Raw genomic sequence first — 71,281 nt, 5'->3', positions numbered from 1 at the left:
GCTATGCGGGATGCAATATGTGATGCATATGCAAGATTTGACAGGGAATGCATGAACCTGGCCTCAACTTGGGAATCCAAGTGTGCCACTGGAAAGATGAGATGAAAACGCTTGAAAACGATATAAAGAACGCCGGAATCGGAGTTACGGTTTGGAAATGGCAAGCAATTCAAATATGACCATGTTCTGCGATTAACAGCAAGTAGCCATCTAAATGCAACAAGATGGACATGCTACAGCACCCAAACATGGCATCAAAATACATGGTAGGGATCCATTCATGAAGCTTAACAAAAGACTAGCACTGAGCTACGACCAATTCATCCATTAACAGGTTCAAACAAGCATGGCAAAAATGCATTTGGTAAACAGGTTTCAGACTTAGTGAAATTAACACTTGTCTGGAATTTCAGATCAGATATCACTCTTTAAAGCATGAAAACTATATGCTACAGGACCTGAACATGGAAAATTAAAGCATGGCATGGAGCTACTCAAAGAGCTTAACAAAAGTCCCTTAGTGACCTTGAGCCAAAAGGGATCAGAAAATACATTTGCAAGCATGTGAACATGGCAAAAACATAATCAGTTCTCAGTCTTAGTGAAAACTGGAGCATGCTGAAAACAGATATCAAGTAGGCATGTTTACGAGCTCGATGCACTCACTACAGAGCAAGTCATGACAATCTAAGCATACACCCATCAAGAATACACAAAATGCAAGGTAGACATGGCAAGAACAATAGCATATCATGTACGGATCAACTACAACATCCTCGGCAAAATTGCTAACAAGTAGACAATCTGCCCAGATTCACGAAATGATAAAAGTAGAGCTCGATTCACTCAAGCTAGGTACTCCATAATTGCAAACAAAGACACGGATGAATAGAGCACTAAAATATTAACAAAACATCCTTACTGATCATCCTCAAAAGAGGCACGGATCACTAGGAAACAACATGAACATATGGCCATATGAGATAAACAAGTCAAGGACTTAGTGGAAATGCTAAGTCCCTGAAATCAGCATTAACAAATGCCTCACTTTGCAAGCTTGTGCTAGTCACCACACACATCACAAAAATACATGGGTTGCACCTCTGGATAGATGGCAAAACATATAACAAAACACATGTAGAGCTCATGGGCATATCATGCACACAATAATCATGGCAAAAATGACAAATATCTAATTGGAGCAGCAAATCTGACAATTATCTCAAATAGCACTCTTCTAACAGCATTTCGGGCACCAAGATGAAATCAAATGAAAATGATGCAATGAGATGAAATGATGTGCTCTCTGAGACGAACATTTTGATATGCTATATGCCCAAAACGGAGCTATCGGATGAGGAGATACAACATGATGAACATGAGCAAATAATTAGGGTTTCGGGCAGAAAAGTCAACCCAGACGGGATCCGGATCCAGATCTGGCCGGCGCGATCTGCGAGGTTCGCCGGAGATGGAGTCGAGGTCGCCGGAGTTGCTCGGGGAGGCGGCGTTGAGGAGGGAGGAGGAAGGCCGGGCCTCGCCAGGCGGTGGTGGCCGGAGACGGGGACGGTGGCCGGTCCGGGTGCGGCGGCGCCTGCCGCGGCGGAGCTCCCGCTGGCCGGCGTCGAGTCGGCGGCGGCGGAGAGAGGCGTCGGGCGACGGAGCCCGGAGCTGGAGAAGGCGGCGGCCGGCGATGCGCGGGGCGGCGCGGCGGATCCGGGCCGCGGGGGCCTCGCCTGGGCCTCCCGGGAGTGGCGGCTTTGCCACGTGGCGGCGGCGCGGGTCGGACAATGTCCAGCCCGGCGATTTTTTTCCGGCGGCGGCGGATGAAATGGATCTAGGGTTTCGGGAGGAAAGGGAAGGAGAAATTTCGGGGGGTCTTTATATAGGCATAGAGGGAGTTAGGAGTGTCCAAATGAGGTGCGGTTTTCGGCCACGCGATCGTGATCGAACGCTCTAGATGTTGGAGAGGGTTTTGATGGGTTTTGGGCCAACTTGGAGGGGTGTTGGGCTGCAACACACACGAGGCCTTTTTGGTCCCTCGGTTATCCGTTGGAGCATCAAACGAAGTCCAAATGGTACGAAACTTGACAGGCGGTCTACCGGTAGTAAACCAAGGCCGCTTGGCAAGTCTCGGTCCAATCCGGAAATGTTTAATTGCCACACATGAAAGAAAGGTAGAAATGACCACCGAAGGAGAACGGAGCGCCGGAATGCAAAACGGATAACGGGGAAAATGCTCGGATGCATGAGATGAACACGTATGCAAATGCAATGCACATGATGACATGATATGAGATGCATGACAACGACAACAACACACGGAGACAAAAACCCGAACCCGAGAAAATAAAATAACTTAAGGCCGGAAACGGCAAGAGTTGGATTACATATTGGGTAAATCATATCCGGGGTGTTACAACACTCCACCACTATGAAAGGATCTCGTCCCGAGATCTAGGACTGAAAGAACGCCGGGTACTCAGAACGGAGGTGATCCTCGCGTTCCCAGGTAGCTTCACGGTCGGAATGGTGTGACCACTTGACTTTGAGGAATTTGATTGACTTGTTGCGAGTCTTGCGTTCAGTCTCTTCAAGAATAGCAACGGGGTGCTCACGATAAGAGAGATCTTCTTGGAGCTCAATGTCCTCGAAGTTGACGGTGCGGTCAGGAGTCTTGAAGCACTTTCGGAGCTGAGAGACATGGAACACGTCATGAACATTTGCAAAGTTTGAAGGAAGCTCGAGTTGATAGGCGAGATCGCCTCTCTTGCTGACGATCTTGAAAGGTCCCACGTATCTAGGGGCAAGCTTCCCTTTGATACCGAAGCGACGAGTACCTTTCATAGGAGAGACGCGGAGGTAAACATGATCTCCGATCTCGAAAGCCAAATCACGGTGCTTACTATCATAGTAGCTCTTCTGGCGGGATTGGGCTGCTTTGAGGTTATCTCGAATGACTTTGCACATTTCCTCTGCCTCTGTGATTAAGTCATTACCCAAAAGCTGACGTTCACCGGTTTCAGACCAGTTGAGAGGGGTACGGCACTTCCTGCCATACAGAATTTCAAATGGGGCCTTGCCCGAACTTGCTTGAAAACTGTTGTTGTAGGAGAATTCAGCATAAGGAAGACAATCCTCCCACTTCATGCCGAAGGAGATCACACAAGCCCTGAGCATATCTTCAAGAATCTGGTTGACACGCTCGACTTGACCGCTAGTTTGAGGATGGAAAGCTGTGCTGAAGCGGATGTTGGTGCCCATGGCCTTCTGAAAAGAATCCCAAAACTTGGAGGTAAAGATGCTGCCACGGTCTGAAGAGATCACTTGAGGAATACCGTGCAGAGAGACAATTCGAGAGGTATAGAGTTCCGCCAATTGAGCTGCAGTGATTGACTCTTTGATAGGCAGAAAGTGAGCCACTTTAGTGAGTTTGTCGATGACAACGAATATAGCATCATTGCCACGCTTGGACTTTGGAAACCCAGTCACGAAGTCCATCTCAATGTGGTCAAACTTCCATTCTGGAATGGCAAGAGGTTGGAGGAGACCAGCTGGCCTTTGGTGTTCTGCCTTCACTCTTCTGCAGACATCACATTCATTCACGAATTGAGCAATCTCGCGCTTCATTCGAGTCCACCAATAAGCCTGCTTGAGGTCCTGATACATCTTCGTGCTCCCAGGGTGGATGGAGAGGAGAGAATTGTGAGCCTCGTTCATGATCACTTTACGAAGGTCACCTTTGGGCACAACAATACGATCCTCGAAGAAGAGAGTATCCTTGTCATCAAGGCGGTAGCACTTGTACTTGGGTTGACTCTTGGCAATCCCAATCTTCACCTTTTTCACCATAGCATCAAGAAGCTGAGCTTGGCGAATCTGGTCTTCCAAGGTAGGAGAGACTTGAAGGTTGGCGAGGAAACCTTGAGGAACAACTTGCAGATTAAGTTTGCGGAAAGCTTCACAAAGCTCGGGTTGATAAGGCTTGAGAATCAGACTGTTGCAATAAGCCTTCCTGCTCAATGCGTCAGCAATCACATTGGCCTTGCCTGGAGTATACTCGATACTCGGATTATACTCTTGAATCATTTCGACCCATCGAGTTTGCCTGAGGTTGAGATTAGGCTGAGTGAAGATGTACTTGAGACTCTTGTGATCAGTGAAAATGTCCACTTTTCTTCCCAATAAGAGATGTCTCCAAGTCAAAAGAGCATGCACAACTGCCGCCAACTCGAGATCATGAGTGGGGTAGTTCTTCTCATTGGGCTTCAACTGGCGAGAGGTATAAGCAACAACTTTCTTCTCTTGCATCAACACTGCGCCAAGACCTTGGAGAGAGGCATCACAAAAGACCTCGTACGGTTTGGATTCATCAGGCGGAGTCAGAACTGGAGCGGTGACCAATTTCTTTTTCAAAGTGTTGAAAGCAATGTCACATTCCGGAGACCAAACGTACTTGACGTGCTTCTGGAGAAGATTTGAGAGAGGCTTCGCGATCTTAGAAAAGTTTTCAACGAATCTTTGGCAGTAGCTTGCGAGACCGAGGAAGCTACGGAGTTGCTTCACGTTCTGAGGAGGTTCCCAATTCACAATTGCAGACACCTTCTCAGGATTCACTGCAATGCCCTTGGCAGAGATGATATGACCAAGATAAAGAACCTCATCGAGCCAAAATTCGCACTTGGAGAACTTGGCGTAAAACTTGTGTTCCCTGAGCTTATCGAGTACCAAACGCAAGTGCTTGGCATGATCTTCCTTGTTCTTCGAGAAAACCAGAATGTCGTCGAGATAGACCAAAACGAAGTCATTGGTGTAGGCGTTGAAGATGAAGTTCATCATGCGAGAGAACGTCGGAGGAGCGTTGACGAGGCCAAAAGACATGACAGTGTATTCATATGAACCATAGCTTGTCCTGAAAGCCGTCTTGGGAATATCTTGCTCACGGATTCGAATCTGATGATAACCCATACGGAGATCAAGCTTGGAGAATACTTGGGCACCTTTGAGTTGTTCGAACAGCTCGTTGATGTTGGGAAGTGGGTATTTGTTCTTGATGGTCTTCTTGTTCAATGGACGGTAATCAACACAAAGTCGGTCCGTTCCATCCTTCTTCTTCACAAAAAGAACACCACAACCCCACGGAGAAGAACTAGGCCGGATGAGACCCATTCTCTCTTGAATATCGAGTTGCTTCTTCAGCTCCTTCAACTCTTCAGGTCCGAGCTTGTAAGGACGCTTGCACACAGGTTCCGTGCCAGGCTCAAGATCGATGACGAATTCAACTGGCCGGTGCGGAGGCATTCCTGGAAGCTCTTCTGGAAAGACGTCTTGATATTCGCAAACGACTGGAATTTGCGAGATAGCATCCAGTTCACCCTTCTCATTGAGAGAAAACAGACGGATGGTATCATCACGAGCGGCAAAGACAATTACATCCTCAGACGAATGAGTCAATTGAATCTGCCTGGCTGCACAATCAAGATGCGCCTTGTGCTTAGAAAGCCAATCCATTCCGAGAATAAGATCAATATCCGAGTTACCAAGAACCACCGGAGAAGAAAGAAACTTGTAATCACCCAACGTGATAGAGACATCCGGGACGCAATTGTTAGAAGTCATTTGCTTGCCCGGAGACACAATCTTCAACGGACAGGAATCCTCTCGGTCACAAAATCATGCTTGGCAACAAATGGTGTTGAAATAAAAGAAAGCAATGCACCAGTGTCAAAAAGAACTTCTGCGGGAACATCGTTAACAGGAAGGTTACCCATGATGACATCTGGTGAGTCCTCTGCCTGAGCTGCATTCAGCAAATTGACCTTGGCGTGCTTGGGGTTATGCTTGACCACAGCTGTACTTGCCGATCTCACAGGAGGAGGAGGAGGAAGACGCCTCTGGTTGAAACACTTGTTGGCATAGTGACCCTTCTGTTGGCACTTGTTGCACGTGACCTCTGAAAGAGGACGGTGATACGGAGCACTCGATCTTGGAGCTTGAGACGAAGTCTTGTTCTGAAAGCCAGGGTTGGGTGGGTGGGAAGATCCACTGCCACCTTTGCTCTTCTGCTGATACGGCTGACGAAACGAAGGAGGAGGAAGCCAATACTTCTGTTGCTTGGCCACTTGAGTAGAGGAAGAAGGAGTAGCATCTCTGACTCGCTTCTTGGAAGCATCACACCTCAGTTGAGCGGCCTCTTGCTTCAATGCCATGTTGTAGAACTCATCGTACCTCAAGGGCTCAAAGAGAACAAGAGCTAGCTGAATTTCTTCTCTGAGACCACCCCTGAACTGGTATATCATGCTCTTCTCATCAGGGACGTCCTGCTTAGCAAAGCGGGCGAGCTTCTGAAACAACTTGTTGTAGTCATAGACAGACAAAGAGCCTTGCTTCAGGTTGCGGAATTCCTCACGCTTGCTTTCAACCACGCTCTGAGGGATATGATGAGCTTTGAAATCTTGACGGAATTCATCCCAGGTAATCACACGTCCTCCTCTGGAATCCTTGTACTGCTGGAACCATTCTGCAGCTTGGTCTTTGAGTTGGAAGGAAGCGAACTTGACGAAGTCCTCAGGCCTGACGTTACTGCACTCGAAATGCTTGCACAGATCCACGAGCCAATCGTCAGCATCAGTTGCCTCAACACAATTGCTGAAAGTCTTTGGCCCGTTAGCAAGGAACTGGTTGAGTGTAGCAAAGTGATTCTGATTGTTGCCTTGGTTGCCTTGGTTCGCTTGATTGCGCTCTTGAAGAATTTGCATGATCAACTGTGTGTTTGCATTGGTTGCGGCCATCACAGCTTGCCATGCCTCCGGAGGAGGTGGAGGTGGTGGCGGATCCTGATTCTGATTCTGATTGGTGCTCTTAGCGGGAGCCATCCTGAAGAGGGTGACAACCGTTAGCACATTGACAGATAAATATGAAGCTGAATCCAACGGAATGAAAATTGCAACATATAGTCTTCACATCCGAACATAATGAACGAATGCATTCCTCTTGAAATGGTCACATATCCATAAATTGAGAAGCCACTTAGAATTTAGGTAGAGAAATAAATCAACAAGGTACGGATCAAGAACGAATACTCGGTAAGAAATCCCAATCTCAAACCAAATATCCGTGGAAGAAGAACTAGAGCTACAAGAATTCCCACCTATGAAACTCCCGAACCTTTCCGGTTATGCAATCAGGTGTTGGGGATACAGGGGAAGCATAATATCTCACCCAAATCTAGCAAATCCTACATCCAGCTGTATCCATCCTTCAACACATAACCGAGAAAACTTCGGAAACCATCTACCTCAACCTTCGAAAAAGCATCCGTTATACAAGTTATGGCGATACTCCCGAACTCCCGCCCCAGTACTGGGTGGCGTCGAGGTTATCTCACCAACGAACTGCATAAAAGAGATTTTCGATGTCGGCGTACTAAACTCAGGTATTCCAGAACTGCAATGATAAAATTGTGACGACAACACCTCGGAGCTCAACTCCCCGGGACACTGCCACAACCCCTAAAGACAGGAGGCACCAAGAACAATGTCTCGTCACAAAACCATCGGAACGATTCCAAGATACCCGCGTGATCCTAAATTTTTTTAGTGAAATTTGAGAAGAGAAGAGTCAAAACTCTACGTCAGGATGCCTTACCAGAGCGATGAGGAGACTGGGAAGTAAAAAGAATTCCTAAACTCTCCGATATATAATTCCTAAATGACTCAAAACATTTTTCTAGACACAACTCGGCCGCTAAAAACGATCAAGCAGTGGGGGCTCCTAAGGTCGGGGAAGGCTCTGATTACCAACTTGTAATGCCCTTGATGCGGCTATAGCTCCCACGTGTCGAGGCACGACTTAGAGGCATAACCGCATTGAAAGCAATGTCGCAAGTTAGGCAATCTTCACAACATCCCATGTAATATAGATAAATAATAAAAGGGGAGATACATAGTTGGCTTACACTCGCCACGTCACGCAAAGTACATAAATAGCATTACAACATTCAAACACTCATGGCCCGACTACGGCGCCAAAATAAAAGATAAACCCAACATGCGACACGGTCCCGATCACCCCAACTGGGCACCACTACTGATCATCAGGGAAAGACACGTAGTATCACGTGAGTCCTCGTCGAACTCCCACTTGAGCTCAAGCGCGTCATCTGGAGCGAGATCATCAGGCCCTGCATCTGGTTTGGAAGTAATCTGTGAGCCACAGGAACTCAGCAATCTCGCACCCTCGCGATCAAGACTATTTAAGCTTAATAGGTAAGGCAAGGTAAATATGTGGAGCTGCAGCAAGCGACTAGCATATATGGTGGCTATCCTGTTCGCAAAAGAGAGCGAGAAGAGAGGGCAAAGCGCGAACGAGAAACTAGAGAACAACCTGTGCAAGCATTACTCCAACACCGTGTTCACTTCCCGGACTCCGCCGAGAAGTGACCATCACGGCAACTCACACAGTTGATTCATTTTAATTAAATTAAGGTTAAAGTTATCTACAACCAGACATTAACAAATTCCCATCTTCCCATAACCGCGGGCACGGCTTTCGAAAGTTCAAATCCCTGCAGGGGAGTCCCAACTTAGCCCATGACAAGCTCTCACGGTCAACGAAGGAATATACCTCCTCCCGAGACATTCCGATCAGACTCGGTATCCCGGTTCATCAAGACACTTCGACAAGTCAAAACCAATCCAGCAACACCGCCCGAATGTGCCGACAAATCCCGATAGGAGCTGCACATATCTCATTCTCAGGGCACACTCAGATGAACACTACATACAACTAAAACCAACCCTCGAGTTGCCCCGAGGTGGCGCTGCAGGTGGCTCTGTTTGGACCAACACTCAGAGGAGCACTGGCCCGGGGGGGTTTAAATAAGATGACCCTCGGGCTCCAGAAACCCAAGGGAAAAAGAGGCTAGGTAGCAAATGGTAAAACCAAGGTTGGGCATTGCTAGAAAAGCTTTAATCAAGGCGAACTATCAAGGGGTTCCCATTATAACCCAACCGCGTAAGGAACGCAAAATCCGGGAACATAACACCGATATGACGGAAACTAGGGTGGCAAGAGTGGAACAAAACACTAGGCGGGAGGCCCGAGCCTTCCACCCTTTACCAAGTATATAGATGCATTAAGATAACATGGCAATATAATGATATCCCAACAAGTAAATAGTGTTCCAACAAGGAACAGTCTCCAATCTTCACCTGCAACTAGCAACACTATAAGAGGGGCTGAGCAAAGCGGTAACATAGCCAATCAACGGTTTGCTAGGACATGGTGGGTTAGAGGTTTGACATGGCAATTTGGGAGGCATGATAAGCAAGTGGTAGGCATCATAGCATAGGCATAGCAAAAGAGCGAGCATCTAGCAAAGCAAAGATAGTAGTGATTTCGAGGGTATGATCATCTTGCCTGCAAAGTTGTCAGAGTTGACTGGATCCTCGAAAGCAAACTCAACGGGCTCCTCGTTAGCGGACTCGTCTCCTGGCTCTACCCAAACAAGACAAACAAGCAACAAGGACACAATCAACCACATGCAAGGATCAAACAACATGATGCAAAGATGGTATGCTATGCGGGATGCAATATGTGATGCATATGCAAGATTTGACAGGGAATGCATGAACCTGGCCTCAACTTGGGAATCCAAGTGTGCCACTGGAAAGATGAGATTAAAACGCTTGAAAACGATATAAAGAACGCCGGAATCAGAGTTACGGTTTGGAAATGGCAAGCAATTCAAATATGACCACGTTCTGCGATTAACAGCAAGTAGCCATCTAAATGCAACAAGATGGACATGCTACAGCACCCAAACATGGCATCAAAATACATGGTAGGGATCCATTCATGAAGCTTAACAAAAGACTAGCACTGATCTACGACCAATTCATCCATTAACAGGTTCAAACAAGCATGGCAAAAATGCATTTGGTAAACAGGTTTCAGACTTAGTGAAATTAACACTTGTCTGGAATTTCAGATCAAATAGCACTCTTTGAAGCATGAAAACTATATGCTACAGGACCTGAACATGGCAAAGTAAAGCATGGCATGGAGCTACTCAAAGAGCTTAACAAAAGTCCCTTAGTGACCTTGAGCCAAAAGGGATCAGAAAATACATTTGCAAGCATGTGAACATGGCAAAAACATAATCAGTTCTTAGTCTTAGTGAAAACTGGAGCATGCTGAAAACAGATATCAAGTAGACATGTTTACAAGCTCGATGCACTCACTACAGAGCAAGTCATGACAATCTAAGCATACACCCATCAAGAATACACAAAATGCAAGCTAGACATGGCAAGAACAATAGCATAGCATGCACGGATCAACTACAACATCCTCGGCAAAATTGCTAACAAGTAGACAATCTGCCCAGATTCACGAAATGACAAAAGTAGAGCTCGATTCACTCAAGCTAGGTACTCCATAATTGCAAACAAAGACACGGATGGATAGAGCACTAAAATATTAACAAAACATCCTTACTGATCATCCTCAAAAGAGGCACGGATCACTAGGAAACAACATGAACATATGGCCATATGAGATAAACAGGTCAAGGACTTAGTGATAATGCTAAGTCCCTGAAATCAGCATTAACAAATGCCTCACTTTGCAAGCTTGTGCTAGTCACCACACACATCACAAAAATACATGGGTTGCACCTCTGGATAGATGGCAAAACATATAACAAAACACATGTAGAGCTCATGGGCATATCATGCACACAATAATCATGGCAAAAATGACAAATATCTAATTGGAGCAGCAGATCTGACAATTATCTCAAATAGCACTCTTCTAACAGAATTTCGGGCACCAAGATGAAATCAAATGAAAATGATGCAATGAGATGAAATGATGTGCTCTCTGAGACGAACATTTTGATATGCTATATGCCCAAAACGGAGCTACGGATGAGGAGATACAACATGATGAACATGAGCAAATAATTAGGGTTTCGGGCAGAAAAGTCAACCCAGACGGGATCCGGATCCAGATCTGGCCGGCGCGATCTACGAGGTTCGCTGGAGACGGAGTCGAGGTCGCCGGAGTTGCTCGGGGAGGCGGCCTTGAGGAGGGAGGAGGAAGGCCGGGCCTCGCCGGGCGGTGGTGGCCGGAGACGGGGACGATGGCCGGTCCGGGTGCGGCGGCGCCTGCCGCGGCGGAGCTCCCGCTGGCCGGCGTCGAGTCGGCGGCGGCGGAGAGAGGCGTCGGGCGACGGAGCCCGGAGCTGGAGAAGGCGGTGGCGGGCGATGCGCGGGGCGGCGCGGCGGATCCGGGCCGCGGGGGCCTCGCCTGGGCCTCTCGGGCCGGCGCGGAGAGGGAAGGCGGCGGCGAGTGGCGGCTTGCCACGTGGCGGTGGCGCGGGTCGGACAATGTCCGGCCCGGCGATTTTTTTCCGGCGGCGGCGGATGAAATGGATCTAGGGTTTCGGGAGGAAAGGGAAGGAGAAATTTCGGGGGGTCTTTATATAGGCATAGAGGGAGCTAGGAGTGTCCAAATGAGGTGCGGTTTTCGGCCACGCGATCGTGATCGAACGCTCTAGATGATGGAGAGGGTTTTGGTGGGTTTTGGGCCAACTTGGAGGGGTGTTGGGCTGCAACACACGCGAGGCCTTTTCGGTCCCTCGGTTAACCGTTGGAGCATCAAACGAAGTCCAAATGGTATGAAACTTGACAGGCGGTCTACCGGTAGTAAACCAAGGCCGCTTGGCAAGTCTCGGTCCAATCCGGAAATGTTTAATCGCCACACACGAAAGAAAGGTAGAAATGACCACCGAAGGAGAACGGAGCACCGGAATGCAAAACGGATAACGGGGAAAATGCTCGGATGCATGAGATGAACACGTATGCAAATGCAATGCACATGATGACATGATATGAGATGCATGACAACGACAACAACACACGAAGACAAAAACCCGAACCCGAGAAAATAAAATAACTTAAGGCCGGAAATGGCAAGAGTTGGATTACATATTGGGTAAATCATATCCGGGGTGTTACATACACACTCCAGCTTTTATGCCTATGCCAATAGAGTAATCTATCTTATTTATTTTTAAAGACAAGAAACATATGCTTTTGCTGACCTATCAGCTCCTTATGGAGATGGTGGGCCGGTTGGGGTAATCTTAGCTGAGGATCAACGTTTGTGTTAACACATGGTTATTGACTTCTCTATATTTATTACTATTTGTATTTTTGTGAATGAGATGCTCCTTTGTGTTGGCGTTTTGGTACTGTAGTCCAATTCTGCGCAATAGCAGCTCAATATTATTTTGGTGTGTTGGGTTTGGCTTGGACACTTGGGCAACTGCTAATGCTTACCTACTCCTAGTCCATGTTATATCTGCTCTTACCTAGTTTCGCATATGACACTTTATGTAATTCACATTGTTATTGTAATGGTTGCATGTTCTGATTGTATGCCTTTGGTGATCTTTTTTCTGGTCTTTGGTATGAAGCTAGCTAAGCGCTTCTATTATTTATAGAGACTACTGTGTAAGCAGTCAACACAATTTACATGTTAATATTTTAAGATATGGTATGAAGCTAGCTAAGCTCTTCTATTATTTCTAGTAACATCATGTGATTCACTGAACAAAAAAAGGATTGCACTGACATATGGAATGTTTGCAATTTTTAAAGAAAAAGCAAAGAAAATGCAGTTTCTGATAGTGTATTAGAACTGAGACATGTTTAACTTTTGTAGGAAGCAAACAAAAGGACTGCACTCACAAGGAACCATGAGGCCAGCGATCCACGTCAACTGCATGTTTTAGCTTTCATTGTGTAGAAATAACATCTCAGACTTGTATCTTTTAGCTATCTTTTTGTGAACATGATGCATGGTGTCTTGGTGGATATCTTTAGAACAGACTGAAGTATATGTATGTGACGATTAGTTAATGAAACAAAAATGTTTGGTGCACCTGATGTGAATCTGTGATGTATGGTGTCTTGGTGATTTCATTATATGTATGTGATAATCAGTACCATAAGTTAACTATAGTTGTGGTTGGCTAAAGAAAATGTTGATGAACTGTTGGTCGACAAAACAAAACACCATCTGATTGTTGGTCGGCAAAGGCTCATGGGAGGGCCAATAGAAAGTCGGTCGGTAAAACAAACGCCGTTAGACAGTCGGTCGAGAAAAGCTGCTAACAGAAAGTTGGTCGGTAAAACAAACGACGTCAGACAGTCGGTCGGGAAAAGCCGCTAACAGAAAGTTGGTCGAAAAAAAATACTGTCAGACAGTCGGTCGGGAAAGTTTTTCAATAGCCGTCGAACTGTCGGTCGGCAAAGATAAGTCGGTCAGGAAAGGGTTTTCCCATCTGGACTTTCTCCAACAGACTGTGTCGGTCGGCAATACTCTTTCCCAACCGACTGTTTATTAGCAGAAGTTGTTTTCCCGACCAACCTGGTTGTTGGAAATGCAGTGTCATGGTGTAGTGCTTGGTGTGGCAAGCATTTGACAAGATGAGGCAAATGATCATGATAAAGATGGCTCTTCGCAAAAGAATTGCAGAAACACAATATGTTGGTCATCAAATGCTCCCATCACTGATTAAGGCATTGCACTTGAAGGCAAGAGGACTGAAGATGAAATGTATTCGATCTGGTACATATGAGGGAGAGGTTACCTATACTGACACTAAAAATAGGGTATGGAGGTATCCTGTGAACCTAAGTACTAGAGAATGTACTTGTAGGTAATGGCAGATCCGTGGGAAGCCATGCATACATGCCCTACATCTGATGACCGTTATCGGGAGTGCAGATGGTGAAGTTGATCAATATTGCTCTGAGTATTTCTCTGTTGCCAAATTTATGGCTGCTTATGCTGAGAATGTGCCTGCACTATTGGGGAAAGATCAATGGAACATAGTAGATCCAGGGTTCAAACTCCACGCTCCTGTCATTACTAGACCACCAAGAAGATCAAGGAACCAGAGGATTAGAGCACGTGAGGAGGGTCGTCTACCAAAGAAGTGTGCTTGCAAAAAATGTGGAGTTCTGGGGCATATTGCTAGGCTTTGTACCAATGCAGTGGATGCATCATTTGGAGAGGAGGAAAGATGGACAACAGCCAATGCTGAGGAGAATGCTGCAGCAATGGAGACTGAAGATGCAGTGGAGAATGCAGCAGCAAATGAAGCAGTGGAGAATGCAGCAGCAAATGAAGCATCTTGGTATGTGTTTGCACCCTTTGTAGAATGTAGCTACCCTTTTGTTTGTATTTGTTCTCTTTTTTGCCTATGGCTTATAATTTTATTTACCAGCTCTAGGGAGAAAAGGCCAAGAGATGAAGAAGCAGAAGATTTTGAAACCATGGCCTTTGATGGTTTTGAATCTATAAGAGAGGAAGAGGAGGGCGTAATTTTTCCAATTGTGCCTTTAAAGATTACTGAACACATAGATGACCATCAAATGGTCGTCAAGTGCTCGGCGAGTGCAACTACTCCATCAGCACCTCCACGAGGAAAACCCCAAGTAAAGCCCAAGATCAAAAGGAACAAGAGTCTGAAAGAAAAGAGCATCTCAACTAGGGAAACCAGGAGCAAGACGGTGAAGCCAGTTGCAAACACAAGGAGCAAGTCGAAAATTTGAATTAAGTTGTTGGGAAATGTTTGTGTTGTCAATTTGAGGGCGAGTGGATTGCTTAAAACTTGGTAGATTTGTATTAAGATGTTGGCATCTTAAAACTTGGTAGATTTGAGCTACTGTGAAAACTTATCAGTTGTAATAATGTTGCTTCTACTTTGGTTTCTTATTTGAGTCAGAATTCAAATTTCCATCAAAATTTGAATTTAAATCAATATTTGAATTTGGGCCAAATTTTGGGTTCGAGTCAAAGTTGAAGTTGAACATTGGAGGTTCATTGCTCCGTGCGGTGTATTTGATCGAGCATTTGAAATCCAATATTCGTAGGTGAATAGTCCGAATGAGAAATGTGCTAGAAACGAGCTCGAAAGCTAGGGTAAACAGCCCTATTTGAAATCAAGTTTTTTTTACCTTGCCTAAATGAGGTATATATATTTTTGTTAACACTTGTTCCATATATATAGGGTAAAAAAGAAGTCACACTATTTATTGATTAATATTCATATTACTACATTTTTTTGAAAAAATATGCTTTTAATTCAAAACCGTCAAATAACATGTTTTAGATATGAAAATGAAAAAGTAAGTTCAGATCCATATTACTCGCTCCAAAACGAAGCTATGGAGATTTTTCTGATTTTTTTAATTATTTTGATTTTTTTTCAAACCCTAAACCCTCTCTCCCTATTCTACGAACTCTGAAAATGTTCATAGGTGATAGCTCATTTGTGTGAAGACTTTTTTCATGAAAATGACCTACACCAAGTTTATATTTTTTTTTCTCATAACCTTGTCACATATGACGGCTATGTGCGCAAGAATTACAACATTTTAATTTTTTTGAATTTTTTAAAAACATTTGAACTTGATTTCAACAGATCACTTCAAAAAATGATTTTTCAAAAAAAAACGTCCCTATACCGAGTTTATATATTTTTTATGGTAACTAGGTCTCATAAACGGACGAACTATGTTTGTTTTATATTTTTGCGATTTTTTCTAATTTAGTTATGGCCATTTGAAATCTGGTCAAACCCTAATAACCCCGTTGACTCGCTCATAACCCCGCAGAAATGCTTCAAACCCTAGCGTCGAACGTGCGCCGTCGGATCCTACCAAGCGCCAAACACCACCCGTCAGATGTGGGGCAGGCATGCGCGATCCGCGTGATGCATCCTGATTGGCTACTGCACTGTCCTTCTCGGGTTTTTTACGATCTGCCCCACTTTACATATGAAATTGTATTTTTCGCACATGACCACCACATGTCAGTGTTAAGAGTTGGTTCAAATATTCAAACTACAAAATACAATGTGGCCAATCGTCAATATAGCTTCCCCTTCTCCTCTTCTCCATCTGACAGACAAAGGCATCGAGCAGATCGAGCAATTCCTCTGTTTCTTTCCCCATCTTCTCGTTCTTCTTCCTCTCGAGGAATTCCTCTGTTTCTTCCTCTCGGGCGATATGTCGACCTCCTCGTCAGCCCCCCGTTCCACGTGGCCGGTGTATGGTCCAGTGCCGATGACTCGATGCACTGACTGCCCACGGACTGCGCCACTGAAGCGGTTGACTTCGAAGGAGGAGAAGAGTGGGAACTTTGGGCGCGAGTTCATCAAATGCGAGAGCAAGCCGGAGGGGCAGGTTAGATCTGAGTTTTCCTCGCATCCTTTATCTCTAATTTCTCAAAAAATCTGTCAGATTTGGATTTAGGTTACATGATTTCGTTTTCAGATCATGAAGAAATGTCACCATTTCGAGTGGATGGATGATTACATCCAGAGGCTTCAAGGGTCGGGCTTGCTGGATTCGAGGGGGAATGCAATCCGCGAGTCCAATCTACCCCATGACAGTGCCGCTCCGGCAGCAGCAGCGCGTCCGGAATACCCGACAGTGGTAGATGTCGAACTGAAGACGGAATTGAAGAAGATGAACAAGAACTTCAAGCAGCTGATTGAGTTGAAGAAGCAATCCAATCTAATAGCTTTAGGAATACTTGCTCTAGGAATTTTTTACTTGATGGCCATCTCTCGTTAGAGATGTTTGTCTACTATTGTTGCCACTGTTTAGCAATCCAAGTCTGTTTATCTCAAATGCAACTCTGTTTAGTGCAACTGTTGATCTCTGAATGTATGCAGTTTACTGTTAAGTTTCGACACTTTCAGTTTCGGCCGAAAACAACTACCAGTTCAGTGATAGGATTATTTTGTTAGCTAATAACCTCGAGTGTTGGATCATACCCTAGCTCTTCAGATGAAAGTAAGTAGTACTTCAGCAGCACAAGCGATATACATCAAGTTCATCTCTTCTCTCTTGCACTTGCCAAACTTTTGTCCTCGAGTTCGTCAGTTCTGCTAAAAAAACCTAGTTCGCGGGCCCAAAGAGAAAGCCCAGAAACAAGCGATGTTTCTTTTTTTGTTTAGGAAGGATTGCTTTGTTCTTTTTTATTTCTGATTGCTTTTTTCATTAATTTGATTGCCCAATCTCTTCTATCTCATTGAGGAATTTTTTTGGCTTTCCTTTATGGGTCCCTTCATTTTTTAGAATCAAAGTATTTGCAAACAGCAGTATTATTATGCCTAGCGAACCAATACTTCATGATTAGAAAAAGAGGTCTAACCCTCTTTTTTATATACTTCAAACATAGTGTAGTTAAAACTACACTTTTGACTAAAGCCAAATATCTCAAAGTATTTGATACTTCAATATTTCTGAAAACCAAAGTATTCTTTGAATACCTAAAAAATACAGAGCTCTCAAACCAAAGCCGTGTACAAATGTACAATATGTTCTTATTTTTAGAAGGCATCTATAAACACATCATTTTTAGTTTGTTTGGTTAATTTTTCCCACGCAATTAGCCATGTCTAAACTTGGGACAAACAAAATACAAACATAACAAAGCATTAATATAACACACATAACTTAACTTAGATAGGGTTGCTAGGGAAACATAAGTTCTTACATAGACACCGATAGATAATAATAATTAACCTTACATAGATAGGGTAGCTAGCTCGGGCAACACACACACCAAACTCACACTACATAATAGATAGATAGGGTAGCTAGGGCAACACCGCCATGTCTTCACCATCGTCTTCACCTTAACCGTCGGCTTCACCGTCTTCTTCGTCGCCGGCTTCAGTACTCCTCCTCCTCAAGGTCGTTGTCGCCGAGGTAGTACGGGAGGTTGTGCATGCGGTTGCGAGCGGGGAAGACGCTCTCGAAGTCGGTGAAGATGTTATAGGTCGTGAATGCGATGAACTCGTACCCACACCAATACACCTTGCCGAGCAGGTAGTAGGCATCGAACCTGTTGGTGAAGTGGACGACGAGCCCTACCACTGGAGCGTTGGCGTGGGGACGCTGCTCCACGAGGTTGAACATGGGCGGCGAGCCTGCCGGGAGGTGGTGGAAGCCCGCACGGAGGAACCCCCATGCAAGCTCAGTGCTTCCCCTCCAGCGGGAGAACGCCCACACGCGGAGGGATTCCTTGACGACGACGTTGGCGGGGTACCACCATTCCGGCACGGTGGGCGGCACTTGGAACATCAGCCCATTGTACTGCATCTTGCTCGCTTCGTTGAGTGGAACGGCTTTGGCTTTTGGGGGAAGAAGAGAAGTTGGAGGCGCAGATGGATCTGTAGAAGAAGAGGCAATGAAGGGCAGTTTAAATAGCTGGGGGAGACGAGGTGGGTACACGCGCAAACGGCGTAGATCGTGACTCGGTGCGTGCGTGAACCGATGCGATCATCAATGTGTGAACGTGAATCGATGTGAGCGTGCTCTGCGTGCTCTGCGTTGGCGGCTGCCTGCCTCCCCCTTCTGCGTGCTCTGCATTGGCGGCTGCCTACCTCCCATTCACGAGCATGCGTGCAGCCTGCGGCGTGAATCGACGCCTCGACATATGGACGTGACCGTGCATGCAGCCTGACCCTTCTGCCACCGGCACGTATGCCTGCGACGCATGAAACGACGCTGCGGAGCGACTGAATCCACCGGCAACCGTGCGGCACGGATCGATGCGTGCGTGTCGGTGTGCATGCATGCGATTAGGTCTAGGTCACTAGATGCGTGCGTGGCGGTGTTCGCATGCATAGCAGGCTACATCGATGCCAAAGTCGGGCATGCATAGCAGGCTACATCCATCGATAGCAGGCTTTTTTAATTTATTACCAACAAACTAACGGACCCGTCCTATGAGCACAAACACGGCCCAACCAGCAAATCCACAGCCACAGTCAATAGAGTCCAACGTGGCCCCACAAGTCAGTTAATGGCCAAGACGGCAAACGTATGTTATGTACATTTGTGAGAGTTTCAGCTAAGGGAATGGGGAAAAGTGAGCAAAAGTTTGAAGCGTGGGGAAAACTGAGCACAACTAAGGAATTGGGGGCACAGATGGAATAAGCCCTATTAAAAAGCACTAGCTGGAGAGCGCAACTGTCATTTGCATTCATTATTGTTAGTTTACATTGGGTGTGACTATGATTGGATCTCTTTTACCATGAATTACAATGTCTAGTCAGTCCTTGATCTTTAAAGGTGCTCTGCATTTATGTTTTGCGGTCTCAGAAAGGGCTAGTTGATTATGTTATTGATATGAGTAATCATGAGACCTGAGAATAATTGCAAATGTGGTTAGTTATAATCTTTGCTGAAAACTTCAATGCTAGCTTGACATATTTACAACAACAAGAGCAAACAGAGTTTGTAAAAGTTTTTCTTTATTTCTTTCAGTTTGTCAACTGAATTGCTTGAGGACAACCAAGGGTTTAAGCTTGGGGAAGTTGATATGTCTCCAACGTATCTACTTTTCCAAACACTTTTGCCCTTGTTTTGGACTCTAACTTGTATGATTTGAATGGAACTAACCCGGACTGACGCTGTTTTCAGCAGAATTGCCATGATGTTGTTTTATGCGCAGGAAACAGAAGTTCTCGGAATGACCTGAAACTCCACGGGATATCTTACAATAAATAATAAAAAATCCTCGCCAAAGATGAAGACCAGGGGGCCCACACCCTTCTCACGAGGGTGGGGGGCGCCCCCCTAGGGCACGCCCCCCTACCTCGTGGGCCCCTTGGAGACCCCCCGACTCCAACAGCAACTCTATATAACTGCTTTCGGGGAGAAAAAAGAGGAGAGAAGAAATCATCGCGTTTTACGATATGGAGCCACCGCCAAGCCCTAAAACCTCTCAGGAGGGCTGATCTGGAGTCCGTTCGGGGCTCCGGAGAGGGGGATTCGTCGCCGTCGTCATCATCAACCATCCTCCATCACCAATTTCATGATGCTCACCGCCGTGCGTGAGTAATTCCGTCATAGGCTTGCTGGACGGTGATGGGTTGGATGAGATTCACCATGTAATCGAGTTAGTTTTGTTAGGGTTTGATCCCTAGTATCCACTATGTTCTGAGATTGATGTTGCTATGACTTTGCTATGCTTAATGCTTGTCACTAGGGCCCGAGTGCCATGATTTCAGATCTGAACCTATTATGTTTTCATCAATATATGAGAGTTCTAGATCCTATCTTGCAAGTATATAGTCACCTATTATGTGTTATGATCCGTTAACCCCGAAGTGACAATAATCGGGATACTTACCGGTGATGACCGTAGTTTGAGGAGTTCATGTATTCACTATGTGCTAATGCTTTGTTCCAGATCTCTATTAAAAGGAGGCCTTAATATCCCTTAGTTTCCATTAGGACCCCGCTGCCACGGGAGGGTAGGACAAAAGATGTCATGCAAGTTCTTTTCCATAAGCACGTATGACTATATTCGGAATACATGCCTACATTACATTGACGAATTGGAGCTAGTTCTGTGTCACCCTATGTTATGACTGTTACATGATGAACCGCATCCGGCATAATTATCCATCATTGATCCAATGCCTACGAGCTTTCCATATACTGGTTTACGCTTATTTACTTTCCCGTTGCTATTGTTACAATCACTACAAAATACCAAAAACACTACTTTGCTTTCGTTACTCCTTTGTTACCATTACTAACACTATCATATTACTTTGCAACTAAACACTTTGCTGCAAATACTAAGTTTCCAGATGTGGTTGAATTGACAACTCAGCTGCTAATACTTGAGAATATTCTTTGGCTCCCCTTGTGTCGAATCAATAAATTTGGGTTGAACACTCTACCCTCGAAAGTTGTTGCGATCCCCTATACTTGTGGGTTATCAACCCACATGTCAAATTATCAAAGTACCCGAACGTGAATCATATGAACGTGATGAAAACTAGCTTGACGATATTCCCATGTGTCCTCGGGAGCGCTTTTCCTTATATAAGAGTTCGTCCAAGCTTGTCCTTTGCTACAAAAAGGATTGGGCCACCTTGCTGCACTTTATTTACTTTTGTTACTTGTTGCTCGTTACAAATTATCTTATCACAAAACTATCTGTTACCACTTATTTCAGTACTTGCAGAGAATACCTTGCTGAAAACCGCTTATCATTTCCTTCTGCTCCTCGTTGGGTTTGACACTCTTACTTATCAAAAGGACAATGATAGATCCCCTATACTTGTGTGTCATCACTCGTCTAGTCGCCCAAGGCTATACTCAAGTCGAAGGTATGGACTACGGTGAGACATATGCCCCCGTTGCTAGACTTGAGTCCATCCGCATCTTACTTGCCTATGATAACCACCATGATATCACTTTATAACAAATGGACATTAAAAGTGCTTTTCTAAACGGTGAAATTGAGGAGGAAGTTTATGTTAAACAACCTCCCGGCTTTGTCAATCCTAAGAAACCCGATCATGTTTACAAACTTCACAAAGCTCTTTATGGTCTTAAACAAGCTCCTAGAGCGTGGTATAAATGCTTAACCAAGTTCCTTATTGAAAAAGGCTTTGAGATTGGAAAGATAGACTCTATTCTTTTTACTGAAAGGGTTAATGGTGAGTTATTTGTATGCCAAATTTATGTTGTGTTGGAAATATGCCCTAGAGGCAATAATAAAAGGATTATTATTATATTTCCTTGTTCATGATAATTGTCTTTTATTCATGCTATAATTGTGTTATCCGGAAATCGTAATACATGTGTGAATACATAGACACCAACATGTCCCTAGTAAGCCTCTAGTTGACTAGCTCGTTGATCAACAGATAGTCATGGTTTCCTGACTATGGACATTGGATGTCATTGATAACGAGATCACATCATTAGGAGAATGATGTGATGGACAAGACCCAATCCTAAACATAGCACAAGATCGTATAGTTCGTTTGCTAGAGTTTTTCCAATGTTAAGTATCTTTTCCTTAGACCATGAGATCGTGTAACTCCCGGATGCCGTAGGAGTGCTTTGGGTGTACCAAACGTCACAACGTAACTGGGTGACTATAAAGGTATACTACGGGTATCTCCGAAAGTGTCTGTTGGGTTGACACGGATCAAGACTGGGATTTGTCACTCCGTATAACGGAGAGGTATCTCTGGGCCCACTCGGTAATGCATCATCATAATGAGCTCAAAGTGACCAAGTGTCTGGTCACGGGATCATGCATTACGGTACGAGTAAAGTGACTTGCCGGTAACGAGATTGAACGAGGTATTGGGATACCGACGATCGAATCTCGGGCAAGTAACGTACCGATTGACAAAGGGAATTGTATACGGGGTTGCTTGAATCCTCGACATCGTGGTTCATCCGATGAGATCATCGAGGAGCATGTGGGAGCCAACATGGGTATCCAGATCCCGCTGTTGGTTATTGACCGGAGAGCCATCTCGGTCATGTCTACATGTCTCCCGAACCCGTAGGGTCTACACACTTAAGGTTCGGTGACGCTAGGGTTGTAGAGATATAATATGCAGTAACCCGAAAGTTGTTCGGAGTCCCGGATGAGATCCCGGACGTCACGAGGAGTTCCGGAATGGTCCGGAGGTGAAGAATTATATATAGGAAGTGCAGTTTCGGCCATCGGGAGAGTTTCGGGGTCACCGGTATTGTACCGGGACCACCGGAAGGGTCCCGGGGGTCCACCGGGTGGGGCCACCCATCCCGGAGGGCCCCATGGGCCAAAGTGGGGAGGGGAACCAGCCCATGGTGGGTTGGTGCACCCCCCTTGGCCCACCCCATGCGCCTAGGGTTGGGAACCCTAGGGTGGGGGGGGGGCGCCCCACCTGGCTTGGGGGCACTCCACCCCTTGGCCGCCGCCCCCCTAGGAGATCCCATCTCCTAGGGCCGGCGCCCCCCTAGGGGAGCCTATATAAAGGGGGGAGGGAGGGGCAGCCGCACCCTTGAGTCTTGGCGCCTCCCTCTCCCCTGCTACACCTCTCCCTCTCGCAGTAGAACGGCGAAGCCCTGCTGCGGCGACCCCTGCATCCATCACCACACCGTCGTGCTGCTGGATCTTCATCAACCTATCCTCCCCCCTTGCTGGATCAAGAAGGAGGAGACGTCACGCTGACCGTACGTGTGTTGAACACGGAGGTGCCGTCCGTTCGGCGCTAGGATCTCCGGTGATTTGGATCACGTCGAGTACGACTTCCTCATCCCCGTTCTTTGAACGCTTCCGCGCGTGATCTACAAAGGTATGTAGATGCAATCCGATCACTCGTTGCTAGATGAACTCATAGATGGATCTTGGTGAAACCGTAGGAAAATTTTTGTTTTCTGCAATGTTCCCCAACAGTGGCATCATGAGCTAGGTCTATGCGTAGTTCCTTTTGCACGAGTAGAACACAATTTGTTGTGGGCGTAGATGTTGTCAACTTTCTTGCCGCTACTAGTCTTATTTTGCTTCAGCAGTATTGTGGGATGAAGCGGCCCGGACCAACCTTACACGTACGCTTACGTGAGACCGGTTCCACCGACTGACATGCACTAGTTGCATAAGGTGGCTGGCGGGTGTCTGTCTCTCCCACTTTAGTTGGAGCGGATTCGATGAAAAGGGTCCTTATGAAGGGTAAATAGAAGTTGACAAATCACGTTGTGGCTTTCACGTAGGTAAGAAAACGTTCTTGCTAGAACCCTATTGCAGCCACGTAAAACTTGCAACAACAATTAGAGGACGTCTAACTTGTTTTTGCAGCAAGTGTTTTGTGATGTGATATGGCCAAAGTTGTGATGAATGATGAATGATATATATGTGATGTATGAGATGTTCATGCTATTGTAATAGGAATCACGACTTGCATGTCGATGAGTATGACAACCGGCAGGAGCCATAGGAGTTGTCTTTATTTTTTGTATGACCTGCGTGTCATTGAGAAACGCCATGTAAATTACTTTACTTTATTGCTAAACATGTTAGCCATAGTAGTAGAAGTAATAGTTGGCGAGCAACTTCATGGAGACACGATGATGGAGATCATGATGATGGAGATCATGGTGTCATGCCGGTGACAAGATGATCATGGAGCCCCAAGATGGAGATCAAAGGAGCTATGTGATATTGGCCATATCATGTCACTATTATTATTTGATTGCATGTGATGTTTATCATGTTTTTGCATCTTGTTTACTTAGAACGACGGTAGTAAATAAGATGATCCCTCATAATAATTTCAAGAAAGTGTTCCCCCTAACTGTGCACCGTTGCGACAGTTCGTTGTTTCGAAGCACCACGTGATGATCGGGTGTGATAGATTCCAACGTTCACATACAACGGGTGTAAGACAGATTTACACATGCAAACACTTAGGTTGACTTGACGAGCCTAGCATGTACAGACATGGCCTCGGAACACAGAAGACCGAAAGGTCGAGCATGAGTCGTATAGAAGATACGATCAACATGAAGATGTTCACCGATGTTGACTAGTCCGTCTCATGTGATGATCGGACACGGCCTAGTTAACTCGGATCATGTTATACTTAGATGACTGGAGGGATGTCTATCTAAGTGGGAGTTCATTGAATAATTTGATTAGATGAACTTAATTATCATGAACTTAGTCTAAAATATTTACAACATGTATTGTAGATCAAATGGCCAACATTGTCCTCAACTTCAACGCGTTCCTAGAGAAAACCAAGCTGAAAGACGATGGCAGCAACTATACGGACTGGGTCCGGAACCTGAGGATCATCCTCATAGCTGCCAAGAAAGATTATGTCGTACAAGCACCGCTAGGTGAAGCACCTATTCTCCCTGCAGAACAAGATGTTATGAACGCTTGGCAGACACGTACCGATGATTACTCCCTCGTTCAGTGCAGTATGCTTTATAGCTTAGAGTCGGGGCTCCAAAAGCGTTTTGAGAGACACGGAGCATATGAGATGTTCGAAGAGCTGAAAATGGTTTTTCAAGCTCATGCCAGGGTCGAGAGATATGAAGTCTCCGACAAGTTCTTCAGCTGTAAGATGGAGGAAAACAGTTCTGTCAGTGAGCACATACTCACTATGTCTGGGTTACATAACCGCTTGACTCAGCTGGGAGTTAATATCCTGGATGACGCGGTCATTGACAGAATTCTTCAGTCGCTTCCACCGAGCTACAAGAGCTTTGTGATGAACTTCAATATGCAGGGGATGGAAAAGACCATTCCTGAAGTATTTGCAATGCTGAAATCAGCAGAGGTAGAAGTCAAAAAGGAACATCAAGTGTTGATGGTGAATAAAACCACTAAGTTCAAGAAAGGCAAGGGTAAGAAAACCTTCAAGAAGGACGGCAAGGGAGTTGCCACGCCCGGCAAGCAAGCTGCCGGGAAGAAGCCAAAGAATGGACCCAAGCCCGAGACTGAGTGCTTTTATTGCAAGAAAAGTGGTCAATGGAAGCGGAACTGCCCCAAATACTTAGCAGACAAGAAGGCCGGCAAAACGAAAGGTATATGTGATATACATGTAATTGATGTGTACCTTACCAGTACTCGTAGTAGCTCCTGGGTATTTGATACCGGTGCGATTGCTCACATTTGTAACTCAAAGCAGGAGCTGCGGAATAAGAGGAGACTGGCGAAGGACGAGGTGACAATGCGCGTCGGGAATGGTTCCAAGGTCGATGTGATCGCCGTCGGCACGCTACCTCTACATTTACCTACGTGATTAGTTTTGAACCTCAATAATTGTTATTTAGTGCCAAGTTTGAGCATGAACATTGTATCAGGATCTCGTTTAATACGAGATGGCTACTCATTTAAATCCGAGAATAATGGTTGTTCTATTTATATGAGAGATATGTTTTATGGTCATGCTCCGATGGTGAATGGTTTATTCTTAATGAATCTCGAGCGTAATGCTACACATATTCATAGTGTGAGTACCAAAAGATGTAAGGTTGATAATGATAGTCCCACATACTTGTGGCACTGCCGCCTTGGTCACATAGGTGTCAAACGCATGAAGAGGCTCCATGCAGATGGACTTTTAGAGTCTCTTGATTACGAATCATTTGACACATGCGAACCATGCCTCATGGGTAAAATGACCAAGACTCCGTTCTCAGGAACAATGGAGCGAGCAACCAACTTATTGGAAATCATACATACTGATGTGTGCGGTCCAATGAGTGTTGAGGCTCGCGGTGGTTATCGTTATGTTCTCACCCTCACTGCTGACTTGAGTAGATATGGGTATGTCTACTTAATGAAACACAAGTTTGAGACCTTTGAAAGGTTCAAGGAATTTCAGAGTGAGGTTGAGAATCAACGTGACAGGAAAATCAAGTTCCTGCAATCAGATCGTGGAGGAGAATACTTGAGTCACGAATTTGGCACACACTTAAGAAAATGTGGAATAGTTTCACAACTCACGCCGCCTGGAACACCTCAGCGTAATGGTGTGTCCGAACATCGTAATCGCACTCTATTAGATATGGTGCGATCTATGATGTCTCTTACCGATTTATCGCTATCTTTTTGGGGCTATGCTTTAGAGGCTGCCGCATTCACTTTAAATAGGGCTCCGTCAAAATCCGTTGAGACGACACCGTATGAGTTATGGTTTGGGAAGAAACATGAGTTGTCGTTTCTAAAAGTTTGGGGATGCGATGCTTATGTCAAGAAACTTCAACCTGAAAAGCTCAAACCCAAGTCGGAAAAATGCGTCTTCATAGGATACCCTAAAGAAACTATTGGGTATACCTTCTACCTCAGATCCGAAGGCAAGATCTTTGTTGCCAAGAATGGATCCTTTCTAGAGAAGGAGTTTCTCTCGAAAGAAGTAAGTGGGAGGAAAGTAGAACTTGATGAAGTATTACCTCTTGAACCGTAAAATGGCGCAACTCAAGAAAATGTTCCTAAGGTGCCTGCACCAACTAGAGAGGAAGTTAATGATGATGATTATGAAACTTCAGATCAAGTTGCTACTGAACTTCATAGGTCCACAAGGACACGTTCGCACCAGAGTGGTACGGCAACCCTGTCTTGGAAATCATGTTGTTAGACAACGGTGAACCTTCGAACTATGAAGAAGCGAGGCGGGCCTGGATTCCGACAAATGGCTGGAAGCCATGAAATCCGAGATAGGATCCATGTATGAAAACGAAGTATGGACTTTGACTGACATGCCCATTGAGCGGCGAGCCATAGAAAATAAATGGATCTTTAAGAAGAAGACAGACGCGGATGGTAATGTTACCATCTATAAAGCTCGGCTTGTCGCTAAGGGTTATCGACAAGTTCAAGGGGTTGACTACGATGAGACTTTCTCACCGGTAGCAAAGCTGAAGTCTGTCCGAATCATGTTAGCAATTGCCGCATTCTATGATTATGAGATATGGCAAATGGACGTCAAAACGGCATTCCTTAATGGTTTCCTTAAGGAAGAATTGTATATGATGCAGCCGGAAGGTTTTGTCGATCCTAAGAATGCTGACAAGGTGTGCAAGCTCCAACGCTCGATTTATGGGCTGGTGCAAGCATCTCGGAGTTGGAACATTCGCTTTGATGAGATGATCAAAGCGTCTGGGTTTATGTAGACTTATGGAGAAGCCTGCGTTTACAAGAAAGTGAGTGGGAGCTCTGTAGCATTTCTCATATTATATGTAGATGACATACTTTTGATGGGAAATGATATAGAGCTTTTGGACAGCATCAAGGCCTACTTGAATAATATTTTTTCAATGAAGGACCTTGGAGAAGCTACTTATATATTAGGCATCAAGATCTATAGAGATAGATCAAGACGCCTCATAGGTCTTTCACAAAGCACATACCTTGATAAGATATTGAAGAAGTTCAATATGGATCAGTCTAAGAAGGGGTTCTTGCCTGTGCTGCAAGGTGTGAAATTGAGCTCAGCTCAATGTCCGACCACGGCAGAAGATATAAAAGAGATGGGTGTCATCCCCTATGCCTCAGCCATAGGTTCTATTATGTATGCCATGCTGTGTACCAGACCTGATGTAAACCTTGCCATAAGTTTGGTAGGTAGGTACCAAAGTAATCCCGGCAAGGAACACTGGACAACGGTCAAGAATATCCTGAAGTACCTGAAAAGGACTAAGGAAATGTTTCTCGTTTATGGAGGTGACGAAGAGCTCGTCGTAAAGGGTTACGTCAACACTAGCTTCGACACAGATCGGGATGACTCTAAGTCACAAACCGAATACGTGTATATTTTGAATGGTGGGGCAGTAAGATGGTGCAGTTGCAAGCAGAGCGTAGTGGCGGGATCTACATGTGAAGTGGAGTACATGGCAGCCTCGGAGGCAGCGCATGAATCAATTTGGGTGAAGGAGTTCATCACCGACCTAGGAGTCATACCCAATGCGTCGGGGCCGATCAAACTCTTCTGTGACAACACTGGAGCTATTGCACTTGCCAAGGAGCCCAGGTTTCACAAGAAGACCAGGCACATCAAGCGTCGCTTCAACTCCATTCGTGAAAATGTTCAAGATGGAGACATAGATATTTGTAAAGTACATACAGACCTGAATGTAGCAGATCCGTTGACTAAACCTCTCCCTAGAGCAAAACATGATCAACACCAGAATTCCATGGGTGTTCGATTCATCACAATGTAACTAGATTATTGACTCTAGTGCAAGTGGGAGACTGTTGGAAATATGCCCTAGAGGCAATAATAAAAGGATTATTATTATATTTCCTTGTTCATGATAATTGTCTTTTATTCATGCTATAATTGTGTTATCCGGAAATCATAATACATGTGTGAATACATAGACACCAACATGTCCCTAGTAAGCCTCTAGTTGACTAGCTCGTTGATCAACAGATAGTCATGGTTTCCTGACTATGGACATTGGATGTCATTGATAACAAGATCACATTATTAGGAGAATGATGTGATGGACAAGACCCAATCCTAAACATAGCACAAGATCGTATAGTTCGTTTGCTAGAGTTTTTCCAATGTCAAGTATCTTTTCCTTAGACCATGAGATCGTGTAACTCACGGATGCCGTAGGAGTGCTTTGGGTGTACCAAACGTCACAACGTAACTGGGTGACTATAAAGGTATACTACGGGTATCTCCGAAAGTGTCTGTTGGGTTGACACGGATCAAGACTGGGATTTGTCACTCCGTATAACGGAGAGGTATCTCTGGGCCCACTCGGTAATGCATCATCATAATGAGCTCAAAGTGACCAAGTGTCTGGTCACGGGATCATGCATTACGGTACGAGTAAAGTGACTTGCCGGTAACGAGATTGAACGAGGTATTGGGATACCGACGATCGAATCTCGGGCAAGTAACGTACCGATTGACAAAGGGAATTGTATATGAGTTTGCTTGAATCCTCGACATCGTGGTTCATCCGATGAGATCATCGAGGAGCATGTGGGAGCCAACATGGGTATCCAGATCCCGATGTTGGTTATTGACCGGAGAGCCATCTCGGTCATGTCTACATGTCTCCCGAACCCGTAGGGTCTACACACTTAAGGTTCGGTGACGCTAGGGTTGTAGAGATATAATATGCAGTAACCCGAAAGTTGTTTGGAGTCCCGGATGAGATCCCGGACGTCATGAAGAGTTCCGGAATGGTCCGGAGGTGAAGAATTATATATAGGAAGTGCAGTTTCGGCCATCAGGAGAGTTTCGGGGGTCACCGGTATTGTATCGGGACCACCGGAAGGGTCCCGGGGGTCCACCGGGTGGGGCCACCCATCCCGGAGGGCCCCATGGGCCAAAGTGGGGAGGGGAACCAGCCCATAGTGGGCTGGTGCGCCCCCCTTGGCCCACCCCATGCGCCTAGGGTTGGGAACCCTAGGGTGGGGGGCGCCCCACCTGGCTTGGGGGGCACTCCACCCCTTGGCCGCCGCCCCCCCTAGGAGATCCCATCTCCTAGGGCCGGCGCCCCCCCTAGGGGAGCCTATATAAAGGGGGAAGGGAGGGGCAGCCGCACCCTTGAGTCTTGGCGCCTCCCTCTCCCCTGCTACACCTCTCCCTCTCGCAGTAGAACGGCGAAGCCCTGCTGCGGTGACCCCTGCATCCATCACCACACTGGCGTGCTGCTGGATCTTCATCAACCTCTCCTCCCCCCTTGTTGGATCAAGAAGGAGGATACGTCACGCTGACCGTACGTGTATTGAACACGGAGGTGTCATCCATTCGGCGCTAGGATCTCCGGTGATTTGGATCACGTCGAGTATGACTTCCTCATCCCCGTTCTTTGAACGCTTTCGCGCGTGATCTACAAAGGTATGTAGATGCAATCCGATCACTCATTGCTAGATGAACTCAGAGATGGATCTTGGTGAAACCGTAGGAAAAATTCTGTTCTCTGCAATGTTCCCCAACATGTTGATGATATCATATTTGGCCCAACTAACCCTCATTTTAGTGAGAAGTTTAGAAAGCTAATGTCGGAGAAGTTTGAGATGTCTATGATGAGTGAACTCAAGTTCTTTCTTGGTTTGCAAATCAAGCAAACGAAGGAAGGCACCTTTGTCTCTCAAACAAACTACACCAAGGACTTATTTAAGAAGTTCAACATGCAAGAAAGCAAAGGTATGAAAACTCCCATGCCTACTAGTGGACATCTTGATTTCACTAAGGATGGTAAACCAATTGATCAAAAGGATTATCGCTCTATGATTGGATCATTGTTATATCTATTGTTATATCATTGATTATGCTAAGTGTGTGCATGTGTGCACGATATCAAGCGGCCCCCAAAGAATGTCATCTTAAGGTTGTGAAAAGGATAGTGAGATACTTAATACATACACCAAATTTTGGCATTTGGTATCCTAAGAGGTCCTCTTTTGATCTTGTTGGCTATTCCGACTCGGACTATGCCGGAGAGAAGGTTGATAGGAAGTCCACTTTGGGTACTTGTCAATTTCTTGGTAGATCTCTTGTGTCTTGGTCTTCCAAGAAACAAAACTCGGTATCATTATCCACCGCCGAAGCGGAATACATTGCCGCCGGTTCATGTTGTGCTCAATTACTTTGGATCACCCAAACTCTTAAAGATTATGGGATCAATGTGAAACATGTTCCATTGCTTTGTGACAATGAAAGTGCTATTAAGATTGCTCAAAACCCCGTGCAACATTCTCGAACTAAGCATATTGAAGTTCGTCATCATTTCATTCAAGATCATGTTGCCAAAGGGGACATTGATCTTAAGCATGTTCGCACCGATAAGCAATTGGCGGATGTATTCACCAAACCGCTTGATGAGAAAGTCTTTTGCCGTTTGAGAGGTGAATTGAACATCATTGATGCTTCAAACTTGGAGTAGGAAGTCCATTTGGATACATGCAAGGCATGAATCTATGACTAATCCTTGATATTTCTCTTATGATGATATTCATATGTCTTGGATATATTTGCACCCTTGTATGTTATCTAACCCTTGTAGGTAGTTGGATGGATCTAAATCTATGAGATTGCGACTCACTCACATCTTGAGCAATCTCTACATCACCAAGTCTCTACACAATGGTGGTTGATGACGAGGAAGCATGAAACCCCTCAACATATCCTTTGACAAATTCTATATATCAAATTTCACTTGGTATCAAATTTCATGATTTTCATTTTGGATACACAAGTGCTCTTCCTTGCAAAAACTAACCGATGTAGGTAGATGAACTCACTTCCAAAGTGGTGCTCCAGACTCTTGATGAGCTACATCAACCTCGAGCAACTCACACAAGTTCAACTTCATGACTAGGATCAACACCACCACCCAAGGTATGTCATTCCATATTATAGAAGCTTTACGTCAAGTCATAGGTCAAAGCAACTCAACAAGATGTGAATACATCAAATGCTTAAACGAAAAATGGTAACCCCATTTTGAGCTTAAACGATGAGTATGACTTATCATCAAGTGTTCTCGCTTGACTCCTTAGTCAATATACTCTAACATAGGTGACTTTGTCACCGCCCAATTCTAGATGAAGTTCTCTAGTGTTTCCTTGAGTTTTTGCACTTGTCCTTTGCATATTTATTCCCTTTCCTTTTTCAAAAAAAACTTCATCTAGATTTTATTTTATTTGTTTTGTTCTACATTCCCTGCATCCAATTCATTGCAAATCCTTCAGATAATTCCTTGCAAATCTTTGTGAGATCTTATTTGCCCAGTGAGCTGAGGTGACAAGTGTTCTCTCTGTGTTGAACTCGGTCACACCGGTCTGCCATTTTTGGTCAAACCGACACCTTTCGGTGCTACTGAAGTAAACAACTCGGTGTCACTGATTTCTATGCAGAAAAGACCATTTGCCACTTGTTCCTGCACTTTTGTTCCAACTCCGCTCGATGATTCTTGTCCTCTACCAGCATCACAATCTATATGCTGCTTTGCTCTGTGACTCAAGGACCAAACCTTTTGACTCACACTCCAGAAGATTCCTTCTTGGAAATTGATGTCAAAGGGGGAGAGAGATCACATCAAAGCTTATTCTCTTCAAAGGGGGAGAGAGAATAAAAGGGGGAAGAGAGAAATCACATCAGAGGCCCCAGATGCTTGGTGTTCAAGAGGAGAGAAGTCACATGTCTTTAAGAGGGGAAAGACATGTCTATGTTATGTTTATGTTTATGATCTGTTTTTGCTCTGATTTTGTTTCCCTACATTCTCTCATTATCCAATACAAGATTCAGGGGGAGAAAGACTGCTAGGGAAGGAAATCTTTGAATTCATTGCATATCTTTTTCCTTTGGGGACATGTCTTCATCCAATAGAGTACTCAGTACTCACTCTCTACCTGTCATCCCAATCTTGGTACTCTTGTGGTTCCTTTTGTTTGCTCAAGCTAGTAGATGTATCCGTGTTATCTAACCTTGTTTACTCAGGTTCATCCCTTCCTAAGCCAACTCAAGACCACAAGGTAAGTATATGCATCACACTCATGTGCATGAGGATTTCTTGCTGATGTACATACTGTTTGCAAGAAGTACTCATGAGCATGAAGGTTCATTTCCTATACTCACATCATTTTCTCTGATGCATATAGCCAAGTACATGTAACACATTGCTTACTCTTTCATGATTATGCATTCACATGATCTTATATTCCACATTTACATGATTGCATACATATAGGGGGAGCCTATGCATGCTACATGTCTTTCCAAAGCTTTACTTGTTATTCTCTATATATTTATCTAAAGCTTTGATGTATGTTGTCATAAATTACCAAAAAGGGGGAGATTGAAAGCACAAGTGCTCCCTGGTGATTTTGGTAATTAATGTCAACATATCTCTTGTTTCAGATAAGTTCAACAATGGAGTGGCATGGACTGGAGGATGTGGAACCCCTTCAAGATGATAAGGACAAAGGATTGGCTCAAGCTCAAAGCTCAGGACTCTGCATTTTTCATTTTAGTGATCCAAGATCACATTGAGTCCATAAGGAAGCAAATACTATTAAGAGGGGATGAGGTGTTGCTTAATGGCTTGCTTGCTCAAAGTGCTTAGTGATATGCTCCACAACCCTCAACCACTTTCTCACATCCACATATGTCCCAAACCAAAAGTCAAACTCGGCCCCACCAAAACTTTCTATCTAGCGCCACTGAGTTCTCTTGACATAGCCACTACCAGAAACCCTAATCAATTCGGTCTCACCGATGGGATCTCGGTCTCACCGAGATGGGATTGCAAACTCTCTGCTGCCTATTGCATTAATTTCGGTCTCACCGAAATATGAAATCGGTCCCACCGAGTTTGCTTGGCCAACTCTCTGTTTAGATTATTACCAAAATCGGGCCCACCGAGTTTGTGTAATCGGTCCAACCGAGATAAGGCTTTACCCTAACCCTAGCACATCGGTCCCACCAAGTTGATCATGTCGTTCCCACCGAAATGCCTAACGGTCACATTATGAACCAAATCGGTCCGACCGAGTTTTATAATTCGGTCCCACTGAGTTTGGATATTTGTATGTAACGGTTAGATTTTGTGTGGAGGCTATATATACCCCTTCACCCACTCTTCATTCTTGGAGAGAGCCATCAGAACATGCCTATACTTCCAACATACATTTTCTGAGAGAGAACCACCTACACTTGTGTTGAGGTCAAGATATTCCATTCCAACCACATAAATCTTGATCTCTAGCCTTCCCCAAGTTGCTTTCCACTCAAATCTTTCTACCAAATCTAATCCTATGAGAGAGAGTTGAGTGTTGGGGAGACTATCATTTGAAGCACAAGAGCAAGGAGTTCATCATCAACACACCATCTATTACCTTTTGGAGAGTGGTGTCTCCTAGATTGGTTAGGTGTCACTTGGGAGCCTTCGTCAAGACCGTGGAGTTGAACCAAGGAGTTTGTACGTGCAAGGAGATCGCCTACTTCGTGAAGATATACCCTAGTGAGGCAAGTCCTTCGTGGGCGATGGCCATGGTGGGATAGACAATGTTGCTTCTTCGTGGACCCTTCGTGGGTGGAGCCCTCCGTGGACTCGCGCAACTGTTATCCTTCATGGGTTGAAGTCTCCATCAACATGGATGTACGATAGCACCACCTATCGGAACCACGCCAAAAATCTTTGTGTCTCCAATTGCGTTTGCACACTCCAATCCCATCCCTTTACATTCTTGCAACTTGCATGATTTACTTTCCACTGCTCATATACTCTTATCATGCTTGCTCAATATGTATTGTGAATGTTTGAACTTGTGCTAAAACTCCACTTCAACTTAAACTTGCTAAGAGTCTATTCACCCCCCTCTTGAAACCTCTTCTCGATCCTTTCAGCCTGCAATGCGATCATGGAGCGCATGAGTTTTAGGTTAGCCTACCCGGTGATCGAGAAATGCTGGAGGGTTGGTTTGCGGGGTGGGGGCGAGTTGGACGCAGCTCACCATGGCAGTTGCGGTCGATTGGGGGAGCCGAGGAGGGGAGGCCGGGTGCACCGTGGAACAATGAAGGCGACGACGCTAGGGCTAGGGCTAGCCCCTAGGTGAAAATGGGGAATGTTTACGCATGGTTAGGCGTTTATTAGACTAGACTAGAGTAACTTGTTGGGACTTTGATATGTCGTAAATTTGTGTAAATACTCTTTATTACAATTGCAAAGAAAAAAAGAGTCTAATACCACAATGTGACAAACTAACACTTTGTTTATGTCATTTTCTTAGGTCGTCTTATCTTTCTCTTGCGGCAATTGATACGTCCATTTTGCATCATGCTTTTATATCGATATTTATCGCATTATGGACTGTTATTTCACTTTATGTCACAATACTTATAGCTATTCTCTCTTATTTTACAAGGTTTACATAAGGAGGGAGAATGTCGGCAGCTGGAATTCTGGGCTGGAAAAGGAGCAAATATTAGAGACCTATTCTGCGCAACTCCAAAAGTCCTGAAACTCCACGGAATGTCTTAAAATAAATAAAGAAAAATCCTCGCCAAAGATGAAGGCCAGGGGTCGCGGAGGTGCTGCGACACCCTCAGACCATTGAGATGCGTGATGGGTTGTTGCACATCCACGATGTTGAGGGACCAAAGGGAACCGGAAGCGTGGAGACGAGGCTCGAAGCAATGGAGCAACAAATTTTCAAGTGCAAGGGGATAGTGGGGAGTGGAATCAACGCTAGCCACAGGATGCTCGCGGAGTTCACTAACAACTACAAGCCAGATGCCAAGAACACCGAGGAGGCCATCTTCAAGCTATATGAGAAGATCGAGCAGCTCCAAGCCCAAATCTATGACCTGCAAAACCAAAACTGTGAGTATGAATATAGATTCAAAAGAATGAGTTTGTTTGCAGATTTGAGGATTCCGGAGACTCGATCATCCTTCTATGATGGTGAACCTATGCCTTGGAAGATGGATGACAAGCCCACATCATCAACAACACCTCCACCTTCTTCACCGACAAAGGAGATATAATCACTTGGGTATGGGCACTCCCCTTGGCAACTGCCAAGCTTGGGGGAGGTGCCCCGGTATCGTATCACCATCACAACTCCTATCTTTACCGTTTTTCTTAGTTCGATCCTATTAGTAGTATCTTGATCTAGTAGAATAAAGTTTATGGCATGATCTAGTTTTGAGTTTTGCTTTATGATCCCTCTATGTAATCGAGTCCGTGAGTTATATATAATAAAGATTAGTGTTGAGTCAAGGGCTTGATTATTTTGCCATGATCTTGGGTGAATAAAAGAAAAGATAAAAAGAAACAAAAATTTCATATTGATCTTATTGAGAGTAATGACTTCACATAGAAAGAGTATGATGATTAAAAGTTGTTGGGAGTTGGCAGACATAGCTTTGGTCATTGTTGCAATTAATAGGAAGTAATAAGGAAGGAGAGGTTTTCACATATAGATATATTATCATTGACATCTTTTATGATTGGGAGCACTCATTAAAATATGACATGCTAAAGAGTTGATGTTGGACAAGGAAGACGACGTAATGAGTCATGTCTTTCTTATATCTGAGATAAAGTATGTTGTCATGGATCCTCTAACTTGTTGAGCTTGCCTTTCCCCCTCATGCTAGCCAAATTCTCATCACCAAGTAGAAATACTACTTGTGCTTCCAAATACCCTTAAACCAGTTTTGCCATGAGAGTCCACCATATCTACCTATGGATTGAGTAAGATCCTTCAAGTAAGTTGTCATCGGTGCAAAGCAATAAAAATTGCTCTAAATATGTATGATTGATTGGTGTGGGAGAAATAAGCTTTACACGATCTTGTGATGTGGAAGTAATAAAAGTGACGGACTACATAATAAAGGTTCCTATCACAAGGGGCAATATAAAGTGACGTTCTTTCGCATTGAGATTTTATATATCCAACCATAAAAGCGCATGGAAACCTCTGCTTCCCTCTGCGAAGGGCCTATCCTTTATTATTATCTTCTACCTTATGCAAGAGTCATGGTGATCTTCACCTTTTCTTTTTCATTTTATCCTTTGGCAAGCTCAGCATGTTGGAAAAAACATGATATATATATCTAATTGGATGTAGGGGAGCATGAACCATTATTGTTGACATTACCCTTGAGGTAAAAGGTTGTGGGGCAAAACTATAAGCCCCTATCTTTCTCTGTGTCCGATTAAAACTCCGTAGCCACAAGTATCGTGTGAGTGTTAGCAATTATGGAGGACTAAATGATAGTTGAGTATGTGGACTTGCTTTTTAGCTCTGACATAGACTCTTCCCGATGTTATGATAAATTGCAATTGCTTCAATGACTGAGATTATAATTTGTCAGAGCCCAATAAGGTTTATGATTTATACTTCTGCATTGTGAATAGATCATCACTTGAATATAAGTAATCATATGACAAAATCTATATATGATGCTGTTATGAGAATAATCATGATGCCTTCATGTCCGTATTTTATTTTTATCGACGCCTCTACCTCTAAACATGAGGACATATTTATTGTTATCGGCTTTTCGCTTGAGGACAAGCGAGGTCTAAGCTTGGGGGAACTGATACGTCCATTTTGCATCATGCTTTTATATCGATATTTATCGCATTATGGACTGTTATTTCACTTTATGTCACAATACTTATAGCTATTCTCTCTTATTTTACAAGGTTTACATAAGGAGGGAGAATGCCGGCAGCTGGAATTCTAGGATGGAAAAGGAGCAAATATTAGAGACCTATTCTGCACAACTCCAAAAGTTTTGAAACTCCACGGAATACCTTATAATAAATAATGAAAAATCCTCGCCAAAGATGAAGACCAGGGGGGCCACACCCTTCCCACGAGGGTGGGGGCGCCCCCCTAGGGCGCGCCCGCCTACCTCGTGGGCCCCCTGGTGGCTCTCCGATGACCATCTTCTCCTATATGAAGTCTTTCTCGAGAAAAAAATAAGAAGCAACCTTTCGGGACGAAACTCCACCGCCACGAGGCGGAACCTTGGCAAATTCAATCTAGAGCTCCGGCAGAGCTGTTCTGCCGGGGAAACTTCCCTCCCGGAGGGGGAAATCCTCGCCATCGTCATCACCAACGCTCCTCTCATCGGGAGAGGGCAATCTCCATCAACATCTTCATCAGAACCATCTCATCTCAAAACCCTAGTTCATCTCTTGTATCCAATTCTTGTCTCCAAGCCCGGGATTGGTGCTAGTAGGTTGCTAGTAGTGTTAATTACTCCTTGTAGTTGATGCTAGTTGGTTTAATTGGTGGAAGATCATATGTTCAGATCCTTTATGCATATTATTACCCCTCTGATTATGAACATGAATATGCTTTGTGAGTAGTTACGTTTGTTCCTGAGGACAAGGGAGAAGTCTTGCTATTAGTAGTCATGTGAATTTGGTATTCGTTCGATATTTTGATAAGATGTATGTTGTCTAGCCTCTAGTGGTGTTATGTGAACGTCGACTACATAACACTTCACCATTATTTGGGCCTAGAGGAAGGCATTGGGAAGTAATAAGTATATGATGGGTTGCTAGAGTGACAGAAGCTTAAACCCTAGTTTATGCGTTGCTTCGTAAGGGGCTGATTTGGATCCATATGTTTCATGTTATGGTTAGGTTTACCTTAATACTTTTGTTGTAGTTGCGGGTGCTTGCAATAGAGGTTAATCATAAGTGGGATGCTTGTTCAAGTAAGAACAGCACCCAAGCACCGGTCCACCCACATATCAAATTATCAAAGTAAACGCGAATCATATGAACGTGATGAAAACTAGCTTGACGATATTCCCATGTGTCCTCGGGAGCGCTTTTCCTATTATAAGAGTTTGTTACGGCTTGTCCTTTGCTACAAAAGGATTGGGCCACCTTGCTGCACTTTATTTACTTTTGTTACTTGTTGCTCGTTACAATTTATCCTATCACAAAACTATCTGTTACCACTTATTTCAGTACTTGCAGAGAATACCTTGCTGAAAACCGCTTATCATTTACTTATCGAAAGGACTACCATAGATCCCCTATACTTGTGGGTCATCAGCAACTCTTCCAAAGCAAAGAAATAAATGTCACATTTGCTATTCGTAGGCCTGAAAATGGCTGGGGGTATAAGTCCATTTTCCTAGGAGAAGAAGACGAGGCGACATGGAGCTCTTAGGTTGAGATAGGGGCAATGCTACTCGCCGGAGACCTAGCCGGAGACAGAGATGTCGTGGTGTCACCGGCAATGGAGAGGAAGAAGATTCACGGGTGTGGGTGTAGGACGGGGTCCGATCACCCGGGCCGGAGAAGGATGAGGCTTAGGATGATCGGAGAAGCAACAGAGTGATGCAGGAGGTGACTTGAAAAGGTCGAGGCGGCGAGGCGTGCGCGGTAACACAGCCGGTGTCTGTGGCACAATGAGGAAGACGAAAGGGAGGAAGGCAAGTTGGCTTATACCAAAAGAAATTTCAGTCACCTACATACAAGAAAACGAGTTGAGCATAACTATGCTCGAATTAGTGACGTATAAATGTGTAGCCCATATTTCTCCATCAGTTTGAGCTTTTGGGTGAACTGGCTGGTGCGTACAATTCTACATGGTATCAGAGTCAAGAGGTCTTGAGTTCAAGACCCGACTGGCAAAATTAAATTGCAGATCACTTTCGGTCCACGTGATCCTAACGGTCTCACCCTTGTACTCAAACCTCCTCACACGAAGCATAAACACCATCAATCCAATCCAAGTTGAACTGGGGTATTTACATCCACTTGAAGGGCTTGGACTTGGGTAATTGCTTCGTTTACACTCTCATCTCGCCTTTCGTCTACGCACGACACCCTACCGAGGTTATGCTAGTATTATGCACCGACACCTACCATTGCCCCCAAATGTAGCTCCAGGTATCCAATGAATTCTTTTCTTCAGAAGTAGCAATATGAAAGTAGCAATATGAAAACAAAGATACTACATCTAAATAAATTCTTCGCGCGTTTGAGAGGACAAAGGTAAATGAAATAGATCATCCAAGAATTCATGTTGTAAGACAAAGGAAATTATCATGTTAGTGTTCTTTGCATAACTGAAGAGATGTGGGAACTAAACACATGTAAGCAAGCATCATGCCAGAGACAGTCTAGAATAAGACACTTCTTTTTAATTCACATGTTGGAGGGTAAACACCCTTCTTTCATAAATTTGTGTTTGAAATTTTAAATATGTTGTCTAGAGGGGGTGAATATGCGCCTACAATTTTTAATCTTTTATTTACAAATTTAGGGAATTTAGGATAAATCAACTTATTTAAATATGCAACTATATATAACACCCTATACGATGACCAAGCAACAATATAATCGCAAGTAAATAAGTTAGGGATAAAAATAACTAAAGCACATGAGGACTAAGATGTAACTCGTTGTTCACTTTCTTGGAGAGAAACCAATCACTAGTGGAGGGGCGGTGGTCAAACAAAGCACCGCACAACAAAAGTCTGGCCTTCTTCTCTGTGAGCCTCGACAAACAAAGGCCAAGCTCAATCCACTAATTGCAGGGCTTGAGGTGACCTCCAAACCTTCCCAAACTCCCGAAAAATGCACAAACTTGGGAACATTGCTGGTGATCCCTACCGCTTAGGAGTCTCCAACACCTCCCAGAGTTAACAAGATTAAAATCTTGGAAATGTTGCTCCAATCTCAAAAGTAAATGATCGAAGAGCGAGGTAGTCTTGAATCTCACTAGGGGTAGCTCCTCTCTAATCCCTCGAGAACTTAAAAAGTAGGGCATGGGAAGGGTGTGGGGCGTTTTTTTCCCTACACATGAAATGAATGGATGAGGGGGTAGCCCTAGACCAAATTGGGAAGGGTATAAACTAGAGATCTATAAACTAGTCGTTTTCTACATACATTATATGTCCGAAAGGTCCAACGAGCAACTTTGTAGCTAGTCAATGAAACTGACTTCTTTTTCACGGCCCCAGATAGTTTGACCCAAAGCCCGGATGATTCGGCGAGGAAACCAAGTGACCTCGAATGGTCACAGACATAAAACCGGACAGAACACCGATGGGCATCACCCAAGGTCAGACTTGGCCACTACTCCAGCCACGGATGGTCTGTCACAAAGGCCAGGATAGTCGTGACCAAACCGAGTGACCCTAGATGCACACCGAACAGAACTCCGTGCAATCTGATGCCAAGACTGAGAGCCCGGGGATCAGATTATGTTTTTATGCAAGATCTTTTTATTAGGCTTTGCCGCCATATATAAAACATGTATGATGTAGTTTTTTTACTCAGATTTTACAGTTTGCATGGGAGCATATACTCAATGCGTCACCCTAGCTATGATCCCTTGAATAGTTGAATTGATTGTTAGCGAAGAAAAATAAACAAAGTGCACACTACTTGTTTAAGAGCATCTCTAATAGAAGCCCTAAATTTTAACTCCCCAAACTCCTCATCAGATCTGAGGAATTAAAACAAACATGGAGGTAACCGACCCCCTAAAACTTAACTTCCTAAAAATATGCCCATGTGGGATATATGCCATATGCAAAGTAGTAGTTAATCTTGTGCTCATGGCCATTGACACCATAGATGCAAGGCCGAGCATCTCCAGTAATAAGCCTTCTCGACGATGGTGATCTCGAAAGGACATCAAGGTCATTATGAGGGCCATGCACCAAAGTATGAAAGCCAAATCCATTGATGCAACTACCTTGAGAATGATGACTGGATTTTTCGAATGCCCTTTGTACCAAATTTTTCATCCTGTGGGGCAATTCTTCCATGTCAAATGCATGCAATCAATTAAATTCAACACCCCTAGCCATCCTTGTTATTCAATGAAACCCATGAGCCTCTCGATGTCTTCATCATTTAGTGCCTTCAAGTACTCCGGTCTGAAGATCTCGATCAGGATTGTGTGAATCTTCTAACCGTCTTGAGGATTATATCTTCCCCAATATGTATGTAGTCATCGATGGCACGCCTAAGCATCCATGGGCCATCAGTCAAAGAGTCGTGACACACTTCAATTGACTCGCACTAGTTTCTCCAGCTGCACTCCTTCTCAATGAAAACCAAGGATCATGACCCTCAACGACTCTTGCAATGGCGTCGAAAGAGATCCCTGTGCATCCAGAATAGCCATCGAAAATACTTCTTCGGATATGTTGCATTGGCCGCAAATTAATCCTTGATAAGTTTGGCATGGCCTTCTACGCTATCATGATTGATATAAAAGAGGCCTAGTTGAGATCATCATCTCGGTCACCCCCCTAACGATCACGACAATGGTCATCTCAAAATATTATCATCTTCATCCTCTTTAGACGAAGAGTTGCGAAGTACATCTCCCTCAACCTCTTCATCTAGAAATTGCAATGCTGAATGCTTAATCTGATTGCAAAAACAGGAAATAAAACCAAGAAAGGGAAAATGATCTACGTAGTAAATTTATCCAACACTTGGCGGGCAAGGGAGGTGAGAGCCATGACGTCTGGCGTTGCTATAAGTCGAGATTGCAACTGGAAAGTGGGGCTGAGGGGATGTCATGCATGCTTCGACGAGTGTGGTTCCCGTCTAGTTAAGCTATGCCCAAGGTTTGCTGAGGAAGCCCACCTTGGCTCCACTTCGACGTTCAAAAGGCTGCCAGTGTGGCCGAGAACCCACCACCATAAAGCTCGAGCATGAGTGCTCTACAACATCCAACTCCTTTGACATTTTCCATTCATGAGGAAATGAGGTGACGCGGTAGCTTGAGCCATTGCTGAACTCATGGCGGCGGACAAAGCAAAGGTGGAGTAGTAGGTCGAGGGGATGCGGTGTATCGATGGACCTGCATGGGTAGGGGTGTCCACCAGAGGCAAGGAATGCGGTGGAGGAGACGCCGACGTGGATGAGGCCGAGCAAGAGAGAGGGGTGCGGGAGAGGAAATCTTTTACTAAAAATCGATTTGGACTGGTTAAATTTGAGTAGCGGAGACTGCTTCTGCTCAAATTTGAAGGGAGTTAAACTTATTGGAGGTTTAGCTAGAGGATGTGGCTAGGTCTCAATCAACTGAACCAAATCTCAGTCAAGTGATTTAGTATTACATAAGAAGAAGAAAAAGAAAAAAAAACTAAAAAGAATGTTGCACGAATCCTCATGCCAGATAAAAAAATATAGCATTGACTGAGACATATCGATGTCTTGGTCGACTTAGACTTAGCAACATTGTTAGTTAGAAAGGTTTAGTTCCTAATAAGATGCGAGCCTCTAAAGCCTTTTTTGGTTTATAGGGTAGGAAAATCATAGGAATAGAGAAGTCATAGGAAATGAGATGACAAGTATCTCAAATCCTATGAGTAGGAATAGGAAAGAAGATGCTCTTTAATTCACATCATAGAATTTTTTTCCATTGAATCTAGTCTAATGTTTATTTTTCTATGAAATGTGGAGGATAGGAAGAATTCCTCTACAGGAATAGGATTTCATTCCTACAAACCAAAGGGCTCTAAAGAAATTTTTTCTATATAAATCCTATCATATGAAATTCCTACAAGATTTCTCTAAACAACAAAGGAGCTAAGCTTGGGTTAGAGATGCACTAATGGGTGGACGTTCACCGCATACACGGGGGCGCACTCGACCTTCCCTCCTGGAACTGTTCCCCCACTCCTTCCCATCTGATTCGCGGAGTCTCTCTATCCAGCAGGCGGCCGCCGCACCGCACCGCCTCGTCTCTCCCCGTCCCGCCGTCCGCCGCCGTTCTCTTCTCCCCTCGTCTCCTCGCACGTCGGAGCCGCTCAGGGCACACACAGGTTCCAATCCCTCTCTTCCCGTCTGCCCTCGAGGATCCGGATCTAGCCCCCTCCTCCCTCCCCTCCGCACAGCGCGGTGCCGCCGGTGCGGCGGCGGATGTTTGATGACGTCTGTTGCTGACACTTACCATCTTCTTTTCTTTTTTCATCAGGTGCCAAATTCCCCAAATCAGAGACAGTGAGCCGCCGCCGATGCACGGATGCATTCATCAGACAATTGCGGGAAACAGACATCGGGCCCTGCTCATGCAACCAATTTCGAACGAGTATGTATAGCCACCAATAGATTTGCCTGGGGATTTTCTTGCATATCGCTGAAAATCTTGGACTGTATGAGCGTGTACCTAACCACAGGTGGAAATGAACTTTCACGAAATTGGTGCAGGTTGTGATGACCTATCAGGACAGGGCCGTAGAACCGAGCCACTCAGGAGAAGGGCTGCGAGTGGAAAAGGTATCCTTCGACGCATCTGCTTTACAATGTGCATTCCTCCGTTGATGATATACTACAAGAAAAATATCCACCTATCAGAATCAAATGGTGAATTGCTCTCACATGACAGTAAAATTGATGGGAAAGCAATGACATTCGCAGTTAACTGATTACAGTATTCAGCGCCATTACTCTGTTTTCCTTCTGTGGTTGAACTTCTGCTCAGCACCCGTAGTTGGTAACATTATGGGTTTCTGGTGGTAGAAACCGGGGAGGGCCTAGGCTTTGACACCTTTCCCTTAAAAACATCATTACTGTACTGACTATATCTTTTAGAATGCCCTCATGCCTGGTTTGACTAGGAAATAAATGGTTACTTACACAGGAACACGCTGGCAAACAAGCAAACCCGGAAGGAAGTCAACAGCCGATTGGTGAAATTAATCAGGTATGGAAACCAAACGAAACATGACAAGTACCGCTCTGTCAAACAAGTGGAATTCAGTACTGCATTACATTGTGGCTTAACAGAGATTGTTCTCTTGCCTGCAGGAAAATGCATCAAATGGCATTGGCACAACTGTGCAAGGACTGTTGGCAGATATGTTGCATAAGCAAACCAACTCGGTGGACCCTACAGTGCAGCACGCTGAAGAACAAGACCAGTTACACGATGTTACAGAAGGGCATGAATTGTGTAGCAATGATACAAGCAGTGGAAGTGATGCAGGTAGCAGCTCTGGGAGCGAGTTGGATACTGAACTAGGAAAATGCTATTACCCTAGTATCGAGGCATTGGAGAATTCAAGACCGCCGGAAGTTGGCATGAAATTTCCTACCCTTGAAGATGCAGAACGTTTCTATAGCACACATGCTATGCTAACTGGTTTTGCAGCAAGGAGGGGAACTAATTACAAGAGAAAGAAGTTTCACCTACTATGCAACAGAAGTGGTAAATTAAAGCCAACTCAGGACCTGCAGAGGAAGAGGAAGGTTAATGTTTTGGGCTCACAGTGCCAAGCAAAGGTGATAGTGAAGCTCCATAACGAGCAATGGGAGTTCACAGGAGTTAAGCACGAGCACAACCATCCACTATGTCCATCCCCATCGCTCACGAGTTTCTTTTTGGATCATAAATACTTGTCAAGTGAAGAAAAGTTATTTCTAAGAGTTCTGCAACAAAGTAGGGTAAATCCAAGGAAAGCTATGAATATTTTCCAGAGAATGAGAAGCAACTTTGGAAATGTATCATCATCAAACGAGAAAGATATGAGCAATTCACAGTGTGTAGACCAATGGAGAAAAGAAAATTCAGATGTTGAAACCGCACTGAAGCGCTTCAAAGAACTGGAGCTGCGGAACCTAGGATTTTCCTACACCATGCAAAAAGATGAAGATAACATAGTTAGGAGTCTTTTCTGGACTGATGCAAGGTCGAGAGTAGATTATGAGATTTTTGGAGATTTCATATCATTTAGCACTTCCTATAGCACTAATAGGCATAATATGCCTTTCACCCCTATCATTGGAGTGAATAATCATGGGCGAATCCTTGTGTTTGGATGTGCCTTGCTACAAGATCAGAAAGCTGAAACCTTCAAATGGATGTTCCAAACTTTCTTGCATGTGATGAGAGGGAAACTGCCAAAAACAATCATAATAGACCAGGATGAAGGTATGGTGAAAGCAATTGCAGAGGTCATGCCACAGGTAAGGCACAGGCTTTGCAAGTTCAGTGTGATGCGAAAAGCACAGGAAATGCTAGGAGCCTTCATGGCAGCAAGGGGCAACATGAATGCAGAGCTGCACAGCTTGGTAGACAACTCACTGACAGAAAAGGAATTTGAAGAGGGATGGGCTGTGCTCATTGAGAGATATGATGCAAGTGAAAACGAGTACCTCCGGCTCATGTGGAAAACAAGGAAAAACTGGGTGCCTGTTTATTTCCAGGCAGATTTCTACCCATTCGTCGAGTCAGCTGAACATGGTGAGGGGTCAAACTTATTATTCAAAGACAATGTGCTTCCTAAGGACAGAATCGAGAAGTTTATCGAGCAATATGAGAGGATACAGGAGGGCATAGTAAAAACAGAGGAAGAGGATACATTGCAGTCAGCAACTGAACCAGCATACTTCTCCATGCAGCCAATAGAAAAGCATGCAGCGCGTATATACACAAGGCAAATATTTCTGAGAGTGCAGAAAGAGCTATACTATTCTACGGCACTCAATGCACATGAGATACAAGGTGGAGCAGCGTATAGACTCGAAAAGGTCTTCGACTACGAGAACCCTGAGTTTGACAGAAACTCTTTTGAAGTGCTAGTTGACCCTGGCACCCACACATTCAAGTGCCAATGCGCAAAGTTTACCAGGGATGGGATTTTATGCTGCCACATATTCAGAGTTTTCACACAGCTTGGAGTCATCGAAATACCAGCGCAGTACATAGTGCCCAGATGGGCCCGAGAATTCAGAGAGGAACGGCTGAAAGAGTACGAGGAGAAATGCTCGAAGAGAACAGAAGAGAGAAAGAGATGTGTGATGCTATTAGGTAAAATGGCCGACATCGGCAAGGGGATATGCGCGGACAGTGCGAAAAGCGGCTGCTTCATGCTCAAACTAGACAAGGTTCAAGAGAAGTTGGTGGGTGCCGATGGTCAGATCGTATTGTGGAGCAAATGAGAGTTGGCGAGTTTGGTTCACAGATGTCTTTATCCTGGGACGAAGTAGAATAGTCAGCATGTTCAATTTAGCGTATGATAGAGGTAAGATTCCAGGAAATGTAGGGTAGTCTTGTGAGACTCGATAGTGATGAGGATTGGATACCTCTGATCATCCAACATTTTTGCCTGCTATGTGGTTTCTTCTGTTCCTCCTCTTATATGACAGCACATTCTGTCGAGTTCAGGTCGTGTATCCTGGTTGTGGCCATTATCGAGGAACTTGATAAAATGGCATTCTTTTCTTTGGCGCTTGAAGATTCAGGAGCAACACTTTCCTTTGCTTAGATAAAATGGCACGCATTTGGTTGGCAATTAGATCAAATGTTTTTTTCCTGCATTTTGAGGTCTGGGTCCACATGTCAGCTATTTTGTACTCCCTCCGTTCCAAAATAGATGACCCAACTTTATACTAGCTTTAGTACAAAGTTGGGTCATCTATTTTGGAACGGAGGGAGTATGAAATTGCACCTCCTGTCAGCAATAGTGCCAGCCAATCACAAGGCAGCCCGGTCCTACCACAAAGAAGTAAAAAAAAATTCTCTTGAATTGTGTAACAGACTAACAGTGGTCCTCCTTCTGAATGCATAATAGCATGGGTGCATTGCTTTGGAAAGTTGCTATGACAGCAGGAATCCCTACTTCACCAGCAAGGGCTGCTGTGAAAGTTGCAAAGAAGATTCGCTCCAAAGAAGAGGCAAATAGTCTAAAATGTCATTTGAAGCTTGGGATGATCACACTTTTGGTCTGAATTTGTGCTTTTCAATGTATGGCCGTCGTGTGCCCGGGGGGGGGGGGGGGGGGGGGGGGGGGTGAGATGATGACTCAAAACTTATGGTTGAAATGTAGCTACTGCCTGTTGATATGGAAATTTCTTTTGGCTGATGGATGTAATCAAAATTTTGGCGGCCAAAAATGTTAGACATGTCCTGCCCTAGTTTTGTACCACTTGCACACGTCAAATGAAGATATTAATAGCCGCCTATCGACCACGATTCCGTCCACATTTTTTTGTTACATCCATACCAACAGGCAGCAGCTACAGCCAGAATTTTATCAAACAGCTGCAGGGAGCAGCGAGCCTGGAAGGCGTGTAATTTCGAATGCAGTGATGACTCCGGTATATATTATAGGTCGTTCCCCTGTTGAATTTGTGACAATTCGCATGTTGGTGCAAATGTTTGCCCCGGAAACTTGATGCACATGGCTCCAAGATAAAAGTTTCCAAACCCACCACAATTGCCTTATAACAGTGCCAAAGCACATTTGGCACTGGAAAGGCCCGAGAGCCTGTCAGCAGCTAACCATACAACAATCCTGATAACACCTTGCAAAAAAGCGTAGAAATCTACAAGATATCTGCCTAAATTCAACGGCGCCTTACATCCCAGCGATTCGTCGGGAACTGACCGATACGACTCCAGGTAACTTCCACATGGAAAATGAAAACCGCACCCATATTTACAAGTTTCACCAGGAATTTATCTGTCTGGCATCATCTCGTCTGCATTTGTTGATGTCAGCAACAAGTTTGCGTGCTACTAACTGTTAGTATCACCAGAACCTCTTTCGTCCCCAACTGACTGGAAACAGAGTGGTCGGGGAAGAAGAGTCTTCAGCTACCGTCGGCGACATCCTCCAACCTCTGCCCGACGACATAGCGGGCGTCCCTGATAGAATCATGGAGTTTGGCGCACAACGCTTTGGCGAGATAGAAGCCGAGGCTGCCCAACCACACGAAACGGTACACCGCCGAGTTCATGGCAACGGAGTAGCCGAATCTTGGGAAGACCCCCTTGGCAAGCACATAGGGAACACCCAGAGCAGCGAGCAGCTTCGTGACGATAGGAATGCACACATCTTGCAAGAACCACCACATTGGTGCGATCCCTGAATCCCAATCCGCCTTTGCCTGATTAAGCTTTGGGCCCCACCTTTCGTCGATGAAATAGGCTCGCAAGCATCTGGCCCTTGTCCGACGAGCCTTCAAGCCACAAAGACAAACCCAGAAATTAAATAATTTTCCTATTTTCGGACGATAACCTAATCAATAAAAATGTGAATGTGTTATTTTTGGTATTCACTTTAGCAGTGGGATTTTCACAACCAGTACAATTTGTGTGCCATGTAGCAATATGTCAAGTTCGGTACATACGTGACAATAATAATATAGGTTAAGAGGTCAGAAAGTGAGATGTGAAATTGGACTTGGAACTCACCTGCTTCCCCCAGATTTTCAGAGATAGACACCCCAGGCTCCAATAGTAGGAAAGGCCTACAACTGGAACGTCATCAGCAAGCCCAGTGAATGGTGATATTAGTGATAAATCAACCAACAGCCCGGTCAGGAAAGGAGCGATGACAAGCTGACAGCAGACATAAGTTATTCAGCTACAGCATAGTAGAAAGTAAAATATGAAGGAAACCACCTGAAGTAAATTGCTCACCCATAAGAACACAACCAGATAGCGATTCAGGGCTAGAAGGTCTGTTCTCCCAGAAGTCACGTAGGCAAATGAATCTCTAGAGGCGGCAATAACAGTTGATATGGTGCCAAATCCAATAGCCAAAGCAAGCATATCTAAGAGAAAATATCGACAAGTAAGCCAAAACAAGGTTAAAATATTTTCTTGTTTTTAAGGAAGTCCAACAATCCAAATTACCATCTCTGGACAATCATTACCATCGGATTTCAGTCCACCTGCTAGTGGCAGCCGAGTGATGGCACGCCCAATTGAGATTGGAAAAATGAGCACAGCCAAATTGAATACCACAATAGTCAACCATGCAAGCACCAGACTTAGGATTGTAGCAACTGCAACTGATCTCCTGGTACAGTGTACAAGAAGGTAAGTATCCACTCAAAAGTTGTGCAAGCAACACCTCTTGGTTTGCAAACGCTTCAATGCACTGAATTGTGAAAGTAATAAGTGAGCAGACAAGTATAGCCAACAAACAATGAGATTAGAGAAAAGATCATGCGGAGCGATTGGTAAAGGTCTGGAGATCAGGTATAGAGCATTTGCTGAATAATTGACGAGTACACACTACAAAGTGTCTCGTAGGGAAAATTCGACTTGACCCCTAAGAACAGGATCTTTACTTCCCTAACAAACCATATCCTTATCTTCCTATTTCAACCTATTTCTTTCCTAACGAAATGTATCTATTTCCACAAATCTAACTACAATACTTACCATCATTGACTTAATTATTCATATTTTAATAGTTAATTGCTGCCACAAGGTTGCTTTGCCATCACAGTTTCTTTTGACACTTCAGAACAAGATTGTTAGAGTACCAACGATCCAACAAGCTTGTTTCTCACAGAGCCTTTTTCACATGATCCATAGTGCTGATATGGAAGTCATGTCAGACGCAAAACCTTCTTTGGAGCTGTTTGATATATATGTGATCAGCATGGTAAGCATCATGTGTCAAATGGCAAGGTGTCATCGCTTAATAATTACCACTATGCAGAGCACACTAGGGAAGAGTATCACAAATACCCCAGTAGGTAAAATGAGCAAAGAAAACATATTTCAGAAGCCCAAAACTGCTTCCTATCCACCAATACGCAAGTTCGTAAATAAGCAGTGAACAATGAAATCATAAGGTAAGAAATAGATAGCATTAGAAAATGGAACTAGATGTGGCAAGCTAAAAATGATGTGCAGTGTGCAATTCCGTAAATGAACAAAACTATGGGGGTTTACCTTCCATCCTTAGCTTCATTGATCCTATCATACTGGTCTTCTGGTGCGACACTACTCCCAATCTCATCATGTCCAGATGCACCAACGGGCCAGATACTCAACGAATCTGACAAGCCTAGAGCATGTCCAGCAGTGACAAAGGAATACTGGGTTACCTTCTTCACTAACCACTCAAGGTATACGAGTGTCTTAGTGTTATCAATGAGAAACTTCAGAAGAAGAGCATGAGAAACTGAATCGACATAGTTTCGTGGTGCTTGCCAAAATGATATGCCCTTTGCACCACAACTGAAGTAGCTGCAAATCACAGACAGTAAAACAAAGTGTTAGTCTTCAAAATCAGGCAAATACATCAGATAAAAACATAAAATAAATTTAGAATACTTACGTGATATGAAATGGGAACAACTCCGGCACCAATAGCCCGCCAATTTGAATAGGAACAAGAATGACCAAAACCATAGAGATGATTCCAACAAAAGGAACATGAAGCTTCTTGAAATAAAATTTGTAGAATGGTTCGTGAGCTTCATAGTGGACAAAGGGAATGGCAATTCCTGGCCTCAGTATCTATTGACAAACAAAATCAGCACCCATTATACCCTGAACTGTATACTGGACATACTATTGACATAATGAGGTCACAGATATAACATGGTACATACCTTATCAAGAAGTCTGAAGAATCTAAGGCCTAGGTGCCAAAAGATGCATCCAAAATACCAATGAAGGACAGTTGAAGCAAAAGATGAAGCAAGCATAAGCTTGAACCTCTGGGACATTGTTGCACCAAACATTTCTGAAGTGCAGATATCAAGCGCCCAGCCAAAGAACACCGGGTGTAATATTTTTGCGCTCAGCAGATTAAGACAAAAATTGGCAGCAGGAATAGAACGCACGACCCCTCTGAGAAATATACCAGGCAGCCTTAAAATGAATACTGCGGTTTGAGCAACAATCAAGGCGACGAAGGGGATAGAACCTACGACCCCTCTGAGAATTATACCAGGCAGCCTTAAAATGAAAATTGCAGTTTGAGCAACAGTCGAGGCGACCGAGGGGCGGAGCCGGAGGGACAGCAGATAGTGCACTTGAGCAAAGGACCTGGCAAGCGCGAAGAGCCATGCCCCGAGGGTGATGAGGTGCATGACAAGTGCTGGGACGAGGCAGATAAGGAGGAGCAACAGACCCATGAGTTTGTGGGAGAAACCCGCGATGAACTCGGAAACAGGCAGCCTCGCAGGGGCGTCTGCAGCGTACACAGGTCGGATGGAGATGTCGTTGTTGCACAGCTGAAATGATACCATCAATCGCATCAACATCACAAAAAAATCACATCGAGATGAACACGAAGATGAATTAACCGCAATCCCAACAAGAATATGACAAGAACTTTGAGTATTACATTGCAAAAGGGGGACATTTTCAGCGAGGAATCATGGCAATGGCAATGGCGATTGACAAGGGTCAGCACACAGACAGAATCACAAGGCATCTTTCAGTAGTTGGGGTTGAAATTAGTTGCGCAAAGGGTGGGTCACTCACAGGCACGCAGCAACATGATGAAGGGGATCATTCGTGGAGAATATACAATGCTGACAACGTATTTACATTGCAACAGTATGGCAATGGCGCATCACATTGAAAAGGGGACATTTTTGGTGAGGATTGGAATCATGGCAAAACATTCACCAAGCACGCACGCACGCACGCAGCATCGTATCACCTAGACATCTAGTGGCACACGGGACTGAAACTAGCTGCAGCGAACGAGATGAACCTGAACGGAATAAAGCACGCGCAGCCACAGCAACAGCACGAACTCAGCAACCATTCAAAGCGGGCACGGACGCCGAGAGAGGAGAAACCCTAGGCGGGCGAGGAGAGGTGAACGGAGGCGATACCTCGCATCGGGGCCCCTGGCGGGTGGCGAGCCACCGGAGCTGGCAGTCGTCGTGGACGAACCTGATGCTGCCGCGGCAGGCGCAGGGGTGGCGCAGGGGGCGGCCCGCCTCGGCCGGGAGGCGGCAGATGCGGCATTGCTCCTCCTCCCCCTCCCCCTCCTCCCCGTCTTCGTCCCCGGGGCCGTCCGCCGCGGAGAGCGCCGTCTCCGGCGGAGAGGCGCCGGCGGCCATTGGCCCTGCCTGCCACCCGCGAAGGAAGCTTTTCCCGTCGCCTCGAGCACGGCGAGAGAGGCAGTGGGGTTTAGGCAGAGAAGCAGAGGAGATTGGGCCGTCTTTGCAGTCTTCCCGTTGTCTCGAACGGACAATAATCCCACCTTCCGGCCCAAGAAAGCTCCTGGTCTTCTTCTTCTGCTTCCTTTGTTATGTTTCTTTTCCTTTTTTTGTTTTTCTCTCTCGAAAAGCACTCAGTCTGCCTATAAATGAATGAATTAATTACACCAAAGTCCATGGAACCGTTCTTTTTAAAGTTTTCTCCCATGTGTTCCATCTTATATATCAGAAAAATACCATTAGAAACTTTAAACATCGGCGGAGCTACGTGCAATCCTTAGCCTAATTACTGAAGGGAAATTTTTTTAGGGAGTTAAATTAAGCAGAGTTTACCCATTTGCCCCCCCCCCCAAAGATGCATATTTCTTGTCCCCCCCCCCCCCCCCGCGGAGACCTTCTGCTAGCTCCGCCACTGACCTTAAATGCTATATTTTATAATGATGTTTATTGTGATATATAATTTGGATTAAATTGGTGGATTGTCGATTTAGGGATGTGTGTGGGCCTTTAAAACCGAAAATGAAGGAGTATATATATGGTAACATTTTTACATGTTGTGTAACCATTATATTTGATGATATGCATCAACAAATCTCAATACTATATGAGTTAAATATAAAACTAGATGGAATCCATTTTTACCTACCAAATGTTGGAAGTATATTATATATATTAAGTAAAACATTTCCACATATATATTTAGAGGAGAACTAAAACAAGAGTAAACACATGTGTTAAACGGGTCCTCCACATCCGACTACCTTGGTCGTGCCCATAGTAAACCTCCTCCTTCAATTCATTATTGTTGCCTCCTGTCCACCTACATATAATTTTTGCGCCTTCAAAACTAGTCAGCTCTTCAAGTTGTTGACATCCAACTTACTATCAACCACTTCTCTGTTCCTTTTCTTTATTCTTCACCCTTTCCATCTCGTCCCATATCGATCGCCTGGCTTGAACGAAGTCATAGCTTTCACTCACTAAGACCAGGGAGTGAACATATTAGGTGCAATTTTGTTGTCTTTTTATGTGTGTAGGGAGTGAACACATGGAATGCGCATCCATGTTGTTTGACATTCTAGTTAAAAATGGCGCAAATTACTTGGGTAAAAAGATTTCCGTTCAATCACATTGCCCCTTAAGGCACTAGATTGCCAGAGCCAATCGAGTGACAAGTTTCATGGCAAGCTAGCTCCTATAATTGAGTCACTTTGTGTTGGAGCCACAAACTGACCATATGCCCTAGCTCTGGCGGCTCTCTTGGTGGCGGGGGCAACGAGCTGGCAAGGCAAAGTTTTCCTCCATAATCCACATGTGTGCAATAATTTGGGAAAATGCACCCTTTGAACCATGACACTTATTTTGGAATGGAGAAAGTATTTAGTATATATAGCTTAACCTTGTTTATCAAAAGTTTGACTCATTTGGCCTCTAAACGTTGATTCCCAGCTCTGTCACTGTGCGCTAACTCCGTTGGATCTTTTGAAGAAGACGGCAAAGATTTCAAGCCATCCCACTTTATAAAGATCTAGCACAAAAATGAAAAATCCAAAAGCGGTTAATTTGAATAGATGCTAGCCTACACCCAAGGCAGAACTAACCCTAGAACCTAACCTATACATCTTGCGACTTGGGTAGACTCTCAAAGAGAGGGGCAGAACAAAGAGAATGAGAGAGGGAAAATGAAAACCCTAGCAACCTATTTGGTGGCCATTAAGGCAAGAGAATGGGAGTTTGCATAGGGATTAGACTTGGGAAGTAGATTTTACTTCCATTCCCTTGTTTGGTATAAGTTGAGAATTAGACCGGAATAGAGCTCTGCCCACAAATTAGCAGGGTACCCCATGGAAAGAAGACAATGGGAATTGGCCCTCTCAACTCCCATTCCCTTTCCCATTTAAATTTTCCATGCCCTCTGATCAATCAAAGGACTTTTAATCTTCTCACCCCTCAACTCCCATTCCCCACCTTTAATTCCCACGAACCAAGCACGCTGTAGAGCTTAGAGGATACTCCCTCCGCTCCTAAATATATGGTGTTTATGTTTTGGTAGTTCAATTATGATGTTTTGGTAGTTCAACATATATTTTGAACTATCAAACATCATATACCGAACTATCGAAACATTATATGTTTAGGAATGGAGGGTGTAGATGATAGGATGTATTCCCCGCAAAAAAAGAAGAAGATGATAGGATGTATTGAAGGTAACGAAAAGATTTGGAGCCATGGCTGAAGAAAAGAGACTTCGAGCCGTACCACTTTACTACGAGCCCTAGGGATGCGCTAGAGATACTCTTTAAAAAAGAGAGAACGGGAGAGGTGAAACGAAAGCCATAGTAGAAAAAAAGAAAGATTTAGAGCCACAGGTAAAGAAGAGAGGAGAAGATTTCGAGCCGTTCCACTTTACTACTACGAGCCCTAGGCAAAAAAGAAAGAGGGAAAGCGATTAAGAATTGGGCAGGACGCGACGGTGGTAGCCCGACCGAAGCAATCCCAGTGCCTGCCGCCTCTCCCTCCGCCCCACGCAAGGCACCCGACCCGACCTCCCGCTCAAAAATCCCCCACACCCCACCCCACCCCCGACGCCACTCCACCCCCGCCCCCGCCCCCGCCCCCGACGCCGCATGAGCCGGCCCGCCTCCCAGCCCCACCGGCGTCCGCAGCCATGGGAGCCCAGCAGAGCGTCAATGCCGGCAAAGGTCCGCGCCCCCTCCCCTCCCCTCGCGCGCCTAGCTCGATCCCTACCTCGCCCGCTCCGCCGTTTTGGCGTTCCGCGACTGCGCGTGGCTAACGTGTTTGCCTGAATGCCGCAGCCAAGGTGGATTTGCAGGTCGACCTCACCCACATGCTCTGCGAGGCGCTCCTGCTGCCGCCCCTGAGGTGCTCGCCCTTTTGCCTCCACGACCGATTGGCCGGCCGCGGTCGGGCCGCACGCCGCGGTTTTTTGTTTACGGACCTTGGATTGCTGACTGTGTTGTTTTCTTGGTCTGTTTTTCCTTTCAGCAGCTCCAGCGCCACCATCTCGCAAATCGTCGGAAGGTGGGGTTGCGTGTCCTGATTCCGCTGCTAGTAAAGTTTATGTTCATATGCGTCACAGAATTCATTCAGGCAGGCATAGTTGGCTGATTTGTGCGCGTCCATGTGTGCGTGCACGCGTCGGTGTATTTCACTTCACACGCGTCGCAGAATACCCGTCTGGATTTACGAATGATTGCTCTCTGTTTAAACTTTGTACCACTTTGTTCCGAGTTCTGAAGTTTTACCATCTTGTTCTGAGTTCCAAAGCTGTACCATTTTGTTCCGAGTTCTGAAGCTGTGTCATTTTGTTCCGAGTTCTGAAGTTGTACCATTTTGTTCTGAGTTGTGAAGTTTGGTCTGCAGGATCTCCCTCAAACACCCAAGCCTATTTGGGAGGAGTGAGAAGTTGGACGTGATTCTGGATAAGGGTGTCAATGACTCTAATGTTGTTGTTGCCTTTAGACGCCCAAGGCCCGAATGGTTATCGCAGCAGTCGTTTGTCATTCAGGTCTGCATTCTGTCTGATTGTATCTCGGCTTCTTAATTGAGCCTTCTGTCTGAAATTGAATATATATGCTGCAGTGCTATAGCAGAAACATGGTATAGTGTTTTAAATTGTTGCTAAGCAATTTATACTTCATTGATCTTGTTAACAGTACTCATTTCTCATTTTCATTGGTATTCTAATTCTCTGGTGTTCTCTGCACTAGAAATGAGTAGAAGAGATGTAGTAGAGTGATAGTTGGCCCTGTTAACATCTCTTCTATAGTAGATGTAGCAGTAGAGTGGTGGATACAATATCATGAGAAATAGGAAAATTTTAAACTCAAACACCAGATGGCATGTTTAACATTTAACATGACTAATCACTGTAAACAACGTAAGGCTCTCAAGTTAATTTTATTTTCCTGAGCACAGAGAGATACCCTGTCTTCTTTGATCAAAATCAAAACAGGGTCTCGAGTTACCCAAAAACCATTGAAAAACCTGAAACAAAGCATACTAAGTACAACAGCACACCAGTATACACTGAGATTTAGACAAATGTTTGGCAGAAAGGAGTAAAAACACACCTTCTGCAGCACACATTCTCACTATCATTGTTGTGTGATGGGCCTGCAACTCAACTACTCAATGCTGTCTGTTGTTCCTGATTGGAATGGAGAATCAATTATTAGGCCTCTCTAGTTGCTGTGTTGGTTATGGACCTGCCCTACTTTACTTGTTGCCGGACCATTACAATCCCTTTTGCTTGCAACTGACCTGAGGTAGCCGCCCTGGCATGCTGGGGCATCGGCTCCACCAGTGTCTGAATCTGTAATCGAAGTATTAAGCAGAAGACGTTATTCGCCGTAGTAATTCTAGCAATTAATGGTTCCATTATCTTGCAAGTTGATTGGTTTGGTGACCACCTTATCCTAGAACGGGTTTGCCCATCATAAGACCGTCCCATGACTGTTGGTGTTGGTGTGAGGACACCATCCCTCATCTTGTCTTAATTTTGTGCTTGTGAGGGATAAGGTGATAATGGACCAATCTATTCCGCCCTTCAAACAAAACAAGTGGATTACGTTTGGAATTAGGATTGGATGTTGCTCGTACCATACACTTGGCTTGATCTTTGTCATATTACTTCCATTATGAATGGTTACCTTTCATGCAAGTTGATCGGGTAATTATTTTTATGAAGTATGTAAGTATGAACTTGTGAAAAGTGGTTAGGCGTTGTATGCTGTCTTTTCTGTTCACACACCTTTTCTTGTTTGCGTGCTGGTTTGAGCAATCAGCACTCGATGACACCAGAAATTGCGGTGCATGGTTTTCCGGCTGACAACTTCACACGGTCAGGGAGCAGAGGGGTGAATCTAAGCCGGTTGTCGCTTGGGGTGGAGATTAATGAACCGACAACATCAAAATGGACTTCTGGAACCAGTGTTAAGTTTGAGGTGAGCATCTAGTCAAATCCAGTTGTTTGCATCATCTTCATGCTGTACAACTTCTCTTATCAGATGTCCTTTCCCTCCAGCATATCCGTCCTGTTAATAATGATGGGCGCTCAATAGCTAGGGACCACGAAGGCTTTCCCCTAACATGCAGGTGATAACAGTATTTCTTTGGATGTGCCCTTTGATACAATAAAAAGAAGTCTCATTGTTTAATGTTCTTTTATGATGCAGTGGTAACCTCCATGACAACATGATTATCTTGAAGCAAGAGTCTGGTTATGCGGATGTTAAAGATAATAGCTTCTTAAGAGTAAGTTTGTGTTTATTTCATCTCCATCTTTCCTTGACTTGACTGTAACTCCATCTTATATAGTTCCCAATGACAGGTTAATTTTCAAATGGAACAAGGATTGCCACTTGTACCAAAATCACTAACTTTTAACAGAGTTAAATGTGCTGTTTCGAAAGGCATTAAACTGGGGCCAACATTTTTGGTTACTAGGTACTGCATCTGCCTACTGTACTGCAGCAACACTCTTCTATGAAAGTTAATTAATCTCTTCCTATGCTGCAGCTTGACAGGCGGTTCCATTGTGGGCGACATGGCACCGTATCAAGCATTTGCAATAGGTGGACTTGGTAGCGTCCGGGGTTATGGCGAGGGTGCAGTTGGTTCAGGAAGACTGTGCCTAATTGGTAACTGCGAATACACGGTTCCTTTGGTATGTAAATAACAAGCCATATATATTATATAATCCCCCAAACAGTTTATGTAGTCCGTAAATCAAACTTGGTAATCCAAGAACCAGAAGTAACTAGAAGTTGCATCCAAACATGAAATGGATAAAAAAATGCAATCAATTAGATGCGTACATATTTACTTGGACTCTTTTTTTTGCCATCATTATTAATTTGTATGCTTTATGCAATATTCACCTTTTTTTTCTTTCTCTTTTACCCATTGTGGTCTTTTACATTTTCTCCTGTTGCATATATGGGTCAAATTTATGGGATGATAGGTGGTGTCTGCATGCAAGAGGAATATACCAAATACTGCAAAGGACTGCGATGAGGAATTGATAGTCGAAGGATAGAATTTTAGGGTTGAAAGTTCAGAAGTTAGCATAAATGGGAATTTCTCTCTTCTAATAAACCTGCTTAATCTTGATACTGGAAGAAAGATAAATTCAAACTATATTAGCGGAATATAACATGAAGGCTTGCAATTGGTTCTTCTTCGAGAATCAGCAAGTCCCGTCTCTCTAAAACAAATTAATACTGTACTAATTTTGGTGCTTACTAGATGACTTTATCCATTTTATATTTGTATGGTAGTTGACCGGTGCAAGTTTTATCAGATCTGCATAAATGGAACCAAAATTCTGAAGAAATCATGTGGCCATATCATTTTCAGCCTTTTAAATGCAACTAGCACAATAAGGACATTTCTTGTGGTTACTTAATTTGTGCTAGAGTTTTGCTGGATAGAGTTACACACTAATCAGTTCATTAATATTAAGATATTGCATAGCGAACATACCACTCATGACTGGAACTACTGTATGAGAATACACAATTTTCATTGAATTTACACATGCTTTGGCAAACTCTAGCTAGACTGCCAGGCAAAAAGAATTGTCCTGGGATTGTTCTAGTAGAAAGTGAACTCACCGTTGGTGCTGTCACTTATTTGACTATTAAAGCATCCTCCACCAATGGAAATCCGTACTGGTTGATATTAGGTTTATCTTCTTGTGGTAGTCTTGTCCATTTGGATTATCAATCAAATACTGAAACGTCTGTTTCTGTGAAGGCAAAGAATCTCGAAGGTTCTCTTTTCATGGACTGCGGTAGTGATTTAGGATCTGCTCGTCATGTTCCTGGTAAGGGCTTCGCTTCATCTTTGCATACTTGAGTACTTAGTAATTTCTATTTGCCTTTTTTTCAAAATAAAATAAAAATCTAATTGCAACTAGAAGAAAATGAGGCTGATATACTTAAGCTTTTCCGATGCTTTTAAAATTGAACAGTGTAATTCATAAAGTAAAAATGAGGGGCTTGATTTACAGTTGCTCGCTACTCAGCTACACTAAATTTGTGCAGTTTTGTGTCTGTGTGGAAAGCAAGCACGCCTTTCTCAAACAGTTAGAGCTTACTATTCAATTGGTTTGGACTTACAAATTCAGTAGTACAGTAGAAGCTTAAATAATAAAAAATTCTGGCATTTTGTATGGGATAACCAAGATCAAGATGTCTCTGCGGTGGAAAATCATGCAAATATCATTGACGTGATGTATCAACCAATGAAGATCGAACTAAGTAAATCAACACATCACCTGATTTGACTGAAGGAGTTAAGCTTATCAACATGAGGACAATGCAATTGACATCAGCATACTGTACCATAGAGCACACATTGGACAAGAGTTATAGTAGAGTCCTGAGTCCTCAAACATCCTTTTGTTTTATGCCCACTCCTGGTTATGAAACATTTAGTGCAACATATCAATGCTGAGTTGCATTTGATGTTTCTTTTCTTCATATCTCAGTATGATAGTATTTCCTTGACCATACTCGTTCCGTCCTGCTGTGATTTTTTGTTCAATGATCATTCATCATTCACCAAATGATGGCAGGCAATCCGGCTCTTCGGCAAGGGAAACCGGGATTCGGTGTCGGGTTTGGATACGGCGTCCACTTCAACACGGACATAGGCCAAATCCGAGTCGACTACGCCATGAACGCCTTCAGTCGCAAGACCTTCTACTTCAGCATCAACACTGGCGGTGCTGGCTCATAGATCATCAAGAACATACCTGACATAGCATAGAGTTACAAGCCATGACATGCGAGCACCTCTCCGCCAACATGCCTCGGCGCAACTGTCCAAGGCATCCGAGGGTTGTACAGTCGAGGTTGTTGTTATCTTCTGCTGGATGCTGAACGGACAGTTCATGAGAATGTGAGATGACATGTGTAGAGTGCAAAGCTGTGGCCTGCGGAGCTTTGGCTGAAGGTGCCCCATACCGTCTTATTCTTTGCTAGTGGGATAAAATGCATCATCATCCATCGGAGATGCTCAAGCTGATCGAGAATAATATTTATTTTTTATTCTTTATTTTTCTTGTATATTTTTCATGAACTGTACAGCGTTAGGAGGAGCTGTCTGATTTGCCGCCACAGTTTTCTGGCCCAATGTTGTCGCAATCATCGGTAATTTGACCTGCCTTGTGGTTGGGATGCGCTGATGTTGCTACACACATTTCACCAACCAACCAAGCGACGGCAGGTCTTCACCGGTGCACTGCTCGCGCCGAAAGGGAAAGAGATATTGTGACGATTGTCCTATTTTTCCAAGTTGATCGCCGTCCACAGGAGAGGTTGCACGTTTAATTTCTCGGCCTGAAAGCACCAGCTTCGCTTCACCGCCACATAAACTGGTCTCCAGTTTGCAATTTGCTGACCCTGAATTTTGAAAATGTATACGCATCGTAGCAAGGTAGTCCAAAAAAATTATACGAGGCAATCGAGACTGAAAATGGTGCACTCGGCTTCGGTTTATGCCAATGTTTCATGATAATCTTCTTTTCTGAAAACTTGACCTTGCAATTTAGTAGTACTACACAGAAGTAAATTTGCTATCACTAGTGGTAATTTAGCTTGTACTAGTAGAGTACCTCTTAATTTACACAAGTCATGACTCATGAGCTATTGGAACCAGTCGCATGACCAAACCCGAATCTTTTGTAGGTAGAGGGGATCTCTGAACATCGCTTAATTTCTCAGTCTGAAAGCACCGCCTTCTCTTCACTGCCACACCACGTTGTTCCCAGTTTCCAACTTGCTGACTCTGAATTTCCAAATACGCACACCTCGTGGTGAGGTAGCTCAGGTGGATCACCAATATTATACGAGGCAATCGAGATAGAAGACAATGCAGTCGGCTCTGGTTTATAGCATCGTTTTAGGATGAATTGCAGTCAATTTTTTGAAAATTTTACCACATTAGAGTAAATTCAGCGCGCGCGGTTACGCTTTGCACCAGATATATCGCTTAATTGCAGTAGTCATGAGCGATGGATCCGAATCTTCAGTAGGTATAGAAGACTTTCATAACACCCTGTTTAACAATTCCAGATAGTACTTTTATAATTATATCAAAACTAATGTAATATTCAAACAGTGCAGTGCAGTGGAGATCTTGTCCATGTTCACTCAAAGCTACAAGCTCGATCCAATCCAAGCTTTGCTTGCCAGGCAACAATGCCAGCCAGGAGTCCGTCCGCGAGATGCGCATCACCCACCCTGCCTGCCTGCGCAGACCAATGGAGGGGGACAGAGGACCAGGCAACCACGGGGAGCCTAGTGGCTACCACTACACCGGCGAGGTGGCCTCGAGGAGCAGCTCCTCGCCGAGGGCGCCGTCGAGCTCGTCCCCGGTGATGCGGCCGAGCACGAGCACGATCCCCATGGCGAAGGCGGCGTCGAAGCCGGCGCGCACCCACAGCACGAACACGTCGCGGCCGAGCACCACGTGCGCGCCCTCGTCCACCTTCCTGCGCACCTCCGCCACCACCGTCTCCTGGTCCTCCCCCTCCTCCACCTCGCCCGCGCCGCCCGAGGAGGCCACCGCCACCACGCGGCAGCACCGCCTGGGGAAGGACCCGTCGACGCGGAACTCCTTGGCGGCGGGGGAGTGGGCGGGGGCGAGGAGGTCGACGAGGACCCCGGCCCCGGCGCCGAGGATGGAGGAGCGGCGCGCGGAGAAGAGCGGCTTGGCGCCGCCCGCGGCCCCCCCGTCGCCCAGGAAGCCGTCCCAGCGGTGGTGCAGGCTGGGGCGGCGCCTGCGGACGGTGAGCACGGGGTCCCCCGCGGCGCCCAGCAGCGCCAGGTCCCCCGCCGCCGCGCCCCCGCCGCAGGCGCCTCCCCGGCCGTACGTCTCGAGGCGGAAGGCCAGCGCGCCCGTGCGGTGGTCGTAGGCCTCCAGCCCGTCCCCCGGGGAGAAGAGCGTGGTCTTGCGCACCGTCAGCTCCCTGTCCTCCGCCTCGCAGTGCTCCTCCCCCACCACCACCGTCGCCGCCGGCGCCGGCGCCTCTCCCCCCTTCATACCTCTCTCGCGCGCGCTCGGACTAGTCTGGCTCTCTCTGCTCTCGTCTGTGTCGCCGCGCGTAGAACGAGGTGGTAAATAGCGTGGGCGGTGGGGCGGGTCGGCTAGCTTTTCTTTCTTTCTCTCGGTGGGTTCCGGGTTCGTGGGGCCGGGTCAGCACCGGGCCCACCCCACGAGCGGGTACACAGGGAGGTGGTGGCGATGGACGGCTCAACATGGCAACGAGTACCCGCTACCTGCGAACCCGACAGATATAAAAACCCTAATAGAATAAGGATATGAGAAATTAAAACACCTATGGGTTTTTAAATGAGAAAAATCATACCTAATGGGTTAGGCGGGTACGGGTATGGGAAGGCAATACCCATACATGCAAACCCTCAAACCCGTATAATAATAACCATATCAAATAGGTCTCATGTGTCATTGACTTAGATAAAAAAAGCCTAAGCTGCCACTGGACCCAACCACGCCCCGCCCCCTCCAAATTCCGGATCCAAAATTGCGCCCCACCCCCTTGCACCTCATACACACTATCAAATCGCACCCACTTGCTAACCCTAGGCGGTTGAACCTCACACACACCATCAAATCGCGCCCACTTGCTAACGCTAGGCGGTCGGCGCCGTGCTGCCGCCAAGCCACCGCCGCTGCGTGCATGAAAGCAACCAGCCGCCTCCGGCCTGCTCCTTCTCCTGATCTCCTAGATGGGTATATGTGATGGAATATTGTATGTATGTGTTGAGATGCTGTCAATATGTGTCAAAATACGAAAATGTAAATGCTCAAACATACACACCTAGCTGGGTAGTTTTTACCCACGGGTACGCATACGGGAACAGTTTGAAACCCGGTGCGTGGGTACAGGTACGGGTATGGGTGAATTTTTTTGAGATGGGTGCAGATATGGGCACGTAATATCCATACCCAAATCCTGCGGATGCCATGTTGATGGACGGCGATGGACAGGGATTGGGTCTCGCCGTGCGCCCGGGGGCGGTGGGCAAGTTCGTTATCGAAGGCAGCTTTGGCCTGTTTGGAAGGGGGAAAGGGACCGGACTGAGACCGCGGGGGAAAGCAAAGGAATAAGAGGAATAATGGGCTGGGCACGGTCGGCGGGGGATGCTGGAAGATAACGTAATTAGGAGGCGATTGCGATCGTAAACGAACCAGCTCGAGCGCGATCGTGGTTGGATTGGATGGGAGTTCGGTTGGAATGTTTGTTTGTGTTTCTCCTCCGTACCGTACCGTATCGTGCAAGGGTGCTGGGAGGAGCAAGAGGTTCAGGTCTTTTTTTTTTCTTTGAGGTAAAGCGAGAGGTTCAGATAAGATTGTTTAGTATGGCGGGATGAGATTACATATCGGCCTGGGCTGCGAGTGGGGTTTGTCGGTGACAGGAAGGACGTGTTTGATTGCCTGCATACATCTTAATTAAGCCCGTACGAAAAGAATCCAGCCTGCTTGGTTGTCTGTATGCATTGTTAGACCTACATCGCACATTTTTTAAAGCATCTTTGGGCCTGGCACGCTGGAAACGTTCACATCGGCAGTTTCTTGCGAGCCAAGCGGAGGTGAGCGCAGGCGAGCGGGCCCTTGCACAAGCGGAGACGCGAGGGATGCGAGGTGATTAGGTGAAGTCTTCTTGAACCTCCGGTAAACTTCTCTCTAATCTCCTTTCCTCCTTGTCTCTTTGACCTACACAACGGTGCTTCGATTTGAGATAAGCTCTACACGAAAAAAATGCATTTCGATGCTATGGTTCCATTCAAGCGATCGGTTCGTAGTTTGGTCAGTCGGAGGTACTTTATTTCGTGTTCTCGTTTGAAGCTATTATGAAAGAATTTTGTCAAATTCATTGCCCACAACTTTCTTTGACCAGCAGTCTAATCTCATAGTTCCTCACCACATTCGTGTTGTAAGTTTTTGGTTTCGACGATCATAGCTTCATCTCTCTTTAAACAACAGTCTATTGCACTAACGCCGCCATATCGAGCTCCTCTGTCCTCTGCTCAGAGCCCTCCTATTCGCCCCCCTCGACGCCGACGCCCTTCCCCTTGATCTCTTTGCCCACGTCCTACTACACTAGAGTCGTTTCCGGTGTCGCTCATCTCGGCATACTCTCTGTTGTCCTCCTACTGTATTGACACTGCAATGGCGCACACACTGTTTTCTTGTGTCCTCTGCCTCCGTGCACACTGCAGTTCGCCGCGTCGTCGACAAGGTCGATCATCTTGACCTCCTCTCTCTCGCCCTACTACACTAGAGTCGTTTCCGGCGTCGATCATCTTAGCCTCCTCCCTCGTTCACTGCACTGACGATACCATGGTGCGAGCACTGCATTCTCCTCCTCTGTCGACTGGCTTTGCGCGAGCACCGTGACTAGTTCGCCCCGGTGTCGCTCGCCGTGCCGTCGACGGGGTCGCTCGTCCACGACTCCATGCTTGCCATGTCGGACACGGCGCCACGGCCACTAGCCACCGCAGTCGCCATTGTCTGATGCACACTGCATTTCTTCTCCCCTCCCTCTGCTAGCTCTTAACCCTGTGTGCTAAGTGCAAGTGCTAGTTCTTAATCATATCACATGCGGGCAACCAAACACCGTATTCATGTGCCGCTTGGGCTAATGCTGGCAACCAAATAAAGTGCATTTGTGCATTATCTAATGCAGGAATACTATAAGAAGGCAACCAAACAATTTACAAAAATCGCATATGTTGCTGTTTTTCCAGAACCAGACTAGCTGAAGATGAACATGAAATGCAACTACTGTTGCAAACTGGAACCAAACACGCCCGAACTGACTGAACTATCGAGGTCGACGCCGTATGACGCATGGGCTTGGGCATGCCGGACGGGCAGAAGACGGCAGTGCGACACCGCAACGCTCGGGTCCGCGATTCGGATTCGATTTAGGGCCAGTTCTTTTGGGCGATTTTATCAGAATCACCCCTCTTCCCAGCTTCTCCCAGAATCACCACTCCATATGTTTTTTTACAATCCTAACTAATCAGACCTTAACTAGATAGAATTATAAAAAATAAATATAAAGTGACGATTCTGAAAGAAGCTGTGGAGGGGGGCGATTCTGGGAGAATCGCTGAAAAGAACTGGCCCACGCGCGCGGAGGCTTGGGAAGGAAAGATTCTTGCGCCTGAGGCGGAGGGACCCACGCAAAGGATCAAGTGGTCCGGACGGAGCCTTTGGGTCCTGTCCTCTCTCCCTCCGTAACTCGGGGACCCGGGGTGCACCGGTGTAGACCCTCTCCCTACGGTGAGACTGGTCCTTATTTTTTACGGCATGTCTGGTTGCTTTGCTCCAGGCTCGCGACGATTTCTATGTACCCTCCAACATTCTTGTTCCATCAATAACCAAAAAAAAAGTAAGAACAACCCTAGATCCCCGAAAGCACGCACCCTCCAACATTCTTGTTCCAGTAAATCCAGCCATCACGATCCAAGAAACAGCAAGAGCATAGCAGGTCCACATATCTGGCTGTAATTTTCTTTACCGCTAGTGTTGTATGCACTGCCATAATTGATTATGCATAGATCGAAATTCTCTAGAGAAAAAAAAAACTCTAGATTCTTGAAAGCACGCACCCTCTAACATAGTACTCAATCCATTCCTTTATGTAAGGTGTATAATTTTCAGCACAGTGACCAAGGCATATAATTATACACAAGTTAGGACAAAATTAACCCTAGCTAAATCATTTATTAGTGTCAAATAAATCATTTAAGCTAGGAAAGTAAGATATATGCACAATCAGGAGAGAGATCTTTTATCCCTTTACAAAAAGAGATACATGCATCGGGGAAAAGACACTTTCTTTTTTACTAGAGGGCTAAAAACAGATTTTTAAGGAATTGGAAGAAATGCATCTTACATTATGAAATTTTATTAAAAAAATAAATACATCTTATATAAAGGAACGGAGGGACTAATTGCCAATATAAAGGCTCGAGGGTAACAAAACACTCTTAACATTTTTGCCAAAAAAGATAGCACTCTAACAGATTGCCTAAGCACCCTTGTATCCCTAAATTTTTAAAAAAGACATATGAAGGAGCCTTTATACTAGTTGAAGGAGAGAGAAAAAAAATATAAAACACTTTAAAATTGGGATTGCTGGCGCCAATAAACTTTCACGCCAAACCTAGTTCTCCCAACGCCGGTGACAACGTGACCATCCCTTTGGCACCGGCCCCATGCGTCCTCCGTGTTGTTCAGCGTGTAGTCGCTCCCTGATCACCTTACGCCACCACATCCTCCCCTATCACGACATCCAAGTGCTTCACGCCATGTCTCGACGTTGCTCCGTCACCCCGTCTCATCGCACCACCGCCGCCTTCGAGCTACAACCGCGTGCTTAGAGCCTGCCATGCGGCCGTCACCAACCCTCATTCATGGCGTATGATGATGGTGCCCTGACTAAGGGGCCTCTCACCACGGGGGGTCACGGTCTGGTTCCATCCAGGGCCACTTTGGGCGGGCCATGGTGTACCACGCGAAGATTCCAAAAGGCTTGATATGCAAGATAAGAAGCCAAGGTCATGGAGAATTCTACCTCCCCGTATACAGCCGACTAGGATCCATGTACCCTAGGACCTCGAGTATGCTACATAAGCCAGGCACCAGGCTTGTAGATAAACAACTTACAATGGTACCCTCGATGCACTCCAACGCAATAAAACACAACTAGGACGTAGGGTATTATTTCCTCTAGAGAGCCTGAATCTCCTCGTCTTTGTTACCATCGCGCCAAGTAGCCTAGTTTAGGATACACTACCGAGGGATCTATTGGATTTAGTTTTGATAGTTGTGGCCCATGCAGGTCCTACTAGGTGAACACCACGGTGCGATGGAGTGCAAATGAACGCTCAAATTGGTTCCATCGCGATCATCGCGCTTGGCCCAGATGTTCGTCTTCGGCAACATCACCCTTGTCGCCAACTTAACTAGCTACCTTGGCCAAGTCGAAGCCTTCGCTCTAGGCTTGATCTTAAGATTCAGCAACACGGAGTACACCGTGGTTCCGCGGACAGCTGATCTTCTCAGGTTGGCATCTCACCGGATCGAGGAGCAGTAGACGTTGGATCTTCCAATATTTATGTCAAATCAAAACCCGGAGTTGCCAGAGGAAGTCAATTTTTTTACCCACCCAACACCCAGATCATTGCCAACGTCAAAGATCCCACCGACGTCCTCGAAGGAACCACCGATGAGGTTGACACCACAGAAGAGGAGGTCGACGAGTCCATGAACATCCAACCACCAGCCACAACGCCCTCAGGCAAGTGGAAGGAGACCTCTACACACGACATCTACATGATGGACATGCCAAACACCAATGGAAACAGCATCAGCGACCCTGACAGCCCTTCAAGTGATGGTTCACGTGATGAGAATGGGGATCCCAATAATGTGTTTGGTCCCTTTGATGAATACATTCTGAATGAATCGCTCGACATCCCACGCCACGATGAATATCATGAGAGGCTGGCCAGACCGGCCAATAAGGTAGTCAGGGACAACAAACCGGTTGCTCCAACGGATGTAGGCCGTCGATGACCGCTGGCAGCAGATATTGCAGTACGAGGATAATCTGAAAAACAAGAAGAAGTAGGAGGCGACCAAGAAGGCATCGGCCAAGGAAGGCCGTAACCCGATGAAGGACTTCGACGCCACTGCAGACTACAGTGTGGTTTCTAAACACAAGTGGGCTACAGATCTGCACCCTAGTGTAGGAGATTGGCCTCTCCGTTGTGATGGCCGACTGGAGAGTTATTTACCCAAAACCACCACACTTGGGGCTAGGGTAACAACTTGGTACCAGATTTAAGTCAGGGCACAGAAAATCATCAAAATTGTGCCTAATGCATAACGCGGAGCACTAATGCTGTGATAATCTCGCGAAAACAGCGAAACTGACCGGTTGGACTCACTTGTCGGTCCGATGTGGCATGTCTACTTGTACAAATTGCTTAGGTGGACACGGGTCCCACTGGCAGCCCCCACCTACTTCTTCCTCCTCCCGTCTCTTCCCCTCTCTATGTACGAACTGGAGGGTCAACGACGAGCATGTCAGACTCCCGGCGGAAGAAGACGACCACGACGGCTCGACGCCGCCCGATCCAGCGAGGGAACCGTCCCAGCGCGTCCCTCCGGCTGCCTCCGGCCGCTAGATTCCGTCATCCACCTTCTTCCCCTCTGCCTCAAGCGCCAGATCCCCGCCTCCCTTCGTCGGACCCGTTCCCGAGCGTCCGGCCACCACGCCGTTCTTCCTTGGCTCCGGCGCCCCTGCGACGAGGTGCGGCGCAGGAAGTCGTGTCCACCTGAGCCGAGTGTGTCCACGGCCTCGACGGGAGCGCCGCAGTGGCCGAGTGCGTCCACGGCCCCGACGGGAGCGCCGCAGTGGCCGAGTGCTGGAGCTAGTGTGCTGCTGCGCACGGCGGACGGCGGCGCCGTCGTGCCGAGCTGCTCTGCCAGCCGCCGCACGAGCCGCACCTCAGCTCGCTGTTGCGCCGGCCGTGCGCTGCCCACGGGTCTGCCATGTGCGCCCACCGTCTTCTCCTGCCTCCGGCCGTTGGCGGCGGGTGCGCTAGCGTCGGCGATGCTCGACAAGGGCGGCCCGAGACCACCGTCGCATCCCCAACTGCATAAGAACACCATGGGCGCCGCCCGAGCTTTTGCGCGACCCGTGCTTCAGGGGCTTCTCGGGCACACCTTGCACGGCGCCGAGGGAGGCGACCAGTTCCACCGCACGGCTCGGGAACGCGACCTGGTCTCCATCGCGTGTACTTGTCGCCCGGCGGCGCACACAACTCGGCGACGGAGAAGAATCAGTCACGACGAAGCTCGGGCGGAGACAGGGAAGAAGCAATGGACGCTCACAATATGTTTGTTGAAATGCCCATGGAGGAAAAGAGGGAAGAAATAAAAAGAAAAGGTAAAAAAATAAACACATGAGTCATTGACAGGTGGGACCCTTGTCCAGCTCAGCATATTGTCCACCTAAGCATGCCACGTCAGCTTGACAGGTGGGCCCAACTTGTCAGTTTCACTGTTTTCGCGATGTTATTAGACTATCAGTGCCCCGCGTTACACATTAGGCACAATTTCGATGGTTTTCTGTGCCCTGACTTAAATGTGGTACCAAGTTGTTAGCCTAACTCCAAATATGATGATTTTGGATAAATAGCTTCCGACTGGACAATAAGAACAAAGGCGCTCCCGAGGTGGCGGGACGTCGCACGAAAAGCCATGCTGACGTATCTCACGATGTGGGCAGCATGGACATCTGAAGTTGGGCAAGTCAAGATCCCATCCAAGAAATGTCACCCGACATCGCCCAAGGACGACACACCCTGGACGATCTACCAGTCCGGGCATACCACGCCACGCCCCCCCACGCCGCCATGAGACGTCAGCTGAGCAGATAACTAGGCTACACGGGCAGGCCACGGTCTGGTATAGGCCGGCTTTCTTCAGATACGATGAGGATGCTGGCATCAATGACGCACACCAAACCATTGACGCTCTCCGAGAAATAGGGGGGCTCTCCAGGGTGTGCTCGTCGTCTTTCTAGGATTGGGTGGTCGCCCATCCCTTCCCGCTGAACTTTAAGCTCACGAACTATGTCAAGTACGACGGTTCCACGGATCCCGCGATTTGGATAGGTGATTATATGCTCGTGGTCCAAGTGGTGAACGACGATGACCTACACGCCGTGAAGAACCTGCCGCTTATGCTGAAAGGCTCAGCTGGGCACTGGTTGCACACTCTGATGCCCGGCTCAGTCAATACCTGGCCGATATTTCAAAAAAGATCTGAAGCAACATCATAGAATTTTGCGCCATAACATGTCATAAACAAATGTAGGTATATCATGTATACAGGAACCAAAACAGTGAAGCACATGACATGAGTATGCATAAAATGCAATCACACATGGGTCTCTAGCCGATCCTGCCACTAGGGAGACTGGTTTTTCTACCTACCGTGCATGCATCCACCACTCCCTTGTTTCGTTTCGTTGGAGTTGGGATATGTGCCATCACAATATTAAACAGGTAAAATATAGCGTCCTGACATCACACACATTGATTTCTTTCACATAATATGTCGTAACGTGATATTTCCTAGTTAGTTTCATCTAGTTGAGTTTTATTTAAAAATTAAATGTTTTATATTATTTATAACAAAATTATACTCCCTCCATTTTATAATTTTTGTCATGGTTTTAGTTCAACTTTGAAATTTGAACTTTGTCGAAGCATATTCAATATTGGGCTTATTTTGAAGATAAAATCAAACACATGTACAAATGGAATATTTTTCTGAAGTTTATTTGAACATATATAGTTGTTCCAATTTTAAGATTGAAAACAAATGCATGTGTACTAATGAGTAGGAGAGAGAACTCACCCTGTGTGCATGTGGTGTGAGAA

At 45.5% G+C, this 71,281-nt stretch overlaps 4 protein-coding genes across 6 annotated transcripts; 2 read left to right on the top strand and 2 right to left on the bottom strand.

The window, feature by feature from the left end:
* Positions 1–43,437: 43,437 nt before the first annotated feature.
* LOC123062108 (protein FAR1-RELATED SEQUENCE 9) lies at positions 43,438–47,065 on the top strand. Its single transcript, XM_044485458.1, has 5 exons — positions 43,438–43,651; positions 43,804–43,917; positions 44,037–44,105; positions 44,470–44,532; positions 44,637–47,065. The coding sequence occupies exons 2-5, from the start codon at positions 43,852–43,854 to the stop codon at positions 46,767–46,769; spliced, it is 2,331 nt and encodes a 776-aa protein (XP_044341393.1). The 5' UTR covers positions 43,438–43,651; positions 43,804–43,851; the 3' UTR covers positions 46,770–47,065.
* Positions 47,066–48,022: 957 nt separating this feature from the next.
* On the bottom strand, positions 48,023–52,775 carry LOC123062095 (probable E3 ubiquitin ligase SUD1). Of its 2 annotated transcripts, none has more exons than XM_044485439.1 (8): positions 52,428–52,775; positions 51,189–51,815; positions 50,912–51,093; positions 50,524–50,820; positions 49,491–49,636; positions 49,255–49,388; positions 49,027–49,173; positions 48,023–48,791 (listed from the first exon to the last, which is right to left on the bottom strand). In XM_044485439.1, the coding sequence occupies exons 1-8, from the start codon at positions 52,656–52,658 to the stop codon at positions 48,423–48,425; spliced, it is 2,133 nt and encodes a 710-aa protein (XP_044341374.1). In that variant the 5' UTR covers positions 52,659–52,775; the 3' UTR covers positions 48,023–48,422. The 2 variants fall into 2 exon arrangements, with proteins under 2 accessions (XP_044341374.1, XP_044341381.1); XM_044485446.1 differs by having other exon boundaries at positions 48,654–48,791; positions 48,963–49,173.
* A 2,529-nt stretch (positions 52,776–55,304) lies between these two features.
* On the top strand, positions 55,305–60,948 carry LOC123062087 (outer envelope protein 39, chloroplastic). Of its 2 annotated transcripts, none has more exons than XM_044485429.1 (11): positions 55,305–55,459; positions 55,574–55,640; positions 55,764–55,799; positions 56,142–56,286; positions 57,566–57,724; positions 57,805–57,875; positions 57,956–58,034; positions 58,111–58,226; positions 58,299–58,446; positions 59,538–59,607; positions 60,361–60,948. In XM_044485429.1, the coding sequence occupies exons 1-11, from the start codon at positions 55,426–55,428 to the stop codon at positions 60,522–60,524; spliced, it is 1,089 nt and encodes a 362-aa protein (XP_044341364.1). In that variant the 5' UTR covers positions 55,305–55,425; the 3' UTR covers positions 60,525–60,948. The 2 variants fall into 2 exon arrangements, with proteins under 2 accessions (XP_044341364.1, XP_044341367.1); XM_044485432.1 differs by having other exon boundaries at positions 55,325–55,459; positions 55,767–55,799.
* An 853-nt stretch (positions 60,949–61,801) lies between these two features.
* On the bottom strand, positions 61,802–62,900 carry LOC123062080 (protein LURP-one-related 5). Its single transcript, XM_044485419.1, has one exon. It carries the CDS (start codon positions 62,829–62,831, stop codon positions 62,100–62,102), a length of 732 nt encoding a protein of 243 aa, XP_044341354.1. The 5' UTR covers positions 62,832–62,900; the 3' UTR covers positions 61,802–62,099.
* Between the last annotated feature and the right edge of the window lie 8,381 nt (positions 62,901–71,281).

Source organism: Triticum aestivum, chromosome 1A, assembly GCF_018294505.1.
Source record: "Triticum aestivum cultivar Chinese Spring chromosome 1A, IWGSC CS RefSeq v2.1, whole genome shotgun sequence".
Classification (NCBI taxonomy): Eukaryota; Viridiplantae; Streptophyta; class Magnoliopsida; order Poales; family Poaceae; genus Triticum; species Triticum aestivum.
Note: the sequence above shows the minus strand (reverse complement) of the source record. Positions and strands in the feature narration are given on the sequence as shown.

What these genes read in the sequence shown, in the direction of transcription:
- LOC123062108 (XM_044485458.1), top strand. Translation starts at nt 43,852, where the DNA reads ATGCATTCATCAGACAATTGCGGGAAACAGACATCGGGCCCTGCTCAT. An exon ending in ATGCAACCAATTTCGAACGA is followed by an intron (nt 43,918 to 44,036) that starts GTATGTATAGCC and finishes AAATTGGTGCAG; the next exon opens with GTTGTGATGACCTATCAGGA. An exon ending in CGATTGGTGAAATTAATCAG is followed by an intron (nt 44,533 to 44,636) that starts GTATGGAAACCA and finishes TCTTGCCTGCAG; the next exon opens with GAAAATGCATCAAATGGCAT.
- LOC123062095 (XM_044485439.1), bottom strand. Translation starts at nt 52,658, where the DNA reads ATGGCCGCCGGCGCCTCTCCGCCGGAGACGGCGCTCTCCGCGGCGGAC. An exon ending in AGGTGGACTGAAATCCGATG is followed by an intron (nt 49,389 to 49,490) that starts GTAATGATTGTC and finishes ATTTTCTCTTAG; the next exon opens with ATATGCTTGCTTTGGCTATT. An exon ending in ATCTGGTTGTGTTCTTATGG is followed by an intron (nt 49,174 to 49,254) that starts GTGAGCAATTTA and finishes GTCTGCTGTCAG; the next exon opens with CTTGTCATCGCTCCTTTCCT.
- LOC123062087 (XM_044485429.1), top strand. Translation starts at nt 55,426, where the DNA reads ATGGGAGCCCAGCAGAGCGTCAATGCCGGCAAAG. An exon ending in ATCTCGCAAATCGTCGGAAG is followed by an intron (nt 55,800 to 56,141) that starts GTGGGGTTGCGT and finishes TTTGGTCTGCAG; the next exon opens with GATCTCCCTCAAACACCCAA. An exon ending in CCAACATTTTTGGTTACTAG is followed by an intron (nt 58,227 to 58,298) that starts GTACTGCATCTG and finishes CCTATGCTGCAG; the next exon opens with CTTGACAGGCGGTTCCATTG.
- LOC123062080 (XM_044485419.1), bottom strand. Translation starts at nt 62,831, where the DNA reads ATGAAGGGGGGAGAGGCGCCGGCGCCGGCGGCGACGGTGGTGGTGGGG.